This window comes from Phodopus roborovskii, unplaced genomic scaffold (assembly GCF_943737965.1).
Source record: "Phodopus roborovskii unplaced genomic scaffold, PHOROB, whole genome shotgun sequence".
Taxonomy (NCBI): Eukaryota; Metazoa; Chordata; class Mammalia; order Rodentia; family Cricetidae; genus Phodopus; species Phodopus roborovskii.
Window position 1 is genome coordinate 29,844 of NW_026126448.1, and position 70,663 is coordinate 100,506.

General features: G+C 49.3%; 3 protein-coding genes and 1 pseudogene across 3 annotated transcripts; 3 read left to right on the plus strand and 1 right to left on the minus strand.

Moving 5' to 3' along the window:
- Positions 1–938, plus strand: part of LOC127225099 (delta(24)-sterol reductase-like) — a 25,451-nt pseudogene extending 24,513 nt beyond the window's left edge.
- A 24,411-nt stretch (positions 939–25,349) lies between these two features.
- Lexm (lymphocyte expansion molecule) lies at positions 25,350–36,343 on the minus strand. Its single transcript, XM_051188359.1, has 9 exons — positions 36,223–36,343; positions 34,867–34,954; positions 34,335–34,499; positions 34,012–34,134; positions 31,997–32,134; positions 31,726–31,869; positions 29,531–29,692; positions 28,573–28,698; positions 25,350–25,503 (listed from the first exon to the last, which is right to left on the minus strand). Exons 1-9 carry the CDS (start codon positions 36,336–36,338, stop codon positions 25,366–25,368), a joined length of 1,200 nt encoding a protein of 399 aa, XP_051044316.1. The 5' UTR covers positions 36,339–36,343; the 3' UTR covers positions 25,350–25,365.
- A 3,605-nt stretch (positions 36,344–39,948) lies between these two features.
- Ttc22 (tetratricopeptide repeat domain 22) lies at positions 39,949–58,743 on the plus strand. Its single transcript, XM_051188356.1, has 7 exons — positions 39,949–40,872; positions 52,902–52,957; positions 53,086–53,201; positions 54,266–54,384; positions 55,027–55,188; positions 56,985–57,137; positions 57,511–58,743. The coding sequence occupies exons 1-7, from the start codon at positions 40,306–40,308 to the stop codon at positions 58,045–58,047; spliced, it is 1,710 nt and encodes a 569-aa protein (XP_051044313.1). The 5' UTR covers positions 39,949–40,305; the 3' UTR covers positions 58,048–58,743.
- A 9,356-nt stretch (positions 58,744–68,099) lies between these two features.
- Positions 68,100–70,403, plus strand: Pars2 (prolyl-tRNA synthetase 2, mitochondrial). Its single transcript, XM_051188357.1, is given in 2 exon segments — positions 68,100–68,224; positions 68,227–70,403. Coding segments are annotated over 2 exon segments (1,548 nt in total). The 5' UTR covers positions 68,100–68,137; the 3' UTR covers positions 69,688–70,403.
- Positions 70,404–70,663: the final 260 nt, after the last annotated feature.

The following is a 70,663-nucleotide window of genomic DNA, read 5'->3' on the forward strand; positions in this document are numbered from 1 at the left end:
GGAGGGGGAAGCCAGAGCTGAGAGCAGCTGGGAGCCTCTAGTGAGGCTGCAGACTCTTAAGTCTCCCTTTGTGGGCTGTGGGTGGGCCAATCCTGTGTCTGCTACCTGCTGGAAAAAGGCAGACCAATCCACTTCCCTGGCCCCTCAGGTCTACCCCATCTGGCTGTGCCCATTCATCCTGCCCAGCCAACCAGGACTGGTGCACCCCAAGGGAGATGAGGCTGAGCTCTACGTGGACATCGGGGCATATGGGGGAGCCGCGTGTGAAGCACTTGAGGCCAGGTCCTGCATGAGACAGCTGGAGAAGTTTGTCCGGAGTGTGCACGGGTGAGTGGCCTAGGGTTTAGGGACACAGGGGCCCTCTCACCCACCTTGTCCATCATCACACCCTTACCCCTTCCCTCCCATGCAGGTTCCAGATGTTATATGCCGATTGCTATATGAACCGCGAGGAGTTCTGGGAAATGTTTGATGGTTCCCTTTACCACAAACTGCGCAAGCAGCTCGGCTGCCAGGACGCCTTCCCTGAGGTGTATGACAAGATCTGCAAGGCGGCAAGGCACTGAGCGGGGCACCTGGGGAGCCAGATGCATGGGAATGGACTTGCTCTCCCTCGCTCAGCCTCTCTGCTTTCCCAGACTTCAGAAAGAAACCCCTCCAGAAATCCCCAAGGCAGCCTGACGGCCTCCAGGGCGCTCAGGCAAGTGGAAGCACATGGGATTTGGAGTCAGATGGTCCTAAGTCCCGGTCCCAGAATAGTCACTCATTAGCCGTGCGACACTGACTCTGGGCTAGTCACTCGGCCCCTCTGTGCCCATGTTCATCTGTGTAAGGAGGTAAAAATACCTACCTGTGGGATGTCATCTCCATAAAGGGCCGGTTGTGTGGGAGGAGCTTCCCAAGCGGAAGCCACTACCACTGCTTCCCATTCAACCTCACACCTGACCCATGCTTTGGATTCAGCCCTGAGCCTGGGGAAGATGCCCCACGTGTCATCTGGCAGGATGAAGGTTGCCTTGAAGTTGCACCTGCATTGTCTGCTTCAGCCACAAGAGCCCTTCGTGGGGGCAAAGGAGGTTCCTCCTTCCCCTGGACCTCTGCGGGGACCACATGACGGGCAGGCAAGCCCAGGATGTGCTGTGCCAAAGCTAGGTCCAGTCCAAAGTTCTCTCTGCCATCTTTGGGCCATCCTGCCCCTTCTTCCTGTGTGCTCAGGCCCGAGAGCTACCCCAGCCATCATTGAGCCCATTCAGGGCTGTTCCTGGAAAAGACATCTCAAGATGGGAAGCCTGGCCTCCCTGGGCTTTTCTTTCTTGAATCCCACCATCCGGACCTCCTCTAGAATCCCGAGTCATGGTGGGGCCACATGCTCATGACTGTGTCACATAGGGGTGGGTCCCACACTGAGAAAGGGGTATCCGCCCTGTGCTACTGTGGGGACCCTCCCTGGGGTTGGAAAGAAAGCATCCAGGGTCACTCATTTCCCCCATTTTGTTCCTCCCGCCCCCAGCTCTAGTTAATTTCAGTGCCTTACAAATCCTAAGCTCAGAGAAAGTTAGCTCCATTTCCGTTCCAGAGGGAGGGGCCTCCAAGGTCCTTCTGCCTTGTTAGTGAAGCGTGGTTGGTTGTACAGCCCCACCTTCAGAACCGCCTGGCCCAGCTGAAAACCCAGAGTCCGAGGGGGAATCAAGTCCTACAACAGAAGCCAGAATTCAAGAGCTGAGCTGGTCACGGTCCCCGCCCGATAAGCTGCAGTTTTTCTCATGTCACATTGAAACGTAAGAGCTCCTGAAGCCTTTCTGTGTTAGACAGTAGAAAGCCTAGTGTTTGTCCGAAGTTGGGGGAAAGTAAACAGTCCAGGCGACAGTTAGGGACTGTCCATCATCTAAAGTCCTCCCTCCCAGCACCAAGCCAGCTCCCGTGTCGTTTTCTTCTGGCAGGTGCCGGAACCCTTAGAGTCGTGCTTTAGTTGAAGGATGCTCACTGATGCCGCTGAGGGCTTCACATGCTGCGCAGGGCCACCGTGGTACTGTGAAGGCTCTTGCACTCGTGGCAGTTGGAAGGCAGAGGGGGCCACCTCGCCCATTTGGGCCTGTGAAGGAAAGTCTCCACTTTGCTGCCTATACAGCATGGATACTTGGCATGGGCTCTCCTGGTGGTCCGTGTGCATCCTTGTCCTCGCTGACTGATGACTCTGCTTGCTGCAGGTGAATGGTCAATGCGAGCTAGGTTAGTTAGTGTGATACCTACAGCACCATCATTCCACCAGTCAAACCTCCATCCCAAAGACTGTGGCAGTGATGCCAGCAGCGTGTCAACCCTAAATAATCAAAATCCGGCCCTCCACAGACACTCCCCAGGACCTGGGAAGGGGAGAGGTTGTGAGTCACAGCCTCGGGATAGTGTTTGGCTCCGATATCTTAACCTGAAAAGTGGTTGTCTTCCAAGCATGGTGCACTGGGTCCCAGCATTTCCACATAGCCAGTCCTATCGTCATCCAGCCATGCAGTGACTTGCTGCTGCGGGACCATGCATGTGGGAAGTCAAAGCAAGCCTCTCCCCTCCATGACCGGTTTCTTGGCTGCATGAAAGTTTTCTGTAAAATCAGAGTTGTAGCCACTGTCTGGCTAGAAAGCTGAATTGGCTGTTACTGGAAGGGAGGAGAGGGGATGGGGATGTGTGTGGCAGTGTGTTGTGTGATTTTTTTTTTTTTTTTTTTTAATTTGGTCATGGGGACCAAGGAGAAGGCATGAGTCCCCCTTATCAGGCTCTTGCAGCCTCAGGCACTGTGCCTACTCTCCAGAACACATGTCCCTGTGGCTGTGGGGCCACCGCTTCTGTAAAAATAAAGTATGGCCTGGAAGTTAGTCTTTGTCATTTTTTTGCTCAGAAGGTCACAGTATGGACTCAGCAGCAGGTGGTGCCCCTCAGCTCTGATGTCCTGTCTGAAAGCAAACGCCCACAGACACCAGCCAAAAGAATGCACGCAGGCAGGGGAAACTGGTGGCAAACGTGTTTCTGCCCTTGCAATGAAGAAGCCATGGCAAGAGTCCCAGTAAGAGGATGGCAGGTCGGTGGGCACTGTCCTCAGGCACTAGACACGTCAGCAGGGGGTCTGGCTGCTGCCCTGGCTTTGTCGCTTTCATCTAAAAGCTGGAGGAAACCACTTCCCCTCCAGCCAAGCAGAATGCTACCCTCCCCAGCCTTCCCTGCAGCCAGCTGTGTCCTCAGGAACAGAAGTCTGTCAGCCCTGGCTATTGCCCCACAGTAGCTGGATGCAAAGCCAGAGCGGCAGGGCTTGGGAAGGCCTCAGCTGGAAAGAGGCTGGGTCTCTGCTCCCTGCGGAACTGCCCACCAGCTCCAGACTGACACTGAAACAAGTAATGAACTTTTGTTACCATTGAGCCCCCGTGGATGTACGGCTATTGCTTGAGCAGTTTGGCTCATCCTGGCTGCCTCCAGAGCTGTGAAGCTTAAACGCCCAGTCGAGGAGCCAAGTTTTTACTAAATAAAGTTTTGCACCAATGAACACACGATGGGCATTTTACTAGAACATGTGTGATGGCTGAACTTTATTCTGAAGTTCTCTTCAAGGAACCCATTAGGAAATCCCTCCTCCAGCTTTACAGGTTGTATTTTAAATCTTTAATGTTCCTTCTGCTGGTCAGCTTTCTTCCACTATAGCAAAATAAACTGAGATAATCGACGGATAAAGGTGAAAGGTTTGTTTCAGTTCCCATTTTCAGAGCTCCAGTTCCATGCTCAGTTGGGTCTGTGGTGAGATACCATGTCCTCCTAATGGGTAGGTGTGGCAGAGAAAATGGTCGCAAACCAGGGAGCAAAGAGAATTAGAGGAGGGGCTGTGGGTCCCTCGGTCTCCTTTATACAGACATGTCTCCAGCGATCCAAAGGCCTCCTCCTAACCCTTCCCAATAGAACCAAGTCTGACACATAAGCCTTTGGAGACATTCCAATCTCCAATATACCATTAAATAGAGCTTATGCATTGCAGCCCTGGACATCACCCAACATTTGGGTGAGTGTGCACCACATGGTGTCTTACTCAGTTCTCAGTCTTATAGCAAAGGTTGGGCGAGGGTTACTTAGGGTTACTATTGCTGTAACAAAACACCATGACCAAAACAACTTGAGAAAAAGGTTTGTTTTACTCTTCCAGTGGTTCTCCACCTTCCCAATACTGGGACCCCTTAATACAGTTCCTCATGTTGTGGTGGACCCCAGCTATAAAATTATTTTTGTTGCTACTTCATAACTAATTTTGCTACTGTTATAAATCATAATGTAAATATCTGTATTTTCAGATGGTCTAAGGCAGCCCCTGTGAAAGGGTATTTGATGCCCTCAAGGGATCATAACCCGTGTGTTGAGAACCAATGATACGGCAGTTCATCAAAAGCAATGAGGGTAGAAACTCAAGCAGGGCAGGAACCTGGAGGCAGGAGCTGATGCAGAGGCCATGGAGGATGCTGCTTACTGACTTGTTCATCATGGCCTGCTCAGCCTGATTTCTTAAAGAACCCAGGACCACCAGCCCAGGGTAGTATACCCCAAATGGCCTCCCATCAGTCATTAAGAAAATGCCTTACAGTTTGATCTTACGGAGGTATTATTTCAGTTGAGGTTCCCTCCTCTCAGATAACTTTAGCTTTTGTCAAGTTGACATAAAGTTATCCAGCACAGGGGGTCATCTCCATTCCACAGATGAGGAAGGTGAGGATCAGAAAAGGTCAGCATGGAGGCTGACAAGGGTGCAAGCTGTCTAGTAACAGTGTCTCAGGAGTCATCACCATCCCAGGAGCAGAGAAAGGCCTTGGCCTAGTCAGAGAGGCAGAGTCACTGTAGAACCTGGTTGAGGAGCCTGCTGGCAGACAGAGTCATTCTCTGAGATGTTGAAAGTGTGTAGGGACACAGTATTCAAACAGCTGAATCCTGCTCTGCCCATCACTCTGATCCAAGGATCCTGTCTAGGCTGATACTGTGATAGCTGGGCTCAGAGCTTGCTGGTAAGTTGGACCAGGACTCTAGGTAGTCATTCTGGCCAGGGTTGCTTCTCATGCCCCAGTTCTAGTTGTGGGCTTGAAGCCAAGGACCATGCACTGGGACCTGGAAGAGACAGCCAGAGAAGAAACAAAGGGCCTATCTACTAGGTCACATGTCAGAATGTGTAAAAGGAAGACATTCAGGCCAGCAGCTGCTCACTGCTAACCTCCTGGAAGCCAAGAGTGGGAACTCTCGTGTGCATGTCCTTGGAACTCCTAGGAGTTCCACAAATCAAATCTGACTCTTCTGAGGAAGGAGTATGAACAGTGTCAGGAGAGGGGACAGTGGCAGGCTGGGGCAATACAAAAGCCATTGTCATATCTGACTCTTGGACCACTAACTCAGTGGCATGGATAGCCTAATCATTCATTCCACCGTGAAACCCGGCAAGCTATGAAAATCAAGCTTGCTGATACTGGTGAAACTAGAGAGAGAGAAAGAGATGCTTATTCCAAAATGTTGACTCAGAAGGCTGTGGAGGCAGCACTGGCCTAAGGTCTATAGACCCAGGAGAGCTAGTGGTGTGGCTTGTTTTGAAATCTGTCTTCTGGCCATGATTTGACCTTAGCTATCATAATATCAGATCATCTGGGGTTACCTGTGAGAGCCCTCCTCAATATTGGGCCTATTAGCATTCCCTTGAAGAAAGAAGCAGGCATCATCAGAACCTAACCTATGACTCCCCATGTCTCCTCCCAGCTTCCTGTGGTCTTGTGAGGCACAGGGGGTGCCAGTGAGCTTTTCAGAGTCCCCATATTGGCATGGAATTTTCTGTGACATTGCTGCCTTTGAGTTACCCTCCTCCTATAAGTATGTAGCCCTCCACCTATGCTCCTGGTAGGAACCCTAATAGGCTTATTCAATTTACAAGTTGGGCTTGAATAGGATAGTTTGCTTGGTCTGTTGATATCCTGCCTGTAGCAAACTGGTGTTTCTTTGCATCTCTCCCAGAAAAGTAATAACAGTTTTGGTTGAAAGATAACAGCCTGGAGACCCAGGAAGAAACTAATGCTTCCATTCTAAAACAAAGTGGGAAAAGATGATAGATGTCCCTGCTCCTGTCACTGGGCAGGAGGAGTGTCCTCACTCAGTCTGCAACACTCCGGGCTTTTCCTGACTGGCCAAGACCCAACTACACACATTAAATAAGACAGGATTGCCTCATGTCTCTCAGAAATACCCTTACAAATGACCCGGCAATGCTTACTCAAATACCTGGGTGCCCCATGATGCAGACAAGTTGACACATGAAATTAACTGTCACATGCACATCATCTGTCAGACATTTCCTAACACACCATGTATCAGATGTCTTCAGCACAAACCTGAATGCAAGGTAAGCAGGAGGTGGCCCCATACCCCTAGGTCCAGGACAGCCCCTCTAAAGAGATCTGTATCCCTGGAAGCCCCCAGTACTCTACAACCCATCCATCCTCAGTTTGGTTAAAACTCCTTTCTCCAGATGAGTCTGCAGGGACTGGTAAGGGCTGAGCAACAGACAAATGGAAGAGGAGGAATGTAGAGAGCCACCAGTGCCATTCCTGAAGATGGCGCCGGTTTCCTGTCCATAAGCCAGCAAGGCGCCGATGCGCAATCCACGTCATGGGGTGACCGTTACAGGCGTTGTGGGCTGCACCTGTCAGTAATGGACACGACTCCTCTAAGCATATATAAGCAGAGCCCTTTTTCCTCCTCGGGGTCTTCCCTCAACTTGCTGTAATGAGCAGCGCAATAAACATAGCTGCAGAAGAATCCTGTTGTTGAGCATCGTTCTTGCAGGCAAGGCGATAGCGTTCAACAAGTGGTGCGGAGACCCGGGGAACCTGACATCAGCGGCACAAGGGGGACCCTTCAGTCAGCTGGAGAGGATTCAGAACTGTGGCAGACAGGTAACAAAATAAGGTAAGTTCTGATAGATATGCTATCAGGAAAGCATGTCAGAAGCAGAACGTGAAGAAAAGTTGGGTGTGCACAAAAAGAAAAAGGCTAGCAAAGAGAAAGTGAAAGAGCCCGAGAGACTGATCTAAATAAATAAAGAAATAAATAATAAAATAGAAAAGAAACAGAATAATAAAAAAGCCACAGATGGAGAGAATCTGGATACTGTGTGGTATTATATTGTCTTTGTATTGTTTGACTGCTGAGGAAACAACTGTTAAAGGAAATGTTGCTGGATTAATTCAATTTATATATTTTAAAAATGTTTGACTCCAAAATTTAAGTTCAAGGACAAGTTACTGGGGAAAAGGATTTCTATTTTTGTTTCCACAGAAAATAAAAAGCTGTGGATTCCTTCCAGACTACTGTGGTTTGAGCAAGCCAGGCCCCCTGAAATAACTACTGCTTTTGCAATAGCGCAGGTGAAAGCTCTTAATCGCCACATGGTGAAACCATTTTGAAGAGTAATGCCAGCTGGATTAGAGGTTGATGTCCTAGAGCCCAGGAGAGGGGTAACTCAACTATTCCCCAGCAACCCAGGTGGGCTCCTTATTGTAATCAAAACCCAGCTCAACGTGGAGCCTCTAATCCTTTTGATCATTGATTAGCAATAGCACCTTTGCAAGCTCTAGTGAGAGAATGCTATATTGTACACCTGAAGTATGCTTCTATTCTTTATGTTGGGATGGAGGAAAATTTCCTTTGGCCCTTGTGACCAGAATGCCCAGGTATGTTCCCGTTCCGGTAGAGAGCCGAGCATCATGACCCTCTTTAGACAGAGAAGAGATTTTGGAATCACTACTGCTATCGTGGTTGCCATTACAGCTGAAGTAGTGGGAGCCACCAAAGCTGCCATTGCCATGCATTCCACTGTTGACTACAACTGCCTTAAATAACCTGTCAGCGAAAGTAGCCACTGCTTAAAAGGTGGTATTATGGTCCTAAATCAACAAATTGATCTAGTTCAGGAACAGACTGACACTTTGTGGCAGCACAAATAGGATGGGAATGGAAGATGACGGGGCTTATGTGTGACCTCTGTGCCATATCAAAAGTCAAAAGCATGCCTCACTATGGGGCAATATTTGGAATGGAAAGCCATATGGCATGATCTTAGCCAATCACAGGCCTCCATTGATTCACGATTAAAAGGAGGATTGATGGTAGTCAATCAGAGAATTGATTTGGTGCAGGAACAAATTGACACACTCTGGCAGCTAGCCCAACTGGGCTGTGAATGGAAATATTCCAGTTTATGTGTCACCAGTGTACAATATGAAAATTATACAAGAGCTGCAAACCTTTCTAAACAACTTTTTCAGTATCTTTTAGGTGAATGGACAGGAGAATTTGATAGCCTGATGGACCAACTCCAAATGGCCATCGTCCATGTGAATTCCACCCTCGTGGACGCCTCTCTATCAGAAGGATCGTTCTCCTGGATCTCCACCGCTTTTTCCCACTTTAAGGAGTGGGTGGGTGTAATGGGGTTTGGCCTGCTGTTATGTGGTGGGGTGGTGCTCCTGCTCTGGTTGGTGTGTAAGCTACGTGCTCAACAGACATGTGACAAAGTGGTTATCGCTCAAGCCCTAGCTGCTATGGAGATAGGCTCCTCTCCCACTGTGTGGCTAAGCATGTTAAAAAATGGACATTAATTGTCCAATAGGACAGCCCTTGCACCCTGAGTCTTCTATGACATTGCACCAGGTTAGGGTGTCCATTTTTTACCAGAAACAGCCCTAACATTCTGCGGGGTTTTTTCCCATTGCACGCAGACAGGTGCTTCTTTAGTTTAGCCTACTGTAATAAATTCTTCACGCTCAGGTTGTTTGGCTTAGCACTGCACTCTGGGTTGACTCTGGCCATGAGCAGCTCCAAGAAGGGCAAGTCTGGTTGCATGTGGGTTGGTGTCCAAGGCCCCACCTCCGGGGAAAAGATGCCAGACGGGTATGGCACTGATTTGGCTGACTACCAGGATTCAGGGTCATTACAATGTCCATCTCGTTACTGGAGATCAGACCACTACCCTTGCCTGTTGCGTTTATAAAACAAAAAAGGTGGAGATGTAGAGAGCCACCAGTGCCATTCCCGAAGATGGCGCCAGTTTCCTGTCCATAAGCCAGCAAGGCACCAATGCGCAATCCACGTCATGGGGTGACTGTTACGAGCGTTGCGGGCTGCATCTGTCAGTAACGGACACGACTCCTCTGAGCATATATAAGCAGAGCCCTTTTTTCCTCCTTGGGGTCTTCCCTCAACTTGCTGTAATGAGCCGCGCAATAAACATAGCTGCATATCGTTCTTGCAGGCAAGGCGATAGCGCTCAACAGAGGAACTCCCAGAGCCAAGCTGGATATAGTGCCTTCAGAGTAAAGGACTACAGCAGGAGCCAGGCTTGCTTAGGCTTGGGCAATCACTAAGCAGCTCACAGTGACAAGGACCAAAGATCCAAACTCTGAATGAAAGGGTCCCCAGGTATGGTGGAATATGCCCGGCGGTCCTTGCTACTCTGGGTACTGAAGAGGACAGCTGCTCAAGCACATGGGTTTAAGGCTACCCCGAGCAACATAACAAGACGGTTTCAAAACAAAAACAACTGTCTTGGGACTGAGGCTTTAGTTTAGTGGTAGTGCAACTTGGGGAGAAAAGGGTTTATTTCATTCACACTGCCAGTTTATCATCTAAAGCAGTCAGAGCAGGAACTCAAGCAGGACAGGACCCTGGAGGAAGGAGCTGATGCAGAGGCCATGGAGGATCAGCTTGATTTTTTTTTTTTTTCCTTTTTACAGAGATGGTCTCTCTTCATCCCTAGCTGTCCTGGAACTCACTCTGTAGACCAGACTGGCCTCAAACTCACAGAGATCCATCGTCTCTACCACCCCAAGCACTGTGATTAAAGGTATGTGCCACCACACCTGGCTTCAGCCTGTTTTCTTATAGAACTCAGGACTACCAGAGGAGACACCTCACAATGGGCTGGGTCCTCCCAAATTGATCACTAATTTTGAAAATGCCGACATGATTGGCTACAGCCCTGTCTTATGGAGGCATTTTCTCAGTTGAGGTCCCCTCTTCTCAGATGACTCTAGCACATGTCAAGTTGAAACAAAAACTAGCCAGCATAGGGACAGTAGTGGCTTTGCATGAACAACGTGCTGGATTTCAGCCCCAGTGACCCTGTGGACTTCCAGAGAGAGCACTGTAGTGTTCATAGTGGTCAACCGTCACCCCCGGTTGGTGTTTAGTAAAGAAAAGGTGCTGGGCATCCTCTGTGAAGGTGCTCCAGTCTGTACTTCAATTTCTGTTCACACAAGCAGCCATACCAGTCATACTCAGTCCTTCCAAACCCAGCTCACTTTGGCATTGCCGGTGCCCGCCTGGCCCTCTGCACTAGTTCATCAAGCTCATTACCAGGGTTTGGATTGGGACTGCCTTCACATGATGCCCACTCATTATATCAGGGGTGGTCCACACCGTGGGGTCTGAAAAAATGTCTTGAAAGGGGCAATTTCTCCCTGCTCAGGACTTTCTACAAGCTAGCAGGATTCCACACCCAAGTGATGAAAATTGCTGGGCAATTAGAGAGCTACTAGAAACTGATGCAACTTGTGTAAGATTTATGTGCCTGACATTCATTCACCTAGAATTGATGGCTACTAAATGTTTATATGTCACTGACTATGAAGTTTTTTGTTCCCCCAAAACAAATCATTAAGGAAAAGGTCAGCATATAATCAACATGGAGATGCTTGGAGTTTAGGGGGCAAAGCCAGGACCCAGCCTCAAGGCCACCTCCACACTGTCCTTCTCTATAGGTTGCTGGAGGCTTCAGAAGGGTCCAGAGTACAAACCTCATCTCTCAGCCTTTGCTCAAGGCCCTGTCTAGGTGGAGGGCAAAAGGCACAAGAAGCCTCACACTAGCTTTACACCCAAAGGAGCCTTTTACAATCAGAGATAGGTGTAGCTATTGCTGGAGGGAAAAGAGTGGATGGTCTCCAGCCTGAGGTGCTGAATCCAGGAGGTGAACAACATGACCTGCTGGGATGTCAGAAAAACTATCAGTGTTCACCTTGGTACATCCATCCATTCCTAGAGGCCATCCAACCCTGAGCTAAGGACCTGAGTACAAGTAGTCTACTAGGAGGTAAAGAGACACCACAGGGAAAGTGAGGAGTAATGACAGCCACTAGCGAACGCTCTCCGTCAACTTGCCCAGTGGACAACTAGAGTCAGTCACTCACACTGGGAAAACAAAAGCCTGTGTAAAACACACCAGTTCTGCCTGAGCGCTGAGAAGCTGGGGATTTTGATATACCAGCTTCCACCCAGGAGGGCAGCTTCTGCGGGTGTGGTGTCCCTGGGACTTTACTTTTCTTAAAGCCTGCCCTAGCCGTCAGACAAGCCTATAAGAGGTGGAAATCCTACAGCTCACGTGACTCTCCTAACGCAAGCTCATCGGTTACCTCTGGGCAAAGAGTTTAAATGAACTTCTCGCCCACAAAGGCAAGGATTTCAAATCTGCCTGCTTTTTCTATGGAGATGGCAACTTCCAGGATTATAATAGCTGGCAAAAATATTTTTTAATGTACTCATTCTATAAGGTAGTCTTTTTAAAGCCTTTATTTTTGTTTTATGTGAGTCCCAGAACCCACATAAAAGCTGGATGACTCTAACCCCAATAGGCAGGGTGGAGGGAGGGTTTCCTAGCTATTGCAGAAGGCATCATAAATTTCCAGTTTGTGACACTGCATTTCCAGTCTGTGGAAAGTTATTTATTGGATAGACTGATCTTATCTCCTGTTATCTTGCTAAATTAGCTGTCAGGCCAGTTTGAAGAGTCAGTGGATCAGCTTCTACATAGAGGATTTTATCATCTCTGTGAATGGAGACAGGTTTTCTCCTACAACAGCCGCTTTCACACAAATGAGGAAGCAACTGTTGAGACAAAACCCACTCTGAACAGAGTGTCTACTATGCTTTATTATGTGAATTCTGTGGCTGAGTCTGCTGGGTCCCAGCACTCACTTCTCCGGGGACAGCCCTCTCTCCCCCACCACACTCAACTCTCCTTGATGTAAACAGTGAGGGAAGTATCTCAGGATGTTGTCGCTCACCCCACAGACCCACCTCTGACGATACCTGTGGGCCCACAGTGCTGATGTGGGGTGCAGAGGCTCTTTCAATTGCCGGGCACTGCCTGGAAGTCAGCGGTCTCCTCCTTGCATGAGGCCCTGTTGAGCTTCCAGAAGCATCCTAGCACGGAGATGGAGTGTTCCTGCAGGAGCCTAGACTGCCACATAGCAAATGTTCCACTCCCATCTCCTCTAGGACAACAATGAGCTGGTACCCACGCTCTGGCTTTATAATGGGAGGGTTTCCAGGGAGTCACCCACATTCCCCTCTTCTACCCCACCTGCTGCCTGCCTCCCAAATTCATGTCACCAGCTGACTGGAAGGCTCAGGACAACAGATCTCTTGTAACACAAGATACCTGGCCCCCCACTGTCCCAGCAGATACTGTGACTTTGGGCCACAGGGCTGCAGCAAAGATGAGCCTCCTGGTCTCTCCCCTCTCCCCGACATTCTCCAAAACCCTGCTTCCTCTGCCGTCCTCCCGTCCCAAGATTTCTCTTCAGGCCTTGGGCCATCTGGTCACATCGGGCTGTCCTTCTCCTGTGGCTTTAAGGAGTAGGATCTGAATTGTAATCCACAGTTGGAGGGCACCTGCCCTTTGTAAAAGGTGTAATCCGTTCCCTGTGAAAAGAGAGAAAGAAAAACATGGGCATGATCCCTTGCAAGGCAATGAGTCCCTCATCCCTGGAGGGTGCCTACAGGAGGTAGGTAGTTGCCTATCAGCTGCACTTCACAGGGGAATCCTACATGGTCGGGAGACCAAGATTCATGACCTCCAGAAAGGGCCCCTTTCTAAGGAAGGGATCTCTACTTTGTACCCATTTTGTCGCAATCAGAATGTCTTATAAGAATCCCAAGGGAAAAAACACATGAAGGACAACTAGACTAGCCAGAACTGGTGAGGCCCAGCTTCATTAAGAGACCCTGCCTCAATTAATAAAGCAGAGAGTGATGGAGGAAAACTCCAGATGTGAGCTTGAGGCCTCTACACACATATAAATACATGGACATGGGCGTCCACACATACACACACACACACACACACACACACACACACACACACACACACACACACCACACACGAATATGCTTTATGCACATGGAAAACAGACACAGGGAAAAAATAGAGCAAACCGGGTGTGGTGGCACATGCTACCTCAGCACTTGGGATATACAGGTGTGAAGATCAGGAAATCAAGGCCAAGTTCACACAGTGAACTTGAGGCCAGTCTGAGCTACATGAGACCCTAGCTACTAAGAAAAGAAAAGGGGAAAACTCAGCCACTTATGTATGGTGGCTCATGCCTGGAATCTCAGTACTTGGGGAGCTGAGGTAAGGGGATCACCATCAGTTTGAGGCCAGCCTGGGCTACATAGTGAGTTTCAGGTTGGGCTACAGAGTGAGCCCTCTCAAAATCGAACAAATGACCAAAGCCATAGCACCTGGAAGATAATAAAGCCCTGCCCTTAGAGAGAAACTAAGGCTAGCAAGAGGAGGGCAAGCTAGCATGAGGTCACCTAAGGCCAGGGTCAGGGCCAGGACTCAGAGCCCCTGAGCTTCCAACCTCAGTCCCTTGCTCCTTCCACCTTTTGGACACTGAGCCAGGAGTGGGACACCTGCCCCTGTTCAGGACCAGATCTCCGTCCTGCAAGCTGCTTGGAAATGGCTCCCTTATAGGAACCCCTGGCTACTGTGACCATCCTGTTTTCCCCCACTAAACAGGTGGGGTCTCCATGGAGACAGGGCTGTGTTGTTACATGCTTTTGTTCCTAAGCCTCAATAATGACTTGGAACAGAGTGGATATGTCACATATATTAGTCAAAGGATGAAGGAGGGAGGGAAGGAGGGGAGAGGGGGGGAGAGAGGGAAGGAGGGAGGGCTCACCAGAGTAAAGGGGCCTCCCCTGCAGCCCAGTGGGTCCCCTGCCGCCCAGTGGGTCTGTGTCTGGTGTCTCTGAACTCCTCCCCATAGCCTCATCTCTCATCTAGATTTTAACACAGAGTCCTTCTCTCTTGTCCCTCCCCTCTGCGTCTACCCACTTAACATGCCATGGAGGAGCTTCTCAAACACAAGCGGTGACTTCCCATTAAAACCCTTCCGAGCACCTGGGAGGAAATATTTGCTTGTATTTGTAAATGCAATGTCTAAGAAAGGCCTTGTTCCAATAATATTTAAAGAATTCAAAACGTGGGAGCTGGAGAGATGGCTCAGAGCTGAGTGCAGAGAACCCACATCCAGTTGCCAGGACTCACATGGGGAGGCTCACAACCATCAGTAACTCCTCCGCCCCCCAGTGATCTGAAGCCTGCGGTCCCTGTGGGCCCTGCACTCCAGTGCATAGCTGCACCCATGTGCACATGCCCACAGGCACAGGAACATAGGCAAAAGTTAAAAATAAAGACAGAGAATCCTCCAAACATAAGAGTGTAAGCAACCTGCTCTTTAAAATTAATAAAAAGTGAAGAGGCGAGAAAATGTTCAACATCTGTCACGGAGAGATGCAAATTCAAACCATGGTGAAACAATTAGAATAACAAAAATTCAAAATGTGACATTAACGCTGATGTGGTAGGGCTGGGCTGTCTAGCATATACAAGACACAGGGTTCAATCCTCAGCACCAAACAAAATACAGAAACAAAACACCAGGGTGTGAAGCAAGTAACCCCTCACACATTGCCCGTGAAATAAAAACAGTACCACATCCCCAAATACTTAGGGGGCTTCTTAGACCGCTGTACATGTGCTTACTAAATGATCTAAAAAATCCTGTTCTGGGCTAGTCACAAGAAAAGACATGAAAACCTGACTATACAGAGAGCCATATAAGCTCTTTAAGCCAGCTTTCATAAAGGTTGAGATCTGAACAAAAGGCAGCCTCTCTCCACACACTGGAAACATTACACATCAAAGGAACAATCTGCCTCTACAACATGGGCAACCCCAAGAGCACTCTGTAGAGCAAAAGGGAAAGATATGTCCATGCATGGTTGATTCTGTTTGGGAATGGAAAACACATTATTCATTGGCATGGGCACAGTGCATTGAGGCGGCATGAAGGAACTTCCTTGCTTGTGGTTTCACAAGTGTGTGCATCTGTCAAACCCAGAAACCAGGAGCTGAGGAGACGGCTCGGTGATTGCCAGCACCCACATAAGAAGGTAGGTGCGCATGCACTTGTAATCCCAGTGCTGCAGAGGAGGAGACAAACAGATCTCTGGGGCTTGCTAGCCAGTCAGCCTAGCCTAGTGGGTGAGCTCCAGACCAATGGCAGATCCCAAATAAGGTGGACAGTATTCCTGAGAAATGACACCTGAAGTTGCCAAAATTTCTACATGTTCTTTTTTTTTCATAATAAAACACCATATGCAAAATAAAAACAAAAAAAAAAAGTGTAAATTTCTGCCAAGTAAAACCAGAAGCTCCTCAAGTGTTTCTTTCCTGGTGTAACAAGATGCTGTTCCATTTCATTAATGAATGTGTTGGTTCATCGCTTAACAAGTGTTCGTGAGTTCCCCCTCTGGGTATCAGCAAGACACTGGGGCAATAGAACAGAGACACTCTGTTTAATTTCACTGTGGGCATATGAGGAAGCCACAGTACCACTGGGTTGCATGCACCACCCTAAGATGCACAAGAGACTAAGGATAAAGAGACACTGTCCAGAAAATCAGAGAAACTTTTGTATTTACACCGAGCTGTGGCTGATAAATAGGTGTTTCCCAGATAAACATTAGAACAGTCACGTACAGTCAATGGCCTTAGGATTAGGCCAGCAAGGGAGATACCAGGCTGGCACTAGTCCACATGGCCAGAGAGTGGGCCAGCTAGAGTTTCTTTTTCTTTGTTTTATTTTTGTTTTTGAAACATTTCTTACTATCAGCCTTGTATGGCCTGAAGCTTGATATGTAGACAAGGCTGGCCTCAAATTTAGATATCCAGCTTCCCATTGCTGGGATTAACGGTGTACACCACTACACCCAAACAGTTTTAAAATCCTAGTTAAGGGCCTTTAATCCCAACACTTGAGGCACAGGTGGGCAGATATCTGTGAGTTTGAGGCCAGCCCGGTCTATAGAGTTAGTTCCAAGCCAGTCAGTGCTACATAGAAGATTCTATCCCCCAAACTGAAATGGTGTGGGGAATTCACCAGGCAAGACTACTCAGACACAGGTTCGAGCCAATAGAAAGTATATTAGCCAGCAATTGACTACACTGGATGTTCAGGACCCAAGTGCAGTCCTGAGCCTTCCACAACTTGGGCTGACACATCTCAGTTAGCAGGAACAGTTATCCAGAAGCAGAACTACAGAAACCAAACATCAAGGTCAGTAGATTTATGGACTTTGATGGATTCGGTCTTTGTTCTCATTTTTGCAGGTGGTGCTGCCTACATGAGGGGTTCCAAGGCCTGAATGGTACTTATCATGGAGTCAGTTATACTGAGGTCTAGGGGCCTATAACAAATAAAATAAAATGTCCTAGTCAAAAGATCCAGAAAGGTAGCCAGAAGGAGGTCTGCTGTCCAACTAACACACTTACAAAGGACCTACTATACACACAGTAGAACAAAAACCACTCCTTCCCATACAGAACTTAAACCAGAGGTTATCTGACTGGGAGCCCGACACATGGTGGGCTGAGATCTGGACCTGAGACAGAAAGATTCAATGGCCTCACACATTTTACATCTCTCACACACGCTCTCCCTCACCTGGATTAGAGACAGCATACTGGTAAAGGACATGTCTCACCCTTGGTCTCATTATAACTTGGCCCAGAAAGCAAAAATATTGCACAAGATCAGAGTCAGAGGCACACATTATGTTTCCTGCATTGTCTCTGCTCTCCTGTGGGACTTGGCAAACCCCTTCATGCGCCTCTTTAAACTGTGCTTACTCGAGTTATAAGACAGGAAAATGTCAGACCAACCACTTCTACAGCACCTCTGCTATCTGTGACCTTACACATTTCACAACCACAAGCACATAGGACCACAGCCACCATCCTGGAAAAAATGGCAGACATCACATAAAAGTGTAATAAAGGTCCAGTGAGAATCCCTCCTCTATCCAAGTCTCTATTCATTTTTACTATGTATTCCTGCTGTTTATTTCTTAAATCAAAATGGGGGGGTGTACAACTGCATGTTGAGACCAGAAGAGGGTATCAGATCTACTGGAGCTGGGGTTGCAGAAGATTGTGAGCCATTCTACATGAATGCTGGGAGCTAAACTCCAGTCCTCTTCAAGAACAGCAAGTGTTCCTAACTACTAAGCCATATCTTCAACATTTTTTTTCTTTTTAAGGATTTATGCCTTTTTTAAATCACGTGTAAATGTGTGTCTGTGTGGGATTATGTGCATATGTGAGTGCAGTGCCCAAGGAGCCCAGGAGAGGGCAGCAGACTCCCCTAACCCCCCCTCCACCCCTGAGCTAGAGTTACACATTGTCATAAGCTAGAGTTACACATTGTCATAAGCTACCCAATGTGGGTGATGGGAACCAAACTTGGATCCTCTGCAATTACACCTGCTCTTAACTGCAGAGCCATCCCTTCAGCCCCTCACCCTCCTGCTGCTTACTAAAAACAGTCACAGCTGAGGGTCTTCCTGGGTCAGGTGCTTTGACTGTATTTCACAGGTTTGTATCTACAGTTTTCATTGGAATTATTTTCTTTTTCTAATTTTTTTTTTTTTTTGGAATTATTTTCTAAACAGTTCAAAATTTCAAACTTGATTGTTCTCTTAGACTTAAGAGCTATTTAGAGGTATGTTTGCTTGTTTGTTTTTAAACAGGGTCCAACTATGTAGCCCCTGGTTAACCTGAAACTTGTATGTAGTCCAGACTAACCTTGAATTTATAGAGATTTCCCTGCCTCTTCCAGAATTAGAGATGTGTCACCACACGCAGGAAAAGAGGATTTTCTTGACAAGCAAGGGTTAGGAGGGGTAGGAGAAGGTGGGGGAAGGGTAATAGCTTGAGCAATGACACATGAAATCCCATGACTAAGATCATTGTTTGTACACTAACAGAAAATGTGATTTAAAAAGAAGTGTGCTTTTCAACTTCCATGCCCCTGGTTTGAGGAATTGTCCTTTTGGTGTTGAATTCTTGCTTTGTCATATTATGTTTAGCAAAATGAACTTATTTTTTCCATGAATGACACTTTAGCTTGGACCCTTTCTGAGATTTCCTAGACAGTTATAAATGTCTCTTAAGTATCTGAAACTACAGGGTAAAATTTGTCCATGTGAAGCCTCCAAGTGAGTATTATTCGTTCTTCTCTGTTACATTTCCAGGCAGAGCTGCTGAGAATTCCCATTACAGTGTGGGACTTGATCACTTATTTGAGGTATGTGAACGCTCATGACTATTATAACTTCATCATGGATTTTACTTTTATCGTGATTAAATATTCTAGTGGAGTGTGGTGGCACGCTCAAGTACTCTCAGACCTTGGGAGGCTAAAGTAGAAGGATTGTGAGTTTGGGGCTGGTGTACCTGTGAACACAGAGCCTTGGTTCCCAAGAGTAAATCTTCAGGCTTCAGCAAGCTGAGCTCCAGCATTTATCTCTTTCTGCTTCCTGACTGGGGACACAAGATGACCTTGAACTTTTGATCCTCTTGCCTCAGCCTCTTCCTCAATGTTGGGATTACAGGTATACACAGCCCATGTGAAACATATTTTTGTTGTTGTCTTATGAAAATTTGTTTTTATTTTATATGTGTGAGTGTTTTAACTACGTGTATGTACACCATGTGTGTGCCTGATGCCCATGGAGTCCCCGAGCAGGTGTTAGATCCCATTGAACTGGAGCTACAGATGGTTATTAGCCACCATGTGGGTGCTAGGAACAAAAACTAGGTCCTCTGCAAGAGCAGCAAGTGCTGTTAACTGCTGAGCCATCTCTGCAGCCCAATGAGCCATGTTGTAAAACTGGATTAAATGGAAATTGAATGATTGACTATTGATTCTAGCATCTTGTCCTTCACTTACATGGAAGAACTTGGACAACCGGGCTTAGAAGCCCAAGAAAGCTTTCTCTGGCCAAGGCCAAGAACAATGATCTAGCAACGACACTAGAGGACACACCCAACAAGAACCCCCGATACTTACTCTTCTGTGGCAGCATCAATTACCAGGAAGTACAGATAGATCTCCTGAGGAGCTTTGGTGGGATAGGCTTGCCAAGCCGGGATAAGAAGACACTGTGGGAAATCTCCAACAGAAGATTGAAGCCAAAACAGAACAAAAAGTATTGGGCAAAAAGAGGGACCATATAGCAGACAAATGCATCTTCCTATTTTTCAAGGGTGAGAAAGCAGCGCTTCCATAAAATAAGGGTGTGTTGCCGTGAACAGAAACATCCAGAAAGCGAAAATGTGGAGGTTAACAGAGGAATGAGACGCACAGTAGGCGAGGGACTAATTCCACTCACCTGAAAACAGAAGCCCCGGAACATGACAGAGCAGGCTTCGCAAGTGACCACTTTGGTAACAGAATCTGGAACCTCTCACACCTCCTGCCCTCCCTCCTGTAGGGGCACAGACCTCCAGTCCCAGGAGTCTGAGCCAAGTCAGGGCTACCTAAACAATGCCACAGGAGCCCCAGGGAGAATCTTCTCAGGAGACAATCTGACACCCACAGGGAACCTCTAAGTGGCATTTACAAGTCCTAATTAAGCACCACATCATGTCCATAAGGTACAAATTATTGTCTTTTTACAGACTGGACAGCTGAGGATTGGAGGAAAAGGGTCAGTCCAGCCTGGGGATGACATTGAAAAAAGAAGTCTGAAGCTGTGTTCTCTTTATTTCAGGAATTCTTGTCCACTCTATTTGCAGACTTTTTGGGTTTGGCTATAAAATAATCTCTATCCCACTTGAGAGGCAGATACACGAGGACCAGGTGTTCAGGATCACCCTCAGCTAGAAAATGAGTCTGAGATTAACTCAACTACAGGAAATCTTATCTCAACTATAACAACAACAAAAACAAATAAAGAGCATACACACACACCACACACACAAAAAAAAAAATGATAAAAGTCAAACAATTCAGAAACAAACTATGTTTCAAAAGAACCCGATAGCCTTTCTCTCTCTAGATGTAACTGTGGTCTGAAGTTTGGTGCTCTAACCAGTGAGATGGCTCAGCAGGTAAAGGCGCTTGCTGCTAAGTCTGGAGACCTGAGTTCAATCCCCAGGACCCACGTGGGAGAAGGAGAGAACTGACTTCCATTTACATGCCATAACACACACATGTCCCCACAAATGCACAGATAAACAAACAAACAGTTTTCTGCTCGTTTTTAATATTCTGCTTTCTAAGCATATGTCAATGCATCTTTTAATTAAATTTTTTAAACTTTTTGTTCAGGTTTGTTTTCCAGATAGGACCTTACTATGTAGTTTGACTGTCCTGGAACTTACTATGTATACCAGGCTGGTCTCCAGTTCACAAAGATCCTCCTGCCTCTGCCTCCCAAATGCTGGGATTAAAGGCGTGCACCACCACCTGACTTTGAAGTTGCCTTCTTAACTTGACACTTTTAAAATTAACTGTCTTCAGAATTTTTCATCAACACATAGATCATTCAAATTGTGATGATTTTTTTTTGCTTCTTGGCCAATGTTTATATTTCTTACTTCTTTTTCTTGTCTCACTACTTATCCTAGAACCTTCAGAGAAATCTTGAGAAATGGCTCTGGGGAGATTGCCTGGCAAGGGTGAAGACCAGAGCCCGGAAACCCAGAACCCACATGAGTGAATGCCTGGGTGGGAATGGTGGACAGTTTGCAATTTCAGCCTAAAAGGGCAGAGAGACACGGGAAGCCAGAGCAAGCTGGCTAGCAAGAATATTCATATCTATGAGCTCCGAGTTTAACTGAAAGACCTTAATAGTTTGAATGAAAATGGCCCCAGAAGTTCGTAGGGACTGACACTGTTGGGAGATGTGGCCTGGTTGGAGTATGCACCGTGGAAGTGTGTCACTGGGGGTGGGCTCTGAGGTCTCAGAAGCTCAGGCCAGGCCTCAGTCTCTTCCTGCTGCTTGTAGATCCAGATGCAGAATTCTCAGCTCCTCCTCAGCACCATGTCTGCCTGCGTGTCCACATGTTTTCTGCCATGCTGATAAGGGGCTAAATCTCTAAACTATAAGCCAGCCCCAGTTGAGTTCCTTTATAAGAGTTGCTATGGTCAGGGCTGGAGGGATGACTCAGAGGTTAAGAGCACTGGCTGCTCTTCCAGAGGTCCCGAGTTCAATCCCAGAAACCACAGGGTAGCTCACAACCATCTATAATGAGATCTGGTGCTCCCTTCTGGTGTGCAGGCATACATGCAGACAGAACACTGTATACTGTATACATAATAAACGAATTAAAAAAGAGTTGCTATGGTCGAGGTGGCTCTTCACAACAACAGAGCCCTAAGACAGCTACCTCAGGAGTAAGGTAGAAAGAAGACTGATGAGAATGTGTCCCTGCACCCTACACCCATCCTCCAGCCTCCACATGCGTGCACACACGTGCACTAACACGGACCCCTACACATGCTCTCATATGTGCATGTACCCCTATACCCCTACATATATGCACATACAGGTGCAGAAACACCCCACCCCCACATGTGTGCACACACATGTACATGCACACCCATCCCCATATGCATGAGTACACACATGTGAACCCATACCCATATTTTCACATATGTGCACATGTGTGTGTAACCCACCCACACATGCACACTCACATCACTACATGCATATACATACTTAAGCACTCGCACCCAGGCCCCCACATGCATGCACACACATGTGCATACCCCACCCTCATATATATATACACATGTACTTGTGACTTATACACACACATACACGATGAACACATATGGGCATGCACACCCCTTCCACATGCAAACGCACACACACACAAAGCCCTCTGAGCATCCAGACATGACTCTTCCTAGGCTCCAAAATCCTCCCGTGGGATTTTGGCATGGGAGAACAGTTGCTAACCTAGAAGAAGGCTGGCTTCTAGCCCTCAATCTGCTGTTCACCAGCTGTGTGCCTTGGGGCAACTGGTCCCCTTTCGATATGTGTAAATAAGGGTAAGCACCTTGGCCAGAGAGGTGACAAGTGCTTCGATACACTAAAAAATATTAGTGTTCCTTAATGAAAGATGCTCAACTGTTAAGAGAACTTGCTGCTCTTGCAGAGGTACAGTTCCCAGTGCCCACATGGTAGCTCACAACATCTGGAACTTGAGTTCCAAGCAATCTGATGCCCTCTTCAGACTTCACAGGTACCAGACGTGCACGTGCAACACATACATCCATGCAAAACATTCACACACATAAAATTATTCTTTTTATTTTAAAATTGCAGGTGATATGTACATTTATCACTACTCCCACCTGAGATCCACCAAAATATGTTTAAAGGAATCCTTAACAAATAGGCAAACTATAGAGAAAGGGAAGGCTTGAGAGGACCCAGGGTTTTGGGAGTTAATGTGTCTGAGAAAATGGACAGAGAAGGGAGAGTCAGCATGGCTGAGAAGACAAAAAGAGAAATCTGGGCCAGAAGGAAATCTAACCCCTGCCACAGAGCCCAGGAAGGCCCAGGAATTGTGGGCCTAAGACCAACACTGGAAACAGAGATGCAAAGCTATACCAGACCCACACTGGTTCCTTACCTTCCTCTCCCTCACCTGGACACAGCAAGTTAGCATGTGGAAAGGGGATGCCAGCCTCCTCCCAAGAGCACAGCACAGGCACAGCACTCACACCGCACCAACCTCACCCAGAATGGAAGATTCTCCTCTAGGGAAGCCCAGTGGTCCCAGAGAAAGTCCCAGAAGCACGACGGGACTGGTGGATCCAGCCAGTCCCTCCCCTTTAGACTGGGGCATTGACAGTGTTTTGGGTTTTTTTTTTGTTTTGTTTTGTTTTGTTTTGTTTTGTTTTGTTTTTCTCTTGAATATAAGTGAACAGGAAAGAAAAGGAAGAGCCAAGCAGAGCTGGAGACAACACGCTTAGGAAAACCGCAATGTCTTCTTAGACGAGAGCATCCTATGTCAACATCACAGAACCGACACTAGGCAAGAAGGAGCAAGTGGTAAAATGGAAGGAGATTGAAGGAGATTAAAAGTAGGATAGAATCGGGGCTAGGAAAGTAGGACATGGAAATTTTACCAGAAAGGACAGAAAAGGTAGGCATAAGAAGAAAAAAGAAAAGAAACTAAGAATTAGGGAGATGGCTCAGAATGTAAAATTCATCCAAACTCCAGTCCTTCCAAGCTCAAGGACTGGAGTTCGGGTCCTCAGAATTCATGTAAAAGTCAGGTAGTCATGGCAGTGCCCTGTAACCATGGCACTTGGAGGCAGAAGCGGGAGGTGGGGGAGGAAGCCCTTGAGCTAACCTGGCTAGCTAGACTAGCTGATCAAGGAGTTCTAGGTTCCCCTGAGTGACCCTACCTCCGTAAATCAAATGAAGACACTGATATCAACTCCAGTCTTGACACACATGTGTACATGTATATACACCTTCACATATACATGTACCAGTACATATTCTCACATGCATACATACACGCACATACACTACACACGTATACACGTAAAAAAGAAAAAGGAAACTAGAACGCCAAATGAAGACATCTGACATGGATCTAAAAGAGAGAAGAAAAGGGGGGCATTAGAAATCATCAGGCAAAACCCCCAAATCAAGCTTCTCCAGAGAAGGACCTGAGCTTCTAGACGACAGAAACACACCAAGTGCCCAGCACAATGTTTGAAGATAGACTACAGTACGGCACATCACCATTAAGATTCACAACACCAGGGACAAAGAAGGCCCTGGAAGTTTCCAGAAAGACACACGCAGGTCACATGCACATGCCAGAATGACATCAGGTTTTACAGCCAAGCTGGGAGTTAGAAAGTATTCAACAAAGCCTTCCAAATCCTGAAGAAAATGAATCACAATTTGGTTATTTCCAACAGTAAAGGTAGAGAAGGTAAACAGCATTTTCACACTTGAAATCTATTAAAATTCTTACCCCAAAACAAATAATCAAATCAAGGACCAGGAGGCTACAAGACTATTTTTATACAAATAAAACCATCTTAAAATTACACTTAAAGCCAGATGGTGGTGGCTCATGTCTTTAATCCCAGCACTTAAGAGTCAGAGGCAGGTGGATCTTTGTGAACCCTTGTCTACAAAGAGAGTTCCAGGACAGCCAAGGCTGTTACACAGAGAAACCCTGTCTTAAAAAAAAAAAAAAAAAAAAAAAAAAAAAAAGAAAAGAAAAAGAAACAAATTTTAAAAATTACATTTAAAAACTAGAGATCGCTCAGCAACTAAAGGGCTTGCTTGCCAGAAAAACATGAGGACCAAAGTCAGGATCCCCAGATCACCTAGGGAGATGGAAAAGGTGGCTCCCCAGAGCAAGCATGCCAGCAAGAATATCCGTATCAGTGAGCAGTGAGCTCTGGGTTTGATTGAGAGGCCCTGAAAAATGTGGGAGAATGCTCAAGGATGAATCTCAGTATCAACCTCAGGACTCCTCATACCTGGGCACCCACATACATGCAAAAACATGCATACACGCACATACATACACACATGAGAAATGGGAAAAGAAACAAAATATAGCTCTGAGCACATCGTCTGGTCCCTGGCACTGGGTTGTCAGAATGCCCACTCCATAATTTCCCAGAAAGAAAACACTCAATTCTAAAGTGCATGTTCCATCAAAGTCAAGTAAATCTAGGATCGAGATTCTACTTTAGCATCTTAGATCAATAAAACACACAGTTGCTGATATCTGTGACCTCCTCATAGTTTGCCACGGGGCTTCACGTGCCCTTCATGCTTAGGCTTCATGGTGTCCTGGAATGACTGTTACCAACCCTTGATGGACACCAAGAAGCTGGGGTTCTGTGAGGTACAAACACCTAGGGCTGACCCTAGGTGGAGGAAGACTGAACAAGTAGCCTTTCCCTCTCCCCAGACTCATCACCCCATTTGCATCTTCTCACATCACAGCTGAAGACACCAAGCTCAACCCACCTTACACAGCCAGTACGTGCTGAACCACGATCTAAATGGAATGTCTTCAGGGTCTCTGCTGGCGACTGGCATGGGAACCAAGAATGTTCCTTTTCTAGGTCACCAAGGGTCATACTACCTCCCTTCAGTCCCCTCCAAGAGTTCTAGCTATACTCACTGCAAGAGTTTGTCTCGCTTTGGGTCTAGCAGGTAGCGCTTGGATCCATTCAGGAACAGAGAACGGTATCGCTGCCTTCTGTCTATGGTCTCCATCAGCGTGGTGTTGAGGTAGCGGCCTACCCCAACTGGATTCTGTGCCAGGGAGAATACAACAGGATGTTTGTGAGCTTAAGGCTTGCCCTCAGGCTTTTTCTCCTCCTTTCAGGCCCTGGACACCCCCCCAACTATTATGAATCAAATTGTGTGTGCCTCCAAAAAAGAATGAAAAAGAATATGCTTGAAGCCCTAATCTTATTGCCTCATAATGTGACCCTATTGGAGAACTGGGTTGTTGTAGACATAACGAGTTGAGATGAGGCCATACTGGAGCAGGTGGGACCCTGAACTAATATGACAGGTGTCCTTGTAAGAAAAGGCACTCAATGGGGAGATAGTCATAAATAGGGGCAGAGATACCAGAGGTCCAGTCATAAATTGGGAGAGCCAAGCTGAAAAGAGGCAAGGCAGGATTCTCCACCATCAGTTTCACAGGGAGCATGGGCTCCAGCCTTTGTGGCATCCAGAGATGAGAGAGTACAGCCACCTGGTTTGTCCTAATGACACCTAGGCCACCTTGCCCATGCGTCTGCCATAGGAGAGGCTCAGAGACAAGATATGACTTTTCAAGATGACATAGTAAGTAAGGTCAGTAAGTCATGACAGAGGAGCACAGGACATAATAAGATCAGAGTCTAGGCCATTCTCAAACAAGGGTCCAGAGGGGGCTTGCCGCCCTGCCTCGGGAACTGACCCTCACATGACTCTTCCACTTTGCATGGCTGGTTGTAAGAATTTTAATTGTCAACTTGACACAACCTAGAGTCACCTAGGAAGACTCTCAGCAATGGACTGTGTATGGATCGGGTTGGCCCCGGGCATGCTCTGGGGGATGGTCTTGATTTCATTAATTGGATGTGAGAAGATCCAACCTGCCAAGACCATTCCAGGTTTGGGTCCTGGACTGTATGAGAGCAGAGAGAATAAACTGAGCAGCGTGCACGCGCATTCCTCTTTCTTCTTGAAGCGGGTGGATGTGATGGACTAGCTGTTGTAAGCTCCCTCCATCTTGACCCCCTTCCATGGTAGACTACAGTCTGGAACTGTGAGCTAAAATAAAGTTGCTGTTCTTCTAAGCTGTTTTGTATCCTGGCACCGACCCTATAACATCGGCCTAAACATTTGACTTGAGATTCTGAGAGCTTGGATGGTAATGACAATTAAAGTCAGTTTTAATCATCAACAGCCTAGAATCACATGAGACTAGAATCTCAATGAGATAGAAACAGGATAATAAAGCAAAGGCAGGTAAAGTATAAGCAAGGTGTGTCTCAGGGAGACTATGTTATGGGTATGAAGTATGGTTTGAATATGGCTTGGATATGAAGGGTTCCCCAAAACTGCACTAGCTGATAGTGCAGTTTAGTGATGAATGGATTATGATGGCTACTGGAAGGTGAGGCCTCAATGGAGGAAGCTGCTCAAAGGTGTCCCTTTGAAGAGTATACTAGGACCCTGCCCCCATCACCCCCCTCAACTTCCCTCCTTCCCTCGGGCTCTCCCTTCCTCCCTCCCTCCATCCATCCATCCCTCAATCTCTCCCTTCCTCCCTCCTTCCTTCCCTCCCTCCACCCCCTCCATCAATCCATCCCTTCCTCCATCGCTCCCTTCCTTCCTCCCTCCATCCCTCCCTCCTTCTATCTCTCCCTCCCTCCTTCCCTCTCTCCATCTCTCCCTCCCTCCCTCTGTCTCTCCCTACCTCCCTTCTTCCATCCATCCCTCCCTCATCTCTCCCTTCCTCCCTCCGTCTTTCCCTCCCTCCCTTCATCCCTCTATCTCTCCCTCCCTCCCTCCTTCCCTCCCTCCATCCCTCCCTCCCTCCTTCATCCTTCCCTCTGTCCCTCACTCCCTCCCTCGCTCATTTATCATGACAGGAGTTGTTTTCCTTCACCACAGTGTTTCTGTCAAACCCTGGCTTAAAAGCAATGTAGCCAGGTGCTATGGATTAAAATCTCTGAAACCCAGAACCAAAATAAATCGTTCCTCCCTTCAGTTGACTTTTCTCAGGGAACAATGGCAAAAAAGTGACTGACCCAGACCAGGAAAGATTTTAAAAGCAGCAAGTTCAAATGCAGACAGAGCCTGTCTGTGCTGCTGGAGGCAGGAGGCAAGGCCTGTGGAGGGGGCCAAGATGATTCTGTCACTCACGGAACTGTTCACTTAGGATTTGGGTATGATTATTAGATTGATATGATTGATAAGTGTGCACTAAAAATGCGGTGGGGTGCTTAAGAAGTGTTCACAAATGTTAGGACTAGCCTGTTCTGGGAGAACACTGCCAGACTAAGGGAATCATCACACACCTGGGAACAGCAAAAAGAGCCGTGGAGGGAGAGGGACAGAAGACGACTAGTTCACTCAGGCATAAGAAATGAGCTAACATCTCCACCAGCTGCCCTGGAGGTCCCAAGAGTAACAGAGAGCAGGGAGAAGCATTGCCCAGGGACTGGGAGAGAATGGGGGACGCTCAGTTTTAATTGTCACAACCTAGAATCATACAGGAAGGGACTCTCATTGAGGAATTGTCTAGACTGGGCTGGCATGCGGGTGTGTCTGGGGGGGGTTGTATTGATTGAGGCTCACCCCCCTGTAGGTGACACCATCCGTGCTTGGGCTGTGAACCGTGTGAACATAGAGACAAGGGCTGGGCACAATGGAAGCCCGCTTGCATTAATGCATTCCTCTCTGCTCCTGACTGTGACTAGCTACGCCTTGGCTCCCCAGCAATGACGTTGTAACTGGAATTGTAAGCCAAATATGCACTTTCTCCCATAAAGGTGCCTTTGTCAGGGTGGACCACAGCAATAGGAGAGGAAGCTGGAAACGTGTTAGAAATGTCATTTCCAGCCCTCCTCCCCAAGGCATGCTGACTTAGAAGGCCTGGCACGAAGCCCACGGGCCTGTCCCTTAACAAGCTCTCCGTGCCTGCTCAAGTTGGAAACCCTAGAAAACAAGTGCCTAGAAACACAGGACAGTGGGTGGGTGAGAGAGAGGCAGTATGGGGTCCAAGGAGCATCTGTGTCAGGGACACAGGGTTGGTGCTGTCTGGAGAGGCAGGAAGAGTTCCCTGTCCACCCCACACCCCCATAAGCCAGAAGCACTCACCCAGCTTCCCAAAATCATCTGGTAGGCCTTATTGCCAGACCGCTTGGAGGTAAGGAGGAATGGCGGCCGGTTGATGTGTTTCTGTTCTGTCTCATGAGGAAGCCAAGAACCAGGGCCAGCTATATTCTAGGGGTAAAGAGGGACCGCTGAAGAAGCCCTAGAAATCTCAGCCCAGGTCTGACAGCTGAGGACTGATGGCAGCTGACCTCATCCGCCCAGCACCACCCACTCTACCCACCCCTAACCAGCTGCCTCTTTACAGGGTCCCAGGGGCCCTTGAGATTAGCAGAGATGTGCTCTGACCAGCAGCCTGGCACTGGGGGCTCACTGACCCTGGAGTCAGATAGCTGAGTCCTGTATTGGGTTTCTCAGCCATGACTGGGGAACCCAGCAAACCCTTTTCAACCTCTCTGCACTCCAGTTTCCTTTTGTGAAATGCAAGTGGTGTCCCTCCCAACTGCCCTTGGGAGGCAGATGGACAGTGGTCTAGCAGGTGGTCAGCGTGCCCATGCCCTTTTCCTCCCCCACTTCATTTCTTCCCATGCATTTCTTCTCTTGGGGCAGACCCTGCCAGGACCCACAGAGAACTGGCCACTGTCCCCCAGAGAGGGCAGACTTGAGGAGGCAGAGCCCAGCCCCTCCTGGGTAGAGCAGGTAGGCAAATCTGAGGACGGACAGACCCTATCATACTCCATCCTACCCAGGCTTCTTCAGATCTTTAAGGCCAGGGGAGGGAGGACAGGAAGGAACACATCTCTGCCCCGGTTTTCCTGGTGGCCTAGCTCAGCGACAGGGTCTACAAGGTAATCCTAATCACAGCCGAAAGCGCTGGCTACATTCACAGGCCAGGTGCCAAGGGAGGCTCAAAATGACTGGCCATTGTGCAAGGCCAGACTGGCACCCAAAGGCACAGCTTCCCACCCTTCAAGAGCAAAAACAGACCGTGGGGTACACTGACCAGATTTCTGGGGTACTGACTAAGGGTAGTCCAATAAATTCTCTCTGTGGGTTGTTTCGGTTCCCGGGGAAATTTCGAAAACATCCCACGTTTCTTGTTGTGATATGAGTTAAGTTCTTCCACAAAGCTCTTGAAATTCGTCAGTTCCCTGGGCTTCTTTTTCTGAGGAATGGAAAGAGAGGAAGAAACATCATCCCACGAAGGTCACAGGCTCACCAGCCCTCACAGGAGAGTAAGTGGCATTGACTCGGTACCCATACCTTCTTTTCTTTTTCTCACTTCCTGAGCATCCACTGTGCCAGTCAGGAATAATATTTCAAATATTCAAAACCTAGTATGAACAAAGATTTTTCTTTTGCAGCTACTGAAACTACTGTGTCAGTCAAAACCCACAGGATGGGCTGGCGGGATAGCTCAGTGGGGAAAGGCATTTGCTTCAATAGACTTGCTCTGGGACCTCCACACACTTGCCAGGGTGTGTAGGCACACACACACACACACACACACACACACACACACACACACTTTGGGGGGTTTATTTGGGTTTTTTGTTTGTTTGTTTTGTTTTTTTGTGATAGGATTTCACTATGTACTTTGGCTAGCCTGGAACTTGCTGGATAGACCAGGCTAGCCTCCAACTCACAGAGATCCAACTGCCTCTGCCTCCAGGTATGTGAGATCATGCCCAGCTTAAAAAAAGGAAGAAAGGGAGAAAAGAAAAAGGAAAGAAAGGAGGAAGAGAGGGAAGGAGGGAGAGAAGGAGGGGGGAGGGAGAGAGGGAGGGAGGCCAGCATACAGAATAACTACCATGAAGAGAATCACTTTGTAGTGGCTGTGGCAATGATGGTATGTTCCTGAGGTTCCTTAACTAACAAATGCACTATTCTGGTGTGAGACTTTGACAGTGTGGGAGGGGGTGGGTGGGGTGGGGAAATGGGTAAGCCCCCCCCCCCAAGTGAAGCCTGAGCTCCTGGGTTTGATCTCATTCCACCTGATGGAATGAGAGTGCTGACCCTGACCCCTGTAAATTGTCCTCTGTCCTCAAGCACACCATGAAACAACCCGCACACCCAAATGAACCGATGTGGGTGGTGCAGGAAGCAGAGAATATGCAGAAACTCTGTCTTTGCCCCTCACTTGTGCTATGAACCTAAAATTGCCCTCAAAAAAAATGAAATCTGCGACTAAGACATTCAAGCAAGTTCAGCCCTGACTGGGAGGCGGATGGAGGGAGTGCACAGGAGGTGGTTCCCCAGGCCCTACTGGGCTGGCCCTACTGTGGCCTGAGAGGCAGGTAGATCTGGGACGCTGTAGGCCATGTCTGGGGACACAGGAAGGTGACTGCCAAGTGGTGCACAGGTATTCCCACCTTGACCACCTCCTCCCTAGGGCTAACACCATCAACGCCACAATGGTCTCCCGTTAAAACTGTAGCTTTTACTCTACTCCTGGCTGATTGTGTTTTTCTTTCCCCTGGACTGAAGTTCTGCAAGGGCTATTTCCCTGCACCTCAACTATGAACTGGACTAATCCTGCTCACACAGTGATCCCCTGGTGGGGACAGGACAAACAGGTCTGGGTACATACTTGGTCCCTACAGCCGGAACCCGCGAAGACAGCAAAATACAGAAAGCTGCGAAATCCTGTAGCAGGTTTTGATGGGGTTGGGAAAGGGGTCTGACAAGCTAAATGTCTACCTCAGTCACCTCTCCTCTTCCACTTTGGGACTCTGTTTATCCAGAACACTGTCACCAACTGAGCTAGTTAGCTGAGTCCATGAAGCCTGGGAAATGTTTACAGACAGCCATTGCCCCTGCGCCCTTCGGGTTCCTTAGGTCTGGCAGTTGACTCGCCAGCCCTACGTGCTGGACCATCTGTATATCAGTGCAGTTCATGCTAGTACTGAGGAGTGAACTAGCCATGGGGTCAGATGTGAAAAGCCTGGCTCTGGCCTCTCCCCTAACACGGGAGCCCATACCCCACCCTGGCAGGGGCACAGGGAGAGCAAGGGAAGGCACACTCACCCCCTGCTCCCCCTCCCCCTCACCATAGCAGCACTTGCCATGCAAGACTGTGTTCCTGTGGTTAATCCGAGAAGCCTGCCTGCTGGTGTGTGTGTGTGTGTGTGTGTGTGTGTGTGTGTGTGTGTGTTTGGGGGGGGATTGGACCTCACAGCCACCCACCCAGGCACATACCTGCATGGAATAATGTCCACAGGGCATAGGCTTGCTTCGATCACCAGAGAAAATGTCATAGGGGCCACGAGTACCAGTGGATCGTGTCACATAGTTCTCAATGCCACTTTTGATGGTGTAGGTCCCAGGTCCCAGGCCACTGCCCTAGAGACAAAAGTGGCGAAGGTGCTTCTAGGGGAGTGGCCAAGGTGGGAAGGACTTCAGCCTCCCTACCCTGAGGTCACCCTCCCTGGAGGGTTCTTCCATGCAGGAAGAACCTGGTGGAGAGTACCTGGTGAGACAAGGGGGGTGACTTGTTGGACATTCTACACATGAGGCCCTCGGAATGGGAGCGGTTCCAGGCATTCTCCTCCAGCCGCGTGTATGGGTTACCCTTCTCCCCGTAATTTCCAGGGCCTGGATAATAATTCTGCAGGAAGGAGACAGACACACACTGTTTGTGCTGGTTCATCCAAGGAAGGGATGCCTGGGGTTTCGAATCTCAGGAGAAACAAGGTGCATAGGTTACCCACCCCACCACACAGCATCACCTGCGAGCCTCCTCCACGGCTCATACCTTCAACTGACATCCATTTACACTGCTGCCTCAGCACCTGCAGTTCAGCCTGGTCTCCCTGCTCCTGTTTGCTTAGAATGCTCTCACCCCTCAGAATTCCTTTCCTGCCCTCTGGTTGGGCAATCATGCCAACCCTGCAAAGATCCCTAGATACCATTTCTCCTGGGACCCACACTTTGTTCTGCAGCACACTCTGTTCTGCAGGGTCAATGTGTCTACCACACCTACAGCTCTTTGACCAGCTTCCTCACTGAGCTGTCAGCAGGCTGGGATGGATGGATGAGCACCCGGAGTCCTAGGTTGGGACCCTGGCTCTGCTCCCTCCTAGCTGGGGGAGCTTGAGTCTTTGAGCCTCATGGCCTATGGGACTAACACAGATAGTAATACTTCCCCACAGAGGAATGGAAACGGGGTTGAATGTCTGCAAAGCCCTCTCTCTGCCCAGGGTCCAGCACAATCAGGCCCCATCACACAAGCCAGGGTGAGGACTGGAAATTTTAGGAGCAGAGGAATTGTGACTGGATAGTATCAGAGGCCTGGACTAGCTTCTAGAGTACAATGAGCCGAATTAATCTGTGGTGCAGGGAGGTGGTGGCTTGTCTTGCGTGGTATGCACCTTTAGCCACATGGTGGCACTGTTGCTACACAGATGATGCAGCCCACCTCATCTCTGGGCCCTGCAACCAGATCCTAGGAGAGCCAGACCTAGCAGAGGAGATAGGACCCGTGCATGAAAAATCAGGCCACTGTGAGGATCTGGTCTATCTATCCCCAGAAGGATGAAATGGGTCTTTCTTCCTCCCATGGCTCAGAGCGCATGGTGTGTTAGGAAGCAGAGTCCCTAACTCTGCTGATTTGATCCAAAGCTTTAACAGCAACCAGATGAAACAAAGTCAGCACCCCCCTGTAATCAACATGCAGGAAACCTATCTCTGAAAGCCAGATTGAATGAACAGATGCTCTGGGGACTCCAAGGTGCTCCTTCAGCTGTCATTCAAGTCCTTGGCCTCCCCAGACCTCAGTGTCTTCTCACAGCACCTAGAAGGACACTTAAAGGCCTTCCTTTGGCTGCAAGGCCCTCCTCACAGCCTTAACCCCGAACCCTCTTATTCACCCACTCTCTCAAGCCTGTCTATTGTTCTAACTAGCCAAGTGCATTCCCGCCTCAGGTCCTTAGCCTGTTCTTCTCCCATTTCCGGAAACATTCTAGCATAAGAATCGGAATCATGAGAACCCTTTGCTCATGACCTGCAGGTTTTGTCCCAGAGGGCCCTTCCCAGACTGCTCTCTGCAAACCACCCCACAACATGGTCCTTCCTTGTGCCATTTCCCCTCAAAACTCTGACCAGATATGTATCTCCTTCTTCGTGCTGTGGTTTGTGTCACTAGGTGCCTACTCGTGTCACTGCCAGATCCCTCAAGGCCCAGTTCAGGACGTGGCATTCTGTTGTTGCTTAACCATTATTTCCTGCTTGGCTGGCTAAATGAGTAAATGAGCTTCTAACACACTCTAGGGTTCTTCTGAGACCTGGCGATGGACCACATTCATCCCTTCTGGAATATCTGGGTTCAAGGCTGAGACACAGGAGAGCAGAAGGGCTAGTGAGCCAGAGGAACGCCTGACCAAGCCTGGGGAGGAGACACGTTCAAAGAACGGTGCTTCCTAAACTATGCAAGCTGCAACACTCTTCCCACAGAGGACAGAGGGTGGAAGAGACAGGGGCACCTACCCCGATGAGTCCTCGGAAGCGGATCTCCCCAGAGCTGAGCAACCCCCTCTTGCTCTGTGGTCTCTGCTGCAGCTGGGTTAGGAAGTCTTTGATGTTGTAGGACCCAGGCCCCAGCTTGTGCGCCTGCCTCAACAGAAAAGACTGCAGTATGAAAAAGGAACCAGGGAAGATCCAGCCAGGAAGGAGCCCAAGGGATGAAGGTGCTCCCCAAGAGGAAGTGACGGGGGTGAGCAGAGTCCACCGGGGACTCTGAAGAAATAGCCATATGGACAGGAAGCCTGGTCCCTGGAGGTGGGAGGGGTCATGCTCCAAGCCTCCCTCACCTGCTGCTGTCTTTCTTTCATGATAGCCTGGTACTGGAAGTGGGGTAGCTGGGTCAGCCGAGTGGCTTCTTGGGCCCGAGCCCAGCCTGTGCCCAGCTTCTGTTCCAGAAACTTCTTGCTGAAGCAGGTATCCTTGGAGTTGTAGGTCCCAGGTCCTATATGGGACTAAATTAGAACAGGCTCAAAGCTGAGTTGGACATAACCATCTAGTCCCTCCCAACCTCCAGCAAGTCCTCTCCCAAGTTATCTTTGACTTGGAAATGGAACCAGACAGTCCCCAGCCTGATACCCAGGGGCTCTGCACTCAGGACTCAATCCTGATTGCTCCTGTCACTGTTCCACTTCAGGGAAATACAGTATAGAGCCAGGCTGGTGCTGAAGCTGTAGAAGGAAGCCAGTGGCCCTAAACTCCTAGCTTTTCACCACAGCCCTGAGCTTGCCAAACACATCTGAAAGCCCAAGTGTGAGCCAAGCTTGGATTGGAGTAGGATTGGGGGACGGACACAGACCACACAAGGGGAGGCAGGCTCACCAGTTCCACAGAATGATGCCTGGAGTAGGGGGCCTCTGTGAAGGTGCTTAATTTCTTCTGGTTGGGATAAACAGCAGAGACATCAAACCTAGGGAGTCATGTAGCCAAGTGAGAGCCCAATGGCTGACATCTGCTCCTGGCTGGGGCAGCCCTGGGGGACAAGGGAGTTGGTTTCCCGGGAGACATGACCTTGGAGTTGGGCCATGGAAGTCACTTTGGATCTGCCTCATTGCTTTGAGAGGACAGAGATGTTCTGCCATTGGCCATCACCCACTATGCTCTGTTTCTCCTCACAGCCTCCTTTTTCTTCAAAGTCCTCGTTATCCTCCCCACTTTAGACAGATAGTTAGACCACACAGTGTATACTTTACATCATCTTTTTTTGTTGTTTGTTTAGTTTTTAGAGACAGGGTTTCTCTATATTGCTTTGGAGCCTGTCCTGAAACTTGCTCTGTAGACCAGGCTGACCTCAGAGATCTGCCTGCCTCTGCCTCCTGAGCACTGGGATCAAAGGCATGCGCCACCAAAGCCCGGCCTACATTATCTTTACTATATTTTTAATAATATGTAAGATTATTATCCATACCACCTCATGACCTCAGATCTTAGAACCATGTGTGGTACGTAGGCGGTTTATATGCAACTATATTAAATATAAAATATGACAGCTGTGCATAGTGGTGCACGCCTTTAATCCCAGCACTTGGGAGGCAGAGACAAATGGATTTCTGTAAATTTGAGGCCAGCCTGCTCTACATAATGAGTTCCAAGGCAGCCGCCAGTGTTATGTAGAGAGACTCTGTCTCAAAAAGAAGAGGAAGAGGGAGGAGGAGGAGGAGAAGAAATATGACATCTAAGTTGTAAACCCACTCAGAACTTTTTAGCTAAGTGTTTCATGGACAGGCCATGTGGTCTCTCTGAATATGTTACATAGAAGGTATAGTTTACAAGAATTGAACAGAAGTGTAACAGAAAAGAAGTTTAACAGTAGTGTAACAGAAAACAAAAGAATTTAAAGGCCAGGCGTGGTTGTGCACGCCTTTAATCCCAGCATTTGGAGGGCAACGGCAGGCAGATCTCTGTGAGTTCAATGCCAGCCAGAGCTAAAGAGCAGAGGAGAGGAGGTGGAAGGAGATGAAGGAAGAGGAGGAAGAGAAAGAGGAAAAAGAAGGAGGAGAAGGAGAATGAGAAGACTCAGGATGATAGAGCCTCGGGCAGGAAGTGAGCTGTGGGGGAGGGGCGATCCAGCCCTCTTCCCTTCCTCCCCGGGGCTCCAGGCCTCAGGATTAGCCTCCGTCTCCCGAGGCAGAGGAGCTGGTGGGGCCCAGGCCAGGCCAGGAAGCAGTTAGGCCCCACCTGTGGCTTTGTACCCCGAAGGGCGCTCCTTTGAACCACTTATGGGGGGTGGACATGGTGTTTCGCGGGGGGGCCCTGGCGACCCACTGAGTCTGACCTTCAGCCTGGCCCCCCATCCCCATCGCCATTCCGGGCCCCACCCCGCCCCCGCGCACAACACAGCCCTGACATCGCGCGCTGCCAAGGCAACCCGCATCCTGGGCGTTGTGATTCAGCAAGCACAGACCTGCTTCGTGCCGCGTGAGACATTACCAGCCTGCTGGCTACCCCCTGACGTTTTCATTCATTTTTTATATTCCCAATATGGCCTTGCCAGAGACCTTTCTCGCGATCTTACGGACCTCAGAATACCTCCTGGGGTTTAATACCAAGTGTTCCTCTCACTTGGTGAGAATCCCTTTATTTCTGCTCAGATCTGGGAAAGCCCAGCCTCAGGAATTGCCTTCATGCTCACCTTATGTTGAGGGAAACCACCAGGAGAACAGACTGGGAATTCTGTACCTTCTCTACTGGGAGCGCAAGGAGCTCTACTGGAGCATGGAAGGCAAGTTAGGTGAAGGGTCTAGCAACATCAGTAGGGATGTAGTAGCCTCAGAACTGGTCCATTTTCAGACTCCCACTCCAAACAGACACTGAAGAATGTCTGCAACCCAAACGCCGACCCTATCCTTCGAGTAAAGTCGGGAGAATGACGATCTCCGAAGCTTAACCAGGCTGCAAGCAGGTCTTCCGGGACTATGGGTAGGTACTTCAGGGAAAGCTTCCTAGAGTAGAATCCCAAACAATGAAGCACTCAATGAGTGAAGAAAAGAGAGAGGGTGTGCCCCCAACCTGGCAGGACCAGCTCTCCCTTCCCACACAGATAGCATCCTCTGGCTGTGCTATGAAAATGCCTGATGTCTGTCTCCACCATTATCCTAGATCCTGCCAAGACCATCAGCAGAGATGGAACAAACATCTATCTACACCCCACTCCCCAAACAGTGACAGGATAGCTGGAGTTAGAAGATATGCACAGTCCTGCATCCAACCAATGGCGATCCAGAGGCACAGTGGGCCTCTTGCTGCCCACCCTCCACCACCGCCAGGCCTGGGAGCCCCATAGTCACAGCTGATAGAGCAGCCACAGGACACCACTGAACTGGTGGACAGAGGCAGCAGCCATGGCCTCCATCCCTCACCAGCACTGGGACCTTAAGAAAGTCACTTCCAGCAGGGTGTTGGTGGAGCACACCTTTGATCCCAGCACATGGGAGGCAGAGGCAGGTGGATCTCTGTGAGTACAAGGCCAGCCTGGTCTACAGTGCAAGCTCCAGGACAGGCTCCAAAGCAATACAGAGAAACCTTGTCTTGAAAAACCAAAAAAAAAAAAAAAAAAAAAGGAAGTCACTTTCTTCTCTAGATCTCAGCATGATTACCTGGAAAATAAAACTCTTATCTCCCAGACTCCTGAGAGAAGTAAATGACCTATTTCAGGTGTAAGAGTTCCTAGCTTTTGGAAAGAGCCTCTCAGAAGCTCACAGACAGACTGTTGTGTTCACTCTTGACAGTACTTGCCATTAGGAAATGTGCAGTAAATATCTGTTGAGTGATGAGAAATGCATAAATGAATGTAGTCCAATTTCTCAGTGACCCATGAGTTTGAAGTCTGGTTTTGCTGATTCCTAGCTGGTGATCCTGGATAAGGTAAGCTCATGAGGCTTTCATTTCCTGACCTAGGACACTCCAGTCATTTGTCCACACCCCATGTGTTTACCAGCAAAATGATGGATAAACAATGAGTGATGGGTACAGACAAAACAGACCATGGAATACTGCTCCCTTAAAAAGGGAGGAAATGCTGTCCAACAATAGTGGTGTGCACCTGTAATCCCAGCATTTGGGATCCTGAAGCAGGAGGAGAGTTCCAGATCAGCCAGGGCTTCGTAGTGAGTAGGAAGTCAACCTGGACTACATAGGGGCCCTGTCTGGGGAAAAAAAAAAAGTACAAAAATAAAAAGAAGTTCTACACCATGCTACACCATGGATTAAGCATGAAGTCATAATAAATGATAAGCCAGACATAAAAGAACAAATATTCTTTCACTTACATGGAATGTTAAGAGTATTCAGTTGTGGAAAGAGGACATGGAATGGCAGCTTCTGGGCACTTGAGGAGTTGGAACAGGACTGAAACTGGGATGGAATCCTATCTCCATCACTGAGATACGTCCCCAACCCTTGTAAAAATTTTATTTTGAGACAGGGTCTCACATGTTTTCAGGCCATGATGGGCCTTGGACTAGCAATCCTCCTGACTTAGCACCCTAGTGAGTAACTGATATTAAAACTCGAGCCACCACATCTGGTAGGATTTATTATTTAAATAGATGTGGAGTTTCAATTGTGGAAGATGAAAGGGTTTCAGAAATGGAAGGTGGTGACAATATGAATATTTTTAATGCCAATAAACTTTACAGTTAAAAACCAGTTAAAATGGCTGGGTGTGGTGGTGTACCCTAAGTGGCAGACTGATCTATGAGGTTTTGAGGCCCGCCTGGTTTTTATAGTGAGTTCCAGGCCAGCCACAGCTACATGGAAAAACCCTGTCTCAAAAAAATCAACAGAAACAGATAAAATATGACTGGGGAGATAACTCAATGGGTAAAGGGCCTTGCTAATAGCCTGACAACCTGAGTTGGATCCTCAGAACCCAAACAATGGGGGGAAACTGGTTCCTGAAAGTTGTCTTCTGACCTACACAGGGGTGCCATGACATCCGTGAGTCCCCGCCATACAAACACACACAGTGAAATGTTTTTAAGTCAAATGGAAATTTTTATATTAACTATACTGCCACAGCTTGAAAAAAAATTAAAAAGCAAAGCTCTCTGGATATCCCTGCCTGATACTCCAAAGCAATGAGAAATTGTCTCCTCTCATGATGGGCATCAACTTATGGTAAGTTTTGCACTAAAAAGCATTAAATGTATTATGCTTCAAATCTGAAACTAGTAGGTAAAAACAGCACCCAAATGTTTTGACTTGAAAATACTGCTGAAGTCATATTTTCCTCAAATTCGTTAATAAGCTCTATTTTCTCTTGTGAAATCCTTCTGAGGATGAGGCAAGAGCCCAAACACAGGATGAGTGAGGAACAGTCCAAGGTCCAGACCTGCCAGGCAGACTAGTCTACAGGGACTCTTTTGCCTTGCCACACGGGGCACCACAGTCCAACCTGTACTCTAGAAACCAGGTAACCACCCCAACCTGAGAGGGAGATAAAAAAGAGCAAGAACCAATGTCCTGGGTGGGGGTGGGAACCATCTGGGCACCAACCCGAAGTGAACTCAACGCAGATCCCGAGCAGCCATTCATTAGTTTACTTGGCATCTTCCTGCCCCTCGGAGGTGACTGAATCATGTCAAGGAGGAGGAAGGCTGGAGTATAAGGGATTGAATTTTAGTAGGGACAGAGAAACAAAAGGAGATGCAGCTCTTGAGCACCCTACTCTTGTTGTCTGGGCTCACTGCTGAGCACAGGAGAGGCAGTGGTCTTCGAGAGAGAGTCCAGATGCATACTGGCTGGAAAAATACGGGAGGGTAGTGGCCTCCTGTGTTCTGAGGAAGGGCTGGAGTGAGGTAGGCTTGTGCAGCTGGAAGGACCTGTCCTGACAGCTCTGTATGCAGGGTGGAGCAGCGCCAATGGAGGAAGAACCTGGCTGGCCCGGGGAACCTGAGGTTTCAGGTGTCCTTGGGTATGCCCTGGTTCTGTGACCTTGGCCAGCACCTTTCTCTTCCTAAGCCTGTTTCTTCATCTGCTGAGTAGTCAAAATCTGCCTTTGCCACTCACGGGATTTGTGAGCCTTGCATTTGGCAAAGGACCACACCTATTTTTCAGACACACCTGCTTGTGCAATGCTGATGTCTAGCAGCGAAAGCGGAAACACCTACAGGGCGAGCCCTCAGCCGGCTCTGGAAGCCACCCACTTACAAGAGGTGCCTAGGATCGTCGTGTTGTGCTGGGCTGTCTCCGGGCTGCCCCCATCTACTGTCCTCCGCTGCCTTGGGAGCTAGGAGGGTCCAGGACAGCCCAGGGGCAGCCATGACGGAGCTGGAGGCCAGGACCGAGGACCTGGACACCCTCATTGATGAACTGGACTACCTACCTGGCCACTTCCATCTGGAGATGCAGCTCAACTTCGAGCCGCGCTCACCGGCTCAGCTGCATATCCGGGACTTGAAGCTCCAGAGGGAGGGTCTGCGACAGGAGCTGGAGCTGGTAGCTACCCCGCAGCTGCCTGCAGTGTGTCACCTCCTGGGAACCTTTTCCTTCTACCTGGAGGAGCTGAACGAGGCCCGCGAGCGTTTCCTGGAGGTGGCCCGTGAAGATCCTGGCAACCTCAACGCCTGGGCCAATCTGGCACACGTCTACGGGCAGCTAGGCCAGGAGGAGGAAGAGGAGGCTTGCACCGCTAGACTAGCCAGCCTCATGGGCCTGGCAGGGGACCCCGAGGATTCAGGAGAACCACGGCTCCGCGCTGCCCGCTGCCTGGCAGAGCAAGGATATGCACATGGCTTCGACGTGGGCTGTGCCAGTCCAGGGGAGCGTGCACAAGTGTTGGAGGCGGGCATCGCACTCTACGACAAGGCGCTGGGCTATGGGCAACAGGTGAGAGCTAGAAGGACTCATCCATTTACTTTTCAGGGATGCTCCCCACTATTCCCAGCCCAGACTGCTCAATAGCTTTGCATTCCTGGGCACTGCCTACCTAGCTCTCTGTTTCAGACCAAGGCAAATCCAACTAGGCTAACTCATAACGTTCTCCCTCCTCTGACAGCAAGTACTTACGCACTTGTGCCTGACAAGGGGCACAACCAGACACCAGAAACTTGGCAGATTTTCTTCCTCCTCTCTCCCCTCATCCACCTATCCATTTGGACCCCAAATTTTGTCAGCCCCATTGCTTAAGCTTAGAAGGGCTTCCTCTCCTTCCCAGCCTTCCTCTGCTAGTCCATCCTCTGGAACTTCCTGCCTTAACTGTGTGGTCACTCTCCAGCTCTGCTCTCCTGCCCTGGCTCACACTTACTGCATCTCCCTGGCCATGTCTTCAGCTCAGCCCCCTCCATACAGGCTTGAGTGGCATTTGAGGCCCTCAGTCCTCCATCTAGGTTTTTCTTACATCCCACACCCACTCACTCCCCATGGGCAAGCTGCTTACAGTTCCCTTCCTTCCTGTGTCTTGTCTGCCTCTTCTCTGTGGCCTGTATGGCCCTCAGTAGTTCTCAGATTTGCCTCAAATTCCCCTACCCAAGGAAGCCTCCATGATTCCAGGCTGGTCACAGCTTAGAATCCCCAGCACTGTCCCAACTGTCCCTCCAGCTCAGTCTCAATAGCTTTGAGAGAGGGCACAGTGTTCATTTATCTGATTTATCCCCATAAACCAGTCTGGTACATAGTAGCACTCATGGGTCCTGGCACTAAACAGACTCTAGTATACTTATCATTTGTCTTGATCGAGGGCCCTATGTTCAGCAGCCTATACAATAAGCACTTATGATTGAGCATCCCTGTGGGCATGGATTCAAGATGTGGTTCTGCTCAGTGCTTGGGGATCTAGTGTCCTCTGAAGTTTGCCACACTAGTTCATAATCAATAAGGTATAGTTCCTAGCCATTTGTTGGTGCTTGGCTGTTTTCTGTTTCTTAGAAACAAGCCAATGGGTCCAGCCCACACTGTAGGGGAGGGGGTTACACAGGTCAGAAATAGCAGCAGGTGGGACTCACTGGGGGAGTCCCAGAGGCTGCCCATCACTGAGGCTGATGAGAGTGTGATGTGGGTGTGTTATCATCTTGAGACCAATGCTCTGGCATGTCTCCATTCACAAAGCCTCCACACATCCTGAGTATCTTCCCAGCAAAGCATACAACTAAAGGAGAAGTGTTGGGATGGTGACTTCAGGGAGGCCAAGCTGGAGGGTGTGGACTTGACCTGAGGACCACAGTGCGCGATAGAGGTCAAAAGGGGCTTTAGGCTGAAAGAGTCCAGGTCTAAGTCCCAGCCCCCTGAACTCTCTAGCTCCAGGCAGCCGATACCTGGCTCTCCAAGTACCCTTTCCCTCTTGGTGAAATGAGATAATAATGGCATGTGTGTCATAGGCTTTTCTCATTAGTGCAACGGTGAGACCATTTGGTTGATGGCATAATTAAGAGTTAATGTTTGTAAAGTTCCTAGAAAGGGCCTCCACAGAGACAGCCACAGGTGATCCTCCATTTCCTCGCCTACAAAGCCTCCTCCACCCCCAGGCTAGGCGTAACTGTGAGCATGGTGTGGAGTCAGCAAGGTCCTCCAGTTTTGAGTTTGGGGTTAAATGCCAAGCCACTGGGCATGGGTAGTGCAGCCAGCACTGTGTGTGTTGAGTGTGATTTCGGTCACAGGTCATGGCTACAGTGCTTGAAAGAGCCCTGGGTGGGGAGCTGAAGGCTCAGAGACTCAGCCTCAGGGACACCCACAGTGGAGGTGTTTTCCCACACTGCCATTTTGCCAGCTGTAGGATAACGCAGGAAGGGAGATTTACATCTACTGAGGTCCTTTTCTGATCTCAGGAGGTGTTTGTGGGATGAAGGCTTCCTAGAGGAGGTGGTCAGGGAGGTAAAGGCTTAGGAGTGGCAGGCAAACAGAGGCCAGCTCCTGTCCATGTAGTCAGCATAAGCCACAGCGGGCACTGCCCAGCCTGTGGATAGCCAGAGGATGGAATGCCGAGAGGTTGTTGCTTTGGGGAGCTGCTCTCAGTTCTGTGCAGAGCAGCTGTGGTCCAGAGAGAGGCAGGGTTTGCCCCATCTGCCAAAGCTCATGCCCACACTCATGAAGTACGTGGAACTGGTATGTGCTCAATAAATAGGACAACAGTGATAATTCTGGTAATCTTGTTTGGGACTTGGGCTGGAGAATTCAGCTCTGTTACTTAGTGTCTTGCTGTGTGGCTTAAACTGTTCATCTCTGGCCTCAATGCAAACCTCACAGATGTCAGCCATGAGCTCTGAATCTCTCCCTGAGATATACTGTGATTATCCTGTCAAATGACAGAGAAACCTGGGCACGCCTAGTATGTGCCTACTGAATTTCTCTATATTTACCCATACCTACTGTGCACCAGGCATATATTTAAGAAGTTCCAGCATTAAGAAACTCCTGAGCAACAGAGAAATCAAACATAAGTTCCTTCGTTAATCATATTACCCAATCCCTTCCTCTGGGAGCAGAAGCCAAAAGGACAAGTTCGAGATGCCCCTACAGCTACCTGAGGTCATGGCACATGACACTCTAAATATTGAGCACCAGTTTCCTGGGGCCAGACAATGGATGTAGACATGAGTGGCACATGGGACCCAATGTTGGCATCAGTAGTGACCTGGAAAATCCAGGTCCTATGGAATAGAGAAGCAGTGTATACGTTCTAGAGAAGTGACACTTTCCAGCAGTGGTAACTGATGGAAGCTTCTGGAAGAGGTAGAAATCTGTTAGCAGGAAGAAGATGAGGGCATTTTCAGCATGATGTCTATAAAGGCCCTACAACAGGCTTACAGAGCACGAGGCTTCAGAGACAGTTGGCCTGGGATGGAGATAAAGGCCAGGAGGAGGCAGCCTGAAGCTTTGTAGAGATCACATAATGAATCAAGAGTTACTGACATGGCCTCTCAAACTGGGTCCCACCTTCCTCTTTAGCCACATTTCCCCTCCCTGCATTGACTCTCTCCCACAGCAATCCTAACATTCAATTCTTCAGACATCCTGTGCAGCTTTCCCTTGTTAAGAAAAGAAATGCACCCATCAGAGCTTAGCCCGTGTGTCATGTGCTTCTGGGAGCCTCCTCATATAGCCAACTCCTCTGGGCACCTTCCAACTTCAACTTACAGGAGAACCCCATGGTTCAGTTGAGAGGGAGTTGAGGCATGCTAGCAGTTTGCCTGAGGGTAGTGGGCTAGGAAGTGGATTTGAATAATCCCGTTCTAACCTGCCTCAAGGCCTTTGCTTTTCTCTGGGATCACAGAAGGTTGTCTGAGGGAAATCCCTCACAAGCATTCTCCACAGTCTGGGATGGGGAGAGTTGAAAGAGCTCAGGGGAGATCACTGAAGGCAGGAGGTAGAGGCACTCAGGGGAGGGACTCCCCAGCTTCAAGAGCATTTGTGGGAGCAGTGGAGTTGAGCAGTGGCTACCACAGCTTGTGCAATGCAGGTTTCCTACCTGCTGGGAGGGGTTGCCACAGACAAGCAGGATGAACTAGGAGCTCCTTGAGGCCAGAGGACAAAGGACTGCTGGAGTGTAGTGGTTGCTGTCTAACCCTGACTACCAGACTGCCAAGAAAACAGTGTGAAGCTCATCATTCAGCTGGCAAATGGTGTGGGAAAGGGGGTGGGTCTTTGAGATGTCTGCTGTCAGCTGTTCATTCCCTGTTGGGAGGTCTGTGGTTGTGGGACTGTGGGAGGAATCCAGGCCTTGCTACACTAGACAAACGTTCTATTGCTGAGCTATACCTCTAAGCCTAATTTCTGGGCAAAATTATAAAGAGATGTGTTGCTGTTATCACTCTTCCCTTCCTCTGAAGACCACCTTTACACACACACACACACACACACACACACACACACACACACACACAGGGCAGAGGGGTGGGGAGAGAAGCAGAAAAAGACAGAGTGACTAATTTGCAGTGATTCCTGGCCACAGATCTCAAGGTCCTCTGGGCATTAAGAGCACAAGATTTGTCTTTAGCAGGATCAGGTGGAGATTCTGTCCCAGCCCTAGGTGGCTGCGGGCAGGCCCTGTCACTTCCTGAACCTCAGTTTCCTTGTCTGCCACACTGAGATCCTAACACGACTGTCCCAGGGTTGCTGGGAAGATGACCAGGGCATTAAAGCACCAGATGGGGTATGGAGTGGGATCCTGTGCGGTACTCCCCCCAGCATCTGGCCGGTGCAGACACTGTCTGTGGTTCTTCCTGGAGGGAATTCTGCTTTGTCCCATGAGGGGCGATCCCCATCTTGTGTTCTCTTGTTTACCTGTCCCCACCAGGGCTTAGCAGAGGGCTGAACATCCGGAGAGTAGGGCTATGGTTAATTTGTTTTGTTTTTTTGTTTTTGTTTTTGTTTTGTTTTGTTTTTTTTGTTTGTTTTTTTTTTGTTTGTTTTTGTTTTTTGAGACAGGGTTTCTCTGTGTAGCTCTGGCTGACCTAGAACTCATCTATAGTCCAAGCTGGCCTTGGAACTCAGATATTTCCCTGCTTCTGTTTCCAAAGTGTTGGGATTAAGGGCTTGCACCACCACTGCCCGGCTATAAATTTAAGTAGTTGAATAACTCAATTTTAAGTCTTTTTTTTTTTTTAAATCCATGTTTTCTAAAAGTAAACTTTAAAAATTTAGAACTTTTCTATTTCTCCAGAAAAGGGATATCCCTGCCCTAGGCCACTCAGTTATTTAATTTTCACTTCCTTTTCTCAGAATATTGACTTAACACATGCATAAACATGTGTGTAAGCATTCACACATGACTCATACACATGCATACATGTCACTTGCACAGACACATGCATTCACATATATACACATCCACACATGTGTACTTACACATGGGCACATACATGCTCACACATATGCTGTTGCTAAAAATTCCTTCTCTGATGGAGACATAAACAATGTCTACCACTTCTAAGGTTCCAATGACAAAGAAAGGTACAATTCCACCAACATTCACCCTGGGGAGCCAATGGGTTTATTAGGTCTACTTACCAAGCAATGGGTGAAGGGTTAGAGAAAGGAACATGAATGACCTGAAGCAGCCACACTGGAAAATCTGAACTCAGTGTGGATGATGACTCCCCCATGACTTAAAAGAGAGAGCCCCCTCCATAACCCTTCCCCACCTAAATCCTCCAGCCTTCCACCACAGGAACCCAAGGCCATATGCATTCGGGCAGAATTGCTTACAAATGGTAGCAGGAGTAGCTCAGGTTGAGGGTCCCATGACTCCCTCTCTGCCCCTTCCTTCTAAGAGAGATCAATGGGCCCAGCAGTGCTGAAGTTTTGTGAGTAGGCCAGCAGAACTCCCAAAGACAGTGGCAGCTCTGCTTGGAGGGTGATCCTGCACAACACGTGACCGCCAATACACATGCAGATCTACAGGTGAACACACATGAACACTCATTTGCACATATGCATTCCCACACAAGTGAGCGCTCACACATGTGCATGCTCATGCATTTGCACACAAGCAAGCCCCTCCCCACCCCTCACAGCAGGCCTGGGTAACAACAAGGCCCCCTCGACAACTGTAGCCTGTGGGCTGTCCGAACTCAGAACCTCACTTGTATTGGTGCCTTTGTCTCAGTCAGACCTCACAGTGCAGGGCACAGCAGGCTCCAGAGGGACGCAACCTTCCAGGGGGACCCAGGACACTTACATGATTTGAATTTCATCATCAGTGATCTGGAGGTCAGGGAAGTGCTGCCTCAGGCCAGCTTCATAAAAAGGTGGGCATTCTTTTTCATGCCTACCAGGGTTGAAAGGGGACCCTCAGTCAGCAAACACGGGGTCCCTGTATGCACATTGGGTACACACACTTCCACAGTTCTGGGTGCTCTGATTTGGTTCAGGATGAAGCCAGACCACGGGCTAATGAGCTAGGCACTAAGCATGCCTGTGATTTTTCTACATCATCTCACCTGGTCTCATAGAAATGCTGCCAATGCTACATTAGTAACACCATTGTACAGATGAGGAAACAGGCTCAGAGAGGTGCAGCCTTGCCCAAGGGCATATACAGCCATGAGTGACGCAGGGACCAAAGCATAGTGTCTTCCTTAGAAAATAGCCTAAGAGCCACAGCTCAACCCCACAGCCTAGGTAGAGGGGCCCGACATCAGTTCTGATCCGATTCCCTTAAAAACAAACAAACAAACACAAACCCTGTCTTTCAACCCCATCCCAAATCCCTGACCTTATGAAAGCTAAAACTGCAGAAATAGTCACAGGTGTCAGACCTGCCTAAGAATGTGCCCTTCTAGAACAAGAGAGAAGTCCTCAGTGGTGACAGACAGCACTGGAGCACACCAGAGAGGAGAGGGAGAGGTTCCTCCCTGCCCTGCTGTGGGGACAAGTGTTCTCACTGACTTGCCTCATAGAGTCTGTGGGATAATAAAACTTTGAGGTCCCCTGCTCCAAACCAGGGGTCCTGGAAGGCCACCGATCCAGCCCCTGTGTCGTGAGCACCCTGCCCACCTGAGAAGTGTGTAGTGGGGTAGTAAATGGGCTGGCGGAGGAAGTTTGGGAATTGAGTGTAATGCCTTGATAGTAAGCACCTGTCATCATCCTGGGGTCCCTGGTGCTTTAAGGACCAGGTGCCGCTGCAAGTCCTGTGACCTGGGAGAGGCCTTCTGCCTTTCCATTAGTCCCCTCCCAGGAGAGCATTAGTCATCTTGGGGGCCTCCTAGAAGGTAAAGAGCAGCTGCCAAGGCAAAGTTCACCCTGCCAGGTAAATACTCTCTCTGAGAACCTACTTCTCAGCCCAATCAGAAGTCTATAGCTCTGAGAACGGAGGGTTTAATGAGAATTGAATTGAAATCCTTTAAAATCACCAAGCTTACGATGTTCCTATCCCTGTATCCTCTAGGCACCAGCCATGGACACCCCTGAGTCAGCACAAACTTACCCCGTGACAGTGTCTCATCCCACTTCTTCTGCCAGGCACCTGGCCTTGTCTCTTACCCCACAAGCTACAGCAGCAAGATCTTCAGACACCCAAGGAGGACAGATCTGATCCTTTAGCCCAATGACAAGGCACCTTCTCTAGGGAGTCCAGCCAGGGGCTTTCAAACTTAGCACCCAGCCTCTTGAGTCACACCTCTAGAGCCACAGAAGGGTGAGTCAAGAATTTGCATTTCTAAGTAATCCTAGCACACCTAGACTGAGGCAGGAGGATTACCACAAGTTTGAAGGCAACCTAGACTACAGTATGAAACCTCGTCCCCAAAACCAAACCAGGCTGTCTTTGAACTCACAGAGAACTCACTGCTCTGTCACAACTGTCTCACCTACAAATGTTCTCCCTAGTTAGTAACTCCTGAGGAGTCAAACAAGCTAGCGCATGGTGTGCTCTGCACAGCAAAAATTGTGACTGTCAAACTGTGTGATATAACAGGGAAGCCTGGATGGGGTGATGCACCCCTATAATCCTAGTAGGGGATGGGATGGAGGCGGGATGATGTCACACTTTAGGCTAGCCCAGGGCATGCAGTAAGACCCTCTCTCATTGAACAGAAGGGGGCGGGGTAAAGAATGCCCGAGAGCTCATAAGTCTTGGTCCAGGCTTTCATTCTGTCGTATGGCTTTGAGGACACCATCTTGCCTCAGTTTTCCCATCTGTACTAAGATAGTAATGATTCTCACTTTCCCTTCATGCAGGACATTCTGAAACCCTAAATGAGGTGTGTGAATATGCTTTGCAAATGGTAACCACTTTTTAAACCCTGGCTCTTGTGGTTAGAGAGTGGGAAAGAATGTGAAGTTGAAGTCAGAGGCAGCTTTCTGCCTGCTTTCCCATCTCAGGGACAAGAAACTCAGAGGAGCATCAGGGGGACGCTTGGGGAACCCCTCAGGTCTACCCCTGCCTCTCACCTGCAGCTAGGCCCACGGTGATTGCTTTCACTGTAGACTCAGGCTGGGCCTCATGCACTTCCTTCCTGAGAATCTGCCCCAGAATGAAGCATAGGCTCTGATGCTGGCTGGCCCCTCTCAAACCTTCAGGGCACTGATAACTGAGCATGGGATGTCCCACACAGAAACTTCTTCCACAGTGCTCTCAGCCTTTGCCTCCTCCCAGGCTGCTTAAACCCTCAGCCTCTGGGAGCTGGAAACCCTGGATGGAGCTGGGCACCTTGACTGCCCTCTGAGGTTCCACAGCAGGAGAGGGGCAAATATCCCCTCCTTGGAGCACAAGGCAGCCACAGTCCTGTTTAATTTAATGCACTTCAGCTTGCCAGGTTGCCCCTGGTAACAGCTTCAGCTGCTGCTTCCAAAACAGCCAGGACTTTTTAAAGGGATAGACTATTTTCAGGCTGGCATTGCACTGTAGAGGGAACAGCATCCATCTGTTCACGCATTAGCTCCACTCAGTCCTGTCCGCTAATGCTCCACTCCCTGTCTGCTGATGCTCCACTCCAAGTCCGCTGACCACATCTATAACCCAGAAGCCCACCTTCAGCATCACTCACAAGTGAGATCTGCTCAGGGGCTACATTTGAGTTTTGTCGAGTGTGTCGTTCAGTCAGATAGCTACACTTTTGAAAATCGGTTTACTCTCCAAATTTAGAGGGTGTGGAAGAGAGGAGAGTAAAGGCCTAGGAGCTGCTCCTGCAGGTGGTGACATTGCTTCCATTGTGAAAATCATAAGCAGGTTCTGAATTTGAGGGTGCTGACAGTGAGCAGAGTAGTGGGGAAGTGCCTGCTCCTAAACCTCGATGTTAACTCACAGAGAGCTTTAGGTAAATCACTCCACCTCTCCGGTCTCAGTGTCCCCGATACAAAATAAGGAATTGGTAATGGCTGGCGGTTAGAACCACTGGGATGAAGGTCACTGACCAGGCAGTCTGGGCAAATAATTGAATGTCTTTGGACCTGAGTGCTGATGTAAGGAGTGTCTACACAGCCAGGAGAGCCCTGCCCAAAGGCATGCATGAGGCAGGTGTAGGAATTCACACCTGTAGTGTAAGCACATGGGATCACACATTTGAAGCCACCCTGGCTACACAGCAAGTCCTGGACAGTCTAGGCTACATAATGAGACGTCTTAAAACAAAACAAAACACAGGGCACATCCAACACTGGGGCCCTGTGGAAGCGGGAAAGATGTCTGTAGACCTAGAGGAGGGGAATAGGGTGAGGAGGGTGTGTTCAGGCTCCAGGCCTGACGCTCTGTGGCCCTTGGGGACACTGAAACAGATTACAGTAGACAAATCAGCCCCAGCCCACGCCAGGAGGGATGGAATGAGTGTTTGCCCTGCGTGGGCCCCACAGGCACATAGCTCTGTCCTCCTTTACAGGTAAGGGTGCAGGCCCTAGGTACTCATCCCCAGGGCCACCCAATTGGGCCACTCAGGCCTATGAGCCACCCAGCCTCTGCTCTGTTCATTCCAAGCTCTTGTATTGGCCCCAACCCTTATCAGAAACATGGAAGTACGTGTGGGACCTCTTGCCTTCATGACTCATTAGTCAGTCACAAAGCCAGCCTATGACCAGGCTAGAGGTCACACCAACAAGCATCCAGGCAGCCCGACAACCCATGGGCGGCTCATGGGCAAGTGCTTGACCAGTGTAGCCCATAAAAGGTGCTCCATAAATCTGAGCCCTCCCTTCCTTCCAAAGTCCTGTGTAAGGACAGCGGAGAGGTGATCTACCATCCTATCCCTGCTTTGTGCTTTGGGAAATGTTCCCCACTTCTGAAGGATGCCCCAGAATCTTTGGAGCCTGCCCCTCCATCCTTCACTCAGTGCTTTTCACAGTCAAAGCCCCGGCATACATAGTCCCACTGGTTCAACCCACTGAGGTGTTATAAACAGAAAAGCAGGTGTGGGAGCTTGGCGTTCTCTAGCTCTAACCCCTGCTATGGCTCTCCACTGCCTTACAGATGGGCTCCAAATTCTAAGCCTGGTACTTTGGCCCTTCACAATGCTCCCCCGTGGCTCCCCAACTCCTTGGGGATTATGGATTCTAGCCCTGGCCACATGCCAACTTCACATACCACTTCTCCTGCCATCTCTGAACGCCTGCCCATGATGGTCAGTCCTCCTGGGATAGTTTTTCTCACTAGACCCCTCTGGCGGTTCCCTCTCTCCTTGAGGACCCTGTTCTAGTGTCACTTCTCCAGAGAGCCTTGGGGGAACCCTGGGTTGGGGAGGACACCTCCTCAGGGCTCTCACAGCATCCCTTTCATTCTAATTGTGTTTTTACACCTGGCTTTCCTGCCAGGCCAAAGCCCTTCAGGATGGGACCCACCTTCCCTCTCCTCTCTTCACTGCCCAGCCTTGGACCATTCACTGGTTCTGGCTCCCTCCAGGTTACACACACACACACACGCACATGCACACGCACACACGCGCACACGCACACATGCACACGCGCACACGGGCACACACGTGCGTGCGCGCACACACGCACACTTGCACACGCGCACACGTGCACACACACGTGCGCACACACACACACGCACGCATGCACAGAGAGAGAGAGAGAGAGAGAGAGAGAGAGAGAGCTAGTTTACCCAAGATCTCAGGCACTGGCTATGGCTCCCTTTGCCTCACTCACATTCTTTGCCCTCTGGGTTACACATTCACACACACACACACACACACACACACACACACACACACACACACACACACCCGTGCATCTGCTCAAGCCAGTCCCCCCCTCCCACCAGATACCCTCCTGGTCCCTGTCCCACCCCGTGAAGTACCACAACCTACTCAAGACCCATCTTGAAAATATGTCCTCTCTGGGCACACCTTTAATCCCAGCATTTGGGATCTCTGAATTTGAGGCCACCCTGGTCTACAGAGTGAGTTCCAGGACAGCCAGGGCTACATAGAGAAACCCTGTCTCAAAAAGACAGGGCGGGGTGGCATCATCTTGCTGTAGATGGTCTGCATCACTTTGGCCAGACTTTGCCCCTCCTCCAGGGTTTGACAGTCTAGCTTGGTGACAGGAGCATGGGCTACAGGGCTCTGCCCTCTCCAGATGGGCAAGCCACTTCACCTCCTGGCACCTCAGTGTGTTTGCCTGTAAAGTAACTAATACCTGGGTCCTAGGTTTGCTGTGAGATGCAGGCAATCGGCATGAGAACCTCGGCAAAACACACCAGGTCTGTTTCCCTAGCCAGCTTGTGAGCCTGGTAATGTCAGGGTTCAGCTGCCACATCCCCACAGCACCTTAGAGGTGCTCAAAAAGGCTGGCAGACCTGACTGGAGAGGGGAGGGGTGTGGGGAGTGAGGTGAGACCCTGAGCTGAGAAGGCAGAAAAGGGGGTAGGGAGATGACTGTGGGGGAGGGGCCAGAGCCAGAGGCAGAGCCGCCCGCCCGACATGCACTGGGGATTTTATTGGTTTTCATTAAAATTGTTTCCCAAGGCAGGAGGAGCTGCTCCCGTAAATAGCAGCATAAATATTTTATCCAGTGCCCAAGTCAGCCTAAATGCACAGCAAGGTTGGCAAGAATAATAATGGGAAAATACTCAGGGAGCTGAGCTTGGTGGATTCACTTAACATTCCCAGAGAGGCTTTCTCAGGAAGGAGGAACTGAGGAGGGTGACAGAGGGGAGCTATGGGAGTGGAAGGGAGAGAGGGAACACAGCTGAGCTGACTGGGTGGGGTTAGCTGGGGAAGGGGAAATCATGCCCCGCACCTGCTCTGTGAGGGCCGCTTGGCTGGGAACTCATATGGCTAATCTCAAATGCCCTTTGATCAGAGAAGTAAAGTGATTTGCCTAAGGTTGCCCAGCCAGGCACTGTCATCAAGGCTGTTGAAGGCCAAAGGCTTCCCTACTGTACCTGTTACCTCTTCAAGTTCAGGCTCACAAGCATGGGGACTTGTGAACAACAGCCTCAACAGTACCTCAATAACCACACCATACAGCATGCCATTCTCTGCTTCCTAGATCCCAATAGAGGAGAAAAGGAGCTGGTACTTCACCATGGCAACGCTCTTCATCAGGTCAGGCCTGGGACTGGAGATGGGTTGGGGATGGTGGGAGAGGTGTGGCCTGGAAGGCAGGCAGAGGTGGGTGGGCACCATAGCAGCACTCTGGAGGTGGCTGGGCCACAGCCCTTTTCTGACCACAGGCTGGATGGCATCTTGCTGGAGATGGGCAGCGAGGAGCAGAAAAGGCTGCCAGCCTTCAACCGCACCCTGGCCTTACTCCGCCAAGTCCTCAAGTCCTCAGACTCCAGACACCAAGGTGGGAACTCCAGGTGGGGTTGAAGAGCCTCTCTGTCCTGCACCTGTCAATAGTTCTGTCCTCCTCTAGTCCTGTGTCTCTTTGCCTCACCCTGGCTCGCCTCACAATCATGTGATTACCAGAGGAAGCTCGGGCTCCAAAGCATAGCAGACCCAGGTGTACTGCCCAAACCTGTGGTCCCGGCACTGAGGGAAACAGCATGTAGCCGGCTTGGGCCAGCAGTGAAACAATCACCAGCAAGGAAACAGGCAAACAGAGAGTGGGAGGGGAGTCACTGTTTCTTCAAGGCAAAGATGAGCGCTAAGAGCCAGTTTCTTTTACAGCAGTTGGGGGTTACTTGGCCTTGCTCCATAAGCCATTTGTGTGGGGACCCCATCTGGGTGGAGAGGCTGCACCTCTTGTCATCTGGTTTAATAGGAACTTAATTGTTTCCCTTGGGAATGGCCATTTGTGCCAGGAGCCATGGGGCCCGGCTCCAAAGGTTATGGCCAGCCTGTAAAAGCATAGGAAGTTTTCTTTTATTTGGGGCCTTCTGTCTCTCTACTCAGAAGCCTGAGGTAGGAAGCCCAGAGTGCTAAGCTAGCCTGTGCTACATGGTAAGACTACAGCAAAACAAAAAGCCACCAAGCATGCGATGACACGGACTGGTATCTTGGAAGGCGCAGCACGCGTCTCCATCAGGTCCGCATCCCCACTTCGGTCTATGGTTAGGGAAGGAGGCTGGGTTGGAGACAAGTAAGTCACTGAATCTAAAGGCCAAATAGCAATCACAGGGACTACACCTCCCCCCCCAGGAGGCCAGAAGAGCTATGTCCCTGAAACGGCATCTCCTGTGTAACAAGCTTAGACACAGAGTAAGCACCAGGGTGTGATGTGTCATACCCTCAGGAGCCCGTTAACTTCCTTCTACCTTTTGCCTCCTCTGTCTCGCTCATGCTGTGGTCCTTCTCTTTATCTTTATGGGGGCTAACACCTACAGAGGAGGAGCTGGCCCCTGTCCATGCTTGTGGTCTCCCTGCCTCCACTGCTCCCTAGAGACCCTGCCCTCTCTTGCCCTCACCCAGCTTTGGCCTGGTGCTATGTTGGCATGCTGCTGGAGAGGAAGGATACCTTCTTTACCACCCCCATGGGTGTCCACGAATGCGGGTATTCAGGGACGGAGCCCCTGGACTGCTTTGGCAAGGTATGTATATGTCCTAGGAATACTCACTTTGCAAACTTGGACTCCCCCAGAGTCGTCTGTGTGACACACCCAGGAAGGACCCTACTCCAGTCCTCCATCTTCATCCTCTCCTCACCCAAAGTGTGTCCTTCATGCCTGCTATGCTCTGCCTAAGAGCAACACAATCCCCACCTAAAATGGCCCACGTCCATTCGTCCAGCCTTGAAATGGGCCCTGGAAGTCCTTCCCTCAGCTTTGTTTCCTCCCTCTCACCCCCAGTGGTTTAGTGGAGGGGATAGGTTTCCTGGGGGGGGTCTCCTTACTTGCTTTGCTGTCAGGCCATGTGGCCCTGAGATAAGTCATTTAGAACCACCAGTAGCAATCAATACCAGCATTGGCAGGGAGAGCTTGCCCTAGCTAGAAACCCGTAGTATGAGGAGGTAGAGAATGACTCTGGTCCTACCTCTTCTCAGCCCCATGATAATGGAGGGAAAGCTTGAGAATCTATGTGCCAGTGAGTTAGACTCCAAGGAATTTGGGGCTGGTGGGCTTACCCCAAAGCGTAGGATCCAATATGGTTACCATGTGACTGAGCCACATGGATGCTGAGCACAAGTAGGTATGGCGCAGCTTTACGCTTAATTTCCCTTCCTCCCTTCTTAGGCCATTGAGATCGCCAAGGACCACCCTCCCATACTGAATCGCCTGGCCAAAATCTTCCACTTCCTGGGAAAGCAGGACATGGCCATAGGAACCTGCAACATGGCCCTGGATGTGCTTAGAGACCCACAACTCAACTGGCAGGCGTACTGTACCAGAGCTAAGGTGAGCCAATCAGCAGGCCTATCTCATCCTGCCATCAGGAATAAGAGGCCAAAGGCCAAGGGTAAAGATCCTGGGGCCAGTGCCCCAGAATCTTCATAGTAGAGAGCTTAGGAATCAACTAGACACCCGAAACGCCTGCCCTTTGAGCTAAGAGAGTTAAGTTTGGTGCTGTGTGTAAACATGAAAGCGAGGAGTTCATTTGTGACCCACCGATTGCTATTATTAGGTCCATCTTCGGCAGCTTCACTGTCTCTTGAGAGACTGGGCTGCACCATACCCTCAATGCTGTCAGTCACACGCTGAGCTGAGGTGAAAGTCACCTCCCTCAGAACTCCTGGCTGGACCCAGCTCTACTTCTGGCAACCCCACAAAACCCAGCTGCTTGAGGCCACACCTGCAGCTCTGAATTCATTTTTCCTCCAAGTTAATAAGTACTCTCCACTCTTTATCTTCTCCATTACCTCTCGCCTGACCTGGCAGCCATTGTACTTCCCATCTGATCTCCACGGCTGCAGGAAGTAAACAGAAAACGCCTTCCCAGGAGTTGATGTTAACTGTTACTGATAATAAGGATACTCATTGTAAAACCAGAAGGTGGTGCTACAAAAAACCTTCCATGCTATGCTCTGATTTAATCCTCCCAAGAATCCCATGAGAAGTGAGACAGACATGTGCCAGTCTATGGATGGGGCATGGTAAGGGAGACAACCAGCTTCCTCAGGATCCTGCATTCACTTTGTAAGAATGACGGCCTTCGCGCCTCCCTCTGCTCCCTGTGGCTCCAAAGGTCACACTTACTACCCAAATGACCAGAGCAAGAAGGAATGTGCTGGCCAGGAATGCACACAGCAAGGCAGAAGCTTCCATTAGTTGAGTTACCGACCAGGCTATAACAGCTCTGTCCCACTCCTGTTCTGACCCACTTCCTTCCATCTTGCTGGCCTGAGTCTCCTCCTAGAAGGCTCGCCTCATAGATAATCTGGCTGTCTTTCTCCCTTCCTTCACGCCTGACAAAACTCCAGCTTCTTCCTAGCGGCCTATTACTGAAAATGTCAAACCACTTTCCAGTAGGTTCTGCCTTCCCTGCTTTACTTTTCCTTCTTTTATTTGGTTGGATTTTTGTTTGTTTGTTTTTGTTTTTTGAGACAAGGTTTCACTGTATAGCCCTGGCTGTCCTAGAACTCGCTTTGTAGACCAGTCTGGCCTCAAACTCACAGAAATCCTCCTGCCTCTGCCTCCCAAGGGCTGGGATCAAAGGCATGTGCCATCACCTCCTGGTTACTTTTCCTTCGTAACACCTGACATACTGTTTACTATCTGTCCTGTTTATTATTTCTCCCTACTAACATACAAGCCCACAAGAGCAGACACTTTGTCATTTTGTTTTCCGTTGTATCCTCAGTGCCTGGCACATATAGTAAGTTTTGTGAATTGTCAACTTTTCAGTTTAGAAAATGGAGTTCAGATGTTATGAAACTTCCCCTAGGTTATGTGGCTGATTATGGGGGCATTCAATACTTGTTTGCTGAAAGAATGAATGCATGAATGAATGAATGAATGCTCTTACTTCATCCTGCTCCTCACTGTATAAGCAGGGAGACAGGCCCAGAATGGGGAGTGGTTACGCTACCTGGCACAGAACTAAGACCTGGTCCAAGTCTAGGGTGGCAGGCTTTCTAAAGCCACACAGGATGCCCCTGATTGCTGCTGAGAAGCAACCTGGCTTTTTCGTGAGATCAGAACAGAGGCAGATGTCTTCTGCAGCAGCTTCCCCTGAGTTTGCCTCTCTGCTGCAGGTCCAAATCAGAGCCTACGTCCACGACCTGGAACGGGCCAAGGTGGGACTTGGGGGTATGCCCGACAGGAACCACCTGGCCTGTGCCAAAGCTGACCTTGAGGAAGTGGTCAAGGTGTACCCAAGCCTCAGGACCTACCTAGACATCGGCCAGGTAAGAGAGACAAGGGCTGCCTGGGCACTGAAGACAGGCAGGAGTAAGTGGTGCCTGCCCCTGCTCTCCTTGTCCAGCTATCCCGTGCAATGAATGTAATAATGTGCTTGGAAGCCTCCCTCTTCCCACCTTCTACCCAGCACAGACCATGCTGTGCCCAGGGGAAGGGCTACCAAAGATGACTACATAATAATTGTACATGGGAGGGCTTATTCAAGGTCATAAGGTTATGTGTGGAGGAGATGGGACTAGAACCCTGGTACAGGGTTTTCCAGGGGCAGGAACAATATCTCTAATTAATAGGAAAAATGGTGGGGACTGATGAGGCGGGTAGGGTGCAAAGGAAGAAGGCTCAGAGGCCACCCCCATGCAGGTTTACTACTACATGGGTGTGGATGCCATGAGGGAGCTGCTGGCAGTGGATGAGGCTGCGCTCAACCAGGCGCTGGTCTTCCTGGCGAAGGCTGGTGAATTGGAGCTGGGAGACACGCTGCCCGAGCTGCAACTGCTGCGCGGCAAATGCTTGCGAGTCCAGGGAGAGGACGCCAATGCTGCAGCCTGCTTCAAGCGTGCAGTGGAGCTGGAAGACGCGGGGTCTAGCCACACCGAGAGCTTCGGCTGCCTGCTCGAGGCACTGCTAACCCAGTGGAGCCAGGCACAGTTGAGCGATGGCGAGGTGGGCTGCGAGGTGGACATTTGGCTATGCCACGCCCAGAGCAAGTACCCGGCAGCACGCCTACGCCAGGAGCTACAGCGTGTGTGGCGCAGTCACACAGATGAGGTCCTGGGTCTGGCCAGCACCTTGGTAGCCCAGGGACGGCCGGCACTAGTGCGGCTGCTCTTTGAGACCATGGAACATGAGGGTGAGGACACTGGAGGGCTATGCAAAAGTCGAGCATCCTCCTCCTGAGTCAGGTGCTGATGCCCTGATGAGGCCCAGACCGGAAGAGGCCCCACCCGGGTGATTGCATCTCGTCATGGCACTCAAGGCAGGTCACCTGGCAGGGTGAGCAGAGCCCGAATGTTTTCTGTGCTGGGCTATAATTTAGTCGAAGGCTTGCCTAGCAAGCATGAGGTCCTGGGTTCGTTTCCTACAGCTGGGCGGTGGGGTGGGTGAATCAAAGCAGATTTTGACCCCCCCACCCACCCACCGAAACTGTGAATGGGTAGCTTTGAAACGTATAAATTTGAAATACCCATCGGGCAGTAATGGGCACTTGTGCGAAAATCTGCAGAGCAAGGAGTCTGGGAGCAGGCATGAGAGGCCATTGGAAAACTGTAACTTGGGGAGAAGAATTTTATAGACATACAGCAAAAACAGAATAGCTCAAGTCTCCTGACAGAAAGGATAGCTGTCTCAGATGTGACTTTCCATCCCAGATGTCTGAGTCCCAAGGGCCACACTGAAAGCTTAGCTGAGTGGGTCTCAGGTCCTCAGCCAGAAAAGCCTAGCTAGCACAGCCCAAGGTGGCACTGCACTTGGGTGCAGGCAGGGTTCTGACTTAAGCCTAGGTGCTCAGAGCAGGTGCCTACCTCTTGGCTTTGGCCAGCCTTCTTGGAGGGTTTCCCAAAGTCCCTGAAATAAAACTCATCAGAAACACCCTTACCTGCCTTCCCTGTCCTCTCTGTGTCCCTTCTCCTGTCCTGTTTAGTTTTTGTTGTTGTTTATTTTATCATTTTATGATACCTCAAAGACTTTTCCAGTAACCTCATTCGCACATTCACACATTGTTATGAGTGGTCAGCAAACACCATTCTAATCCATTCTAATTTCCCTCAGGATTCTCTGCACATTAACCAGAAGTCAAAGAGGTAAAGAAAAAAAAAAAAAGCCCATTCCAGCCAGGTAGTGGTGGAGACGGCGGCATGCTTTTAATCTCAGCACTTGAGAGACAGAGATAGGCAGACTACAAAGTTACAGGACAGGCTCCAAAGCTACAGAGAAACCCTGTCTGGAAAAACTAAAAAACAAAAACCATTCCCTGGGCTGCCACTATGTGCTATGCATGGGTCAAGTGGCATTATAAGCCTTACTCCACGGATGACACAGACACGAACAAGGTCCCAGACAGATGAAAAGTCAGAAGTGAGGCAGACTAGTCCATTCCCTGTCACCTCCCAGCAACAGGCTTACAGATATGTCCTGTTGGGTCAGAGTAAGACTTTTCTGGTGCCCTTTGGGCCTGTTCTCCCCATCTCTGCTCCTGACTGTAAACCTCCATGCCTCTCCACATCTTCTTTCCTCACTGGGTCTCCCCAGCCACTGCTGTCCTACCAAGTGCTCGGCTTAGAGGCAACCCACCCCCAAAGTGCTTTGCTTCCTCTCACCTCTCGTGAATCCCACTTTCTCAGCATGGAGGGTTTACTGGAGCTACGTCCCACTACATGGCATTCATGGATGTTGTGACCAGGACTGTAGCCCAGGGACCCGTGAGGTCTAGAGTTCAGCCAGAACCATGGCCTTTGTACCTCCCGCTCAGCCTCATGCCAACTCCCCAATCCCGTGAGTGGGAAACTGAAGCCCAGAGACTTGTCCGAGGTCAAGTTTAAAACCAACACCGCCTCCATGGTCCTTTCAGGGATGCTGCCTTGCCACATTTACTTCTGTCAAGTCCACGAGGACCCCAGTCCTTCCATTTCATCTCTCATCAAATACTTAGCAAGCACAGGCCAAATGCCAAAGTGCTAAACCCCAGAACAATTTTGTGACCAGAAACAAGCTTATCTTTGCCTTGCCTTCAGAGGGGTAGCAGCCTAGACCATACATAGCAATCAGGAAAACACCTCCTGGACTACCCTCAGGACTTAAGATCGACAAAGCTACTAGAGACCTACAGAAATTATTGAAAGGCATCCCCTGCCCTCCCTCCCCCAGTTGTCTTCAGCTAGCCCTTCTGCAGTGTAGTAAAGGATGTGCTGTCCCAGGCCCTGGATCTTGGCTGCTCCTCTTGAACAAGCCATTGCTCTGGCAGGGCCTGGCAGTTCCTTGCTCTTTGAGTTCCATGTGTAAGCCCTGCAGAATCCTCTGCCCACTGGGTGGCTGGGAGGACAACTGTCCTTGCACTGCCTGTCCTCTCTTCTCCTGGGTCTCACAGCTGCCAGGCAGCTGGGAACATCTGTTTAAGAGGCATGCGCAAGGGATGTGAAATATAAAATGGGCAGTATCCCTCAATAAGGGGTTTCAAAGCTCTACGAGTTTCAGAGAAACTTTGTTCTCACCTGCTCTAGCCTCCTATCTAAAGCAAGACTCCTGAACACTGAGTGGGAGTGTCTACACATGGTTGCATACAGCAGACAGGCAGATTACTATATCACAAAAGAATCCACTGATAGGCAGGTATGGCGGCTCACATCTGTAATCCTAGAGCTCCTTAGGCTCCACCTTTGGATCAAGAGCAGCCTGGGATACATAGTGAGTTCCAGCTCTACAGAGTGAGAACCTGTCTGGAAAGCTACACAAATGAAAGAAGAAAGAAATTTTTAAATGGGAAGGAAAAATAAAGACAGCAAGAAATCCACAGAAAACAAATCATTCGTTTGTCTGTCAACTTATAGAGTTGAAATCTTTTCTAAACATTTTTTTTCTTCAAGTTTGTGTTTTGAGGTTGTACAGCATAGACCCTAATAAGCTGAGTGGCCTTGAACAGGTTCCTCTGCTCACCATTCTCTTTCTAGTAAGGTGTGCAGTACTGCCAGCCAGGCTGTGCTTTGGCCACCAGGCCCAGTAGGGCACTCACAGTGAGCATGCAAGCAGCTAAAAGTTGTGCAGAGCCAGATTTCTCTCGATTCCTAATCAGCCAGCCCCCAAGGGAGCACCCTGAGTGGATGATGGTGGCTGGGTGCCAAATGAAGTAAAATATCTCCTTCCTGGGCTGTTGACTCTTTTTCTTGTTTAGGGACAGGGAGGATATAATGACATTTAGCACTTTACAGCTCAACAGTAAAATGAGCAGATGGAAACAGATTCCAGCACTTGGGAATGAATCTCTTCCAGCCAGAGCCGCCCCCCCGCCCCCCCCAGTTCTTGGGGCCAGAGTCACTGGCAGGCTTGCGATGAGGACACAGACAGGGTTCCCCCTCCTCTCTCAGTTTTGCCACACCCAGCTGTTCACATCAGGTTTCACACCTGTTCCAAGTCTACCGTCAGCCCCCCAATCCCCTGACAGCTACCCCCACAGTCACTCCCAGCTGTCACACCTCCCTGCCTCTGCCCTCACAGTTCCACCCAGCTAGACCCAGCCTCCTCCTGGAACTCACTCATCTGTTACACTGTTACAGGGAGAGGAGTGGGGAAGGTGCACGCTGCGCTTAGCTGCACTTAGAAAGTGCTGCTTGGCACATTCCTTGCAGAGAGTCTGGTAGCTTTAGCATTCAGTCTACCCGGGCTGCAAACATGAAGCCGGGTACTACTGGGCTCTGACCCAAGACCCTAACTTGTTTCCAGGCTCATTTTGTTTTAGTGCTGGGTCCCCAGCCTGTGGTGCTGTTTTGGAGGAACCTTTAAGTGGAAGACAGGGCCAGGATGGTGGCGTCTCTGTGAGTTTTTCCCTTTTGCCAGTGCCTGCTGCCTGTCTGCCAAAGCAAGATGCTGACATTGAGTGCTCCCTCAGAAGGAGCCGCCCTGCTTTGCCTTCTCCCACCCTGAAGAACTAAACTTTCTATAAAACCGTGAACCAAAATAACAAGATGGCAGTGGGAGCTTTGCAGGCTTTGTTAACCTCTTGTTTAAGTTGCCTCTGATAGGCATTTGGTCACAGAAATCAGAAAAATAGCAAATACACTTCCCCAGAATCAAATTCCAGTGCTTTTAACATTGGCTTTCCCAGCTCCTAGAATGTAAGGCACACATCTCTGGTTTTTGTTTGTTTATTTTTTAGAAATTTTTGCAGTCTCTGGGGCTGGAGAGATAACTCAGCAGTTATGACTACTTACTGGGGCTGGAGAGATGGCTCAGAGGTTAAGAGAGCACTGATTGCTCTTCTAGAGGTCCTAAGTTCAATTCCTAGCAACCACGTGGTGGCTCACAACCATCTATAATTCGATCTGGTGCCCTCTTCTGGTGTGCAGGCAAAATATTGTATACAAAATGAATAAATCTTTAAAAAAAAAATTAAAAAGGTCTTTGGACTACAACTGTAACACCAGCTATTCTAGCTGCCCCAGTCCACATATTTTTGAGCTTACAGGCTTCTATAATCATTTGAGCCAACTACACTCACCATACACACACACACACACACACACACAGAGAGAGAGAGAGAGAGAGAGAGAGAGAGAGAGAGAGAGAGAGAGAGAGAGAGAGAGCCTGTAATTTCTGTTTCTCTGGAGAACCCTCATGCAGATGTCTATGCAAATCCTCTCTCTTCTGGGGAGGACCTGTGGGATCCTCCCACAGCACTTTCTTTGTGCTCCTCTGTATATCGCAATCTACCTTGTTTAATTTCCTAAGTGCAAAATAGGAAGGAAGGGGTATTTATTGCATACCTGACATGTGTGAGGCACTGTAGTGTAGCACTTGCCTCATGTTCACTGATTCTTTTATTCACTGATTGATTCATTCAGCAAAGTTTTATCAAGCATTTGTAATGTGTCAGGCAATGATCTAGTCCAAGGGGTGGGTAAGCTATGGCTGAATTTGGCCTGTCACCAGTTGTTGTTTTTAAATAAAGTTTTATTGAAACACAGCCATGCTTATTTGTTTACATTCTCCTATGACTACTTTTCTTAGATAATGACCCAACTGAATAGTTGTAAAAAAAAGACCACAAAGCCTGTAAAGCCTGAAGTACCTAGTGTACTGTTTAGCTCAAAGAGAAAGTTTGGTGCCCTCTGGCAGAGTCAGTAGTGTGTATCACCGTGTTCTAAGGAGAGAGAGGTAGGGGAAGGGTGAAAACACAAATGAGCCCCAGATTGGAAAGGCCTTTGCTATGTTCAATGGTGGTAAGTATTAGAGAGGAAACTGAAGCAAGAGTATGAGGCATGCAGGGGACGATGTGGGTAGGAGCTGACTGCAGGGAGGAAGAGGATGTCCTGGCTGAAAATGGGACAGTTAGGCAAAGGCGTGAGGGAGTGGAGGAGTGAGTCCTGTGGGTGGAGACCGGAGCTGTCAGCTTGGAAAACAACAGGTGCAGAGCCATACTTGAGTATTAGCTTTAAGTAAGAGTGCATTAAACACTGGGTACAGGTGCCCTTCAATACTCCCCATAATAATCATAATTACTTGCAAGTCATTATCTAACTGCACAGATAATCATACAAAAGAAGGAACCTGAATATGTTTCTGCTGCCACTCACACAGTTTAAAGTTGTGTGTGTTGCTTGGGTGTATGTCTGACACATTGCAAGGTACTGTGCCCTCCTCTTGAAAGGCAATCTCTCATGAAGCCCACGGCTCGAGTAGCTAGGGAGTCCATTGTGAACATCATCTTGCATGTTCTACCCATGTGTAGAGTCCCTTTTGGTTTGAGGTCATGGGCTCTGGATGCAGGGAAGCCTCATGTGCCAGAAGAGTTTGTCATCTGAAGGGTAGACAGCTGTCCCTTCCTCTATTGATTGATACACTAAGCCACAAACCAAGCAGAACTGTGGTCCTTCAAAGTGCTGAGGATACAGAAAAGAGCAAAACTAGGGCCACCTTCAAGAGGATCCAAGCATGGCCAGGGAAAGCCATTGAGGCACAGAGGGGACAGCAAGGCAAACTGCCTATTTCTTTCCCTTTTCTTTTTTGATAACTAGCAAAAAAAAAAAAAAAAAAAAAAAAAAAAAGTGAACCTTTCTAACTTGTAGGGCTAAACTAGGAAGTGCATTATAAATCAAGGCATCCAATAAATTGGTGATTGGAATGTCTCCAGGAAGCTGCTAGCATGATGGAGTCAGACACTGGGTCTCTGCCACCCTGGACTTCTTCACAGGGAGGAAATCTGCTCTGACTGTGGCTGCCTGACCAGGTTCCCACTCCAGGCTGCAGAAGCTCCTGTGCCTTTACAGATCGCCACACCATGCTGGTCTTCCTCCCAAGGGGGTCATGAGCTTTAATTAGTTACTGTTGGTAAGTGCTCTGAGATGTATGGGTGTATAAACACTGCTGGCCATTAGGCCTCTTCATACCCCTGTGTTCTGCAGCCTGGGAACTGCTAATTGAGAAATAATTAACACCTCAGGGTATAAAGGACACTACCTAGATTTTCCAGATTAGAGGGGTTATAACCATCTGTGTGGGCAGAGGGAAAATGAAAGGTCACTGTGGACACATGGCTCCCAAGATAGTCTGAACATAACTTCTCTACCAGTAGAAGGAATATTGATTGCTCCAGCAAAACCTGTGAGACACCAGGCCCCTCGGAAAACCCCTCCCGTAAAGCTGGGCTGCAGGGACCCAGCGTGGCTTTTAGAGACAGAAGAACCCAGGACAACCAGCTCAGCCTGGCCCTCTAAGTGGGTTGACAGACATTATGGCCACGTGCTGTTACATGCTCTAGCCAAGCCTATCTACCAGGTTGTTCGGTATCTTTCCTGTTCATCTAACTCAGAATCATCCCAGGGGAGACTAAGCTTGCCCTGCTTCCGTGATCTTATTTGTGTGCAGGATTGATGTACATGGGGATTCCTGCACTGCTCCGGCCTGCGTATCAAGCAGTGTGTGACTGGAGCCTACATTCCTGGAACGAATAAAGATATTCCCAATGAGGCGCATCATGTGTCCTTCCCTTTGGCTAGGAAACAATGCACCCCAAGAAATTAGAATTCCTCTGGGAATCTCATACTGAGGGGAAATTAAAGACTAAAAGTCTGAGCCACTGTGGTGGTTTGAAGGAAAATGGCCCCCAAAGGGAGTGGCACTATAGGGGTGTGGCCTTGCTGGAGGAAGTGTGTCACTGTGGGGGCGGGCTTTGGGGTCTCTTTTCTCAAGCTTCACTCAGTGTGACAGTCAACTTCCTGTTGCCTCTGCATCAGGATATAGGACTCTCAGCTCCAGCACCACATCTGCCTACATGCCATCATGCTCCCTGCCATGATGATAATGGACTGAACCTCTGAAACTGTGAGACCCAACTAAATGTTCCTTTTATAAGAATTGCCATGGTTATGGTGGCCTTTAATCCCAGCACTTGAGAGGCAGGGGCCGGTGGATCTCAATGAGTTCAAGGCCAGCCTGGTCTACAAACTGAGTTCTAGGAGGACCAGGACTGTTACACAAAGAACCCTTGTCTTGAAAAACAAACAAACAAACAAAAGAGTTGCTATGGCCATGGTGTCTCTTTGCAGCAGAAAAAAACAAAGAACCTAAAATGACTGGGTAGTGGTGGTGCACACCTTTGATCCCAGCACTTGGGAGGCAAAGGCAGGCAGATCCCTCTGAATTTGAGACCAACCCGGTTTACAAGAGCTACTTCCAGGACAGGCTCTAAAGCTACACTTATCTCAAAAAACAAAGCAAACAAGCAAGCAAGCAAACAAAACCCTAAGAGAGTCATCCAGAAAGAATCCCAGAAAAGGACTGCAATTTGTCAGACTGTAACGGAAAAAAAATAAAAGACCCTAACTAAGAAAGGGACCCCTGAGCCTAGGCTACCAGGCAGGAAGCCAGGAGCAGTTCCCACAAGAAGATGGGAACCTAAGCCATCACCAACTGTGTAAACATCACTCCCTACCCTATTGTCTCTTAAGAAAACTGGGAACCAGGTAGCCTCTTGACCTGTCCTGCCAGTCATAAATCCCCCAGACCCCAGGATGTCCTTAAAGAAACAGGGAACTGGATAACCTCTCCCAGACCCCAGAATGTGTTAATCAACCCCACCTGAGCAGAGGCCAGATAAGGCAACTTTGCTAAAAACCCTTTGTCTTGCAATTACCTTGTATGGAAACTTTGTGCCTTGTGTATAAGAAATCTCTGTAACCTCCACTCTCTTCCCACTCTTTGCTCTTTAAAAACACCTTGCATTTGTAGTTCTGGGCTTCAACTCTCCAGACAGAGTGAAGCCCCAGCTAGCTGGTTTTTCTAAATAAACACCTTCTTGTGTTTGCATTCGGAGTCACTGGCTCCTTGAAGCTTTCAGGGTCTCCTGGTGGGCACAACAAGACCACCTTTCAGGACAGGCTAGAAACAGCGAGTGATGGCTTTGATACAGTCTACAGGTCCTGATTCTCTGACAGTTAAAAAGTTAAAAAGCAGAAAAAAAATCTGCTGCACAACAGTTGGCCCCGGAGAAACCTCAAAAGCATCTCAGACAAAATCAGCAGTTGGAGAAAGGCATTTATCAGGAGTAAGGAAACACACACACAGCAGACACAGAGGGGGAAAAAAACAAACAAACAAAAAAACAAAACAAAACAAAACAAAACAAAAAAACCCTTGGCAAAGCAGAGGGGCACTAACTGAAAAATCCAGTCTCTCCTTCTAGGGCTGGGGCTGTTAAAGCCTCTGAAGAGTATTCCTCCCCTATTTACCGTTGGTCAGTTCGAAGAGAGCAAGGATGTTTGATTGGCCCAGAACTGTTGTGTGACATGTCCCGATCAGGCCTTGAACTTGAGCCTCTATCAGCACCAGGCAGATGGTGGGAAACAGAGACCCACAAGACTTTTCTTTGTTTTAAGCTCCAGGTTTATTTTGTCTCAAGTCAAGATATTGAGGAAAAAGCTGGCCATCTTGGAAATTCACCACCTTTATGACCTGGCTGTGGCCCCTCTTCCTGTCTGTCTGTCCATCAGGTGGTCTGTCTAACTCCTGATCTCAGCTTGTTGAGGACTGGTGGCCAAATCTGGCTTTTTGGGGTTTGGGGGTCATAGGTTCTGACACTTGGTAACATCAGGATCTGTGAAAAATAAAAATGCAGACCCACCCACCCGCCTAACCATCTTGTATTACCTCTTCACCTTCTGCTCCATGCCTCTGAGTGTCCTGATCCCTCTGCCTGGCAGACCCATCCATCTCTAAGGTAAACTGAAGGATAATTTCCTCAGTAAAGCTCCCCCTTCCCTGGATTCCTACAGGGCTTTTGGTGAGGCTAATGACTACAGATATTGAGAGCTGTTTGGGTCATTATCAGAGTCATCCGCCGCTTTGCCCTGGATCCTGCACACTTGAGGCCGTCTATAAACTGTAGTTGTTGAGTAGAGTAACTGAAATAAATGCAGCTCCTGCTCAGGTCATTTTACACTCTGTTCTGTGTTTATAACATTCTCCCACAGACAGCTAGCTACATGGCTCTGTCTCTCGCCTTCTTCATGTCTTTGCTGAAATTCCAGGTCTCCTGTGTGTTGCCAAAGTCGAGGTTACTTAGCAGTTCTCTAAGAGTCAAACAGGTCCTGGCAGTGGGTGGTCAAAACCGGCTCCAATTCTTAAAAGCCGGACCTAACCATGGAGTCGCACCCTGCTAATTCCTAGAGGGCACTTCCGGAACCGTGATTTACGTGTGGCGACCCAGGCCAATCTATGATCTCGGCGGGAGAGCGAGGCTCTTTGGCTCAGTTTCCGGAAACTCTCTCATGCCCTTCTCCAGTAGGGCGGTGCCAGGGAGTCCCACCCCTTCCCGAGAGCGTGGCTTTCCGATTGGCGAGAAACATGAGAGGTGGGGCTTAGACCGAGCCGGCGCAGGCGCACAGGCTTCACGTGACGGACGAGCGGGCTGCGCGGGTGTAGAGTGCGGCTGGTGAGCGTGGCTGGTTTGAGGGTGGTCAGGGAGGGCGCAGCCAATCTAGGGGCCGTGTCTGGGCGCGCGTGCCCAGGACCTGCTATCCGCCTTCTTTCAGGCGTGCGTCCTGTCCTGGAGTTGGACTGAGTCACAACCACAGACAGTTGGATAGTCGAGTCCTTGGTCTCAGCAGCCCGGCCCTGCTGTATTTAAGGACAACACTTGTGCCCTGGTCAACCCAGAGGCCGCTCCAAAACGGGCTCTGTCTTTGCCTCCTGAGTGCTGAGATGAAAGGCATGTGCCACTAAACCCCGCTGAATTTCATTTTTTTAAAAAAGAGTAGTGCTATGATCTGCTGGGCTATGAGACATGGAAGGTCCCCCATCTCACAAGAGGAGCTTCCTCCTCAGGCATGAGTTGGAGCCAATGCTGAGAACCCAGTTTAACAGTCGTCCGCACATGACTCATCTTCCTCCAGGTACCAGGGTGTCATGGAAGGGCTGCTGACAAGATGCAGGACACTGTCTGCCTTGGCCACCTGCAGCCGCCAGCACTCCAGGTACGTTACCCACAAGTGTCACCATTGTCCACCCGGGAGACAGCAGCGCTTGGTATTATCCCGAATGTTCCAGCCTCAGAACCTTCGGCAAGACCAGGTGCTCTCTCTGGAGGGCAGAGCTAGCGACTTGACCTGTAAGAGTCAGCGGCTGATGCTACAAGTGGGTCTGATCCTCCCAGCAAGCCCTGGCTGTTACCACCTCTTGCCCTACACAGTCCGTGCCATGGAGAAGCTTGTGAGGGTAATAGACCAGGAGATGCAGGCCATTGGGGGGCAGAAAATCAACATGCCCAGCCTCAGCCCAGCTGAGCTGTGGCGAGCCACCAGCCGCTGGGACCTGATGGGCAGGGAGCTACTGAGACTAAGAGACAGGCATGGCAAAGAGTACTGCTTGGGCCCAACTCATGAGGAAGCAGTTACAGCTCTGGTTGCCTCCCAGAAGAAGCTGTCCTACAAGCAGCTTCCCTTACTGTTGTACCAGGTTACAAGGAAGTTTCGGGATGAGCCGAGACCCAGATTTGGTCTCCTCCGTGGCCGGGAATTTTATATGAAGGACATGTACACCTTTGACCCCTCCGCTGAGGCCGCCCAGGAGACCTATGGCCTGGTGTGTGATGCTTATTGTAGACTGTTTGACAGGCTGGGGTTACGATGGGTAAAAGCCAGGGCAGATGTGGGCAGCATTGGGGGCACAATGTCCCATGAATTCCAGCTACCAGTGGATATTGGAGAGGACCGGCTTGTGGTCTGTCCCAGCTGCCACTTCTCAGCCAACACAGAGATAGGAGACTTGTCACAAAAAATCTGCCCTGACTGCCAGGGTCCACTGACAGAAACCAAAGGCATTGAGGTAGGGCACACATTCTACCTCGGTACCAAGTACTCCTCCATTTTCAATGCCCAGTTTACCAATGCCCACGGGGAACCTTCGCTGGCGGAAATGGGGTGCTATGGCTTGGGAGTCACTCGGATCTTGGCTGCTGCCATTGAAGTTCTCTCAACAGAAGACTGCATCCGCTGGCCCAGCCTCCTGGCTCCTTACCAAGTCTGCCTCATCCCCCCTAAGAAGGGCAGTAAGGAGGCGACAGCCACAGAGATCACGGAACACTTGTATGATGACATCACCGAGGCAGTGGCTCAGCTCCAAGGAGAGGTCCTGCTGGATGACAGGACCCACCTGACCATCGGAAACAGACTGAAAGATGCCAATAAGCTTGGCTACCCCTTCGTGATCATTGCTGGCAGGAGGGCCCTGGAGGATCCCGCACACTTTGAGGTCTGGTGCCAGAACACTGGTGAGGTGGTCTTCCTCACCAAAGAAGGAGTCATGGAGCTACTGAGTGGTGTTCGTGTTGTCTAAGTGCCCAACCACACCTGTCTCCAGGCTTGGTGTCCACTGTAACCTGTAGGGCCCCCACTTCTCTCTTGGGTGGTCTGTCTAGAAATGGCTTCTTGTGGAAGGTGAAACCATGTTAGGGAAAACTGTACCTATTCCTTGCTTCTGACAGTATGTATCTAGTCATTAACTTGATCTTCTCTGGGCTGGTCATGCTACCATGTACCATTCCTTTTACACGTAGACACTTGGAGACTGGAAGTTAAGGAAGAGGCCTATGTCACTCCCTAAGGAAAAGTGAGTTTCTGGGTGTAAGATGGGAATGGTTGAAAGCTAGGGGCCATGCTTCCCCAACCTCACTCCACAGTCTAACCACATGCCGTGTATTTCATTTAGTTCAGAGAGCAGCACCCTTCTCCACTGAGGAACCAAGAGCTCTAGAGAGTCAGAAACTGGCTGCTAGCTCCCTGGTCACTTGACACACCTGCTCCCTGCTGGGGCCTGGGGCTCCCATTTGTACAGGGGAGATGGAGTTAGGTCTGTGGGGCCCTCGGAGCAAGCACTCATTGAGTAGCTCCACTAGACACGAGGGTCTGGTTCCTTAATCCTCTAAACGTCCCCAAACATTGTCCCAACTGCCTGATGGCCCCAAACTACCTCCAGAGGCTTGACCTTACTGGGTTCACTTCTGCACTGAGATCCTGCTCTATTGATTGAATAAAGTCAAGCCTTTGGGGTGAGCTTTTTGTGTGTCAATTTGAAACAAACAACAGCATCTGTTTCAGCAATACACCCAATAGCTTGCTGCCCCCCCCCCACTCGTGGGAAGGCGGGGGAGGCTAGGAAAATGTGCTTTAAACTTTCTTCTAGACTTCAGGAGCAGCAGGCTCTAACCTTAAGTGATCTTGTCCTGGGTTCTGAGTTGAATTCCAGGGCTACAACAGAATCCAGCTGACTGGATTCTGCAGGGAATGGGAGTAGGGGCTGGATCCACAGCAGT

Coding starts and splice junctions, on each gene's coding strand:
- Lexm (XM_051188359.1), bottom strand. CDS start 36,338: ATGGGGGGCCAGGCTGAAGGTCAGACTCAGTGGGTCGCCAGGGCCCCC. Junction 34,955..36,222: donor TTCGGGGTACAAAGCCACAG/GTGGGGCCTAAC, acceptor ATGACTCCCTAG/GTTTGATGTCTCTGCTGTTT. Junction 34,135..34,334: donor TGAAAGAAAGACAGCAGCAG/GTGAGGGAGGCT, acceptor CTGTTGAGGCAG/GCGCACAAGCTGGGGCCTGG.
- Ttc22 (XM_051188356.1), top strand. CDS start 40,306: ATGACGGAGCTGGAGGCCAGGACCGAGGACCTGGACACCCTCATTGAT. Junction 40,873..52,901: donor CGCTGGGCTATGGGCAACAG/GTGAGAGCTAGA, acceptor TCTGCTTCCTAG/ATCCCAATAGAGGAGAAAAG. Junction 53,202..54,265: donor CTCAGACTCCAGACACCAAG/GTGGGAACTCCA, acceptor GCCCTCACCCAG/CTTTGGCCTGGTGCTATGTT.